This window comes from Hesperophylax consimilis, chromosome 19 (assembly GCF_061612785.1).
Source record: "Hesperophylax consimilis isolate HC1 chromosome 19, BYU_Hcon_1.0, whole genome shotgun sequence".
Taxonomy (NCBI): domain Eukaryota; kingdom Metazoa; phylum Arthropoda; class Insecta; order Trichoptera; family Limnephilidae; genus Hesperophylax; species Hesperophylax consimilis.
The window spans coordinates 275602-347690 of NC_142854.1; the positions used below are offsets into that span (position 1 = coordinate 275602).

The window sequence follows — 72089 nt, forward strand, 5'->3', positions numbered from 1 at the left end:
ATTAACTATAAACTCGGTCTACCTATAGAATCAATAAATTACAATCACTTGATGAAAGAATTAAACTTACTTAAACTCTCAGATAGAAGACTTATTTCCGATTTGACTTTTATTTTTAAAATTGTCAATGGTATTATAGACAGCCCTGATATATTAAGCCTAATTACCTTCCATATACCCACTAGAACCACTCGATCCAAAATTCTTTTTAATTTCAATAACAATATCAGGACTGAGTCATTTAGAAACTCGCTTTGCAGATTGCATGCAGTTGGCAATGCTTTCTCAGAAGTAGTAGATGTGTTCAACTGCACGGAATATAGTTATAAGAAGGCTATAATAACATACCTCTGTCGTAATTATCAATGTTATTAGGCATAATACCATTCTATTCACAAGTTATCACAGAACCTAAACTATGCACTTACATCAGATATCAGACAGAAGAGTGTTATTTAATAATTTTATATACTTAATCAAAACTATATTTTTTCCCAAAATTGTTATGAGATGTCTTACTGACAGCCCTGTTTCAATAGAGCTAACTCTTAGTTCTCAGCAAATTCAACCAAATTCAATATTGAAGGTAACAATAACCTCAATACTAAACTACTGTACAGATTGAAAATAAAAATGCTATTGTACCTATGTATACCAGATGTTATTCTTGTTTAATTTTCAACATAATTTCTCAGTAATTATTCTGTTTAACATAATACTGTTTCGCTCCTGTGAACCACTGTAAACATAAATCATGTATATTGTAAAAGCCTTTTACGGCGTCTAAATAAATAAATAAATATAAATAAATATAAGTTTTGAATTTGGATAGGAAGTCATCCCGCGATGTTGTGGTGTTGAACGTCGCTACGATAGGTCTTGGATTTTTGTCGGAGAACTTCGGTCCCAGCCTGTAGATTTTTGTAAATACAGAATGCACGCCGGTATTTTCGTAGTTGATAATTTTAGAAATTTTTTTGAGTACTTCTGCATTATTTTCAATGTCGGACTCCGGAACACCTCTTATCTCGATATTACAGATTTGGCTTAAATACTCCAATTTATCGATTTTTTCATCTTGTTTAGAGATAGTACTTAGTAGCATATTATTATGATTTTTTTGTGTAATTAATTCCTCATTGGCTATTTCTTGAGTTTTTTCGATAACATTTATACGTTTTCTTAGGTCATCTTGCTGATCTGACATAAATTGGATAGATTTTATTATTTCGTTATTTTGTGAGATGAGAGCTTCATATTTGTGTACATATGAATCAAATTTGTCTTCCACGAATTTCATAATGGATGTTTTGAAATCAGTCAGCTCTTTAATAAACAGTTGAGAAGTTAAAGGACCATTAGCGCCATCTATATTTGTGGTTGTTAAGTTGTCCGTGTCGTTTGGTTGGTTTGCAGATTTCGGCAGTTGAGTAGACTGTTTTGCTTGTTTGATGATAGATGGCGGTTCTTGCTCGTTGTTCAATAGTATGTCGTTATTAGTCTGTTTTGGTTTGGTATTTTTAGCATTTTTACTATTACATTTCTTGCATTTCCATTGTAAACTTCTTGCACTACGGCGTGTGGTTTCAGTAATATCCGCACAGCCAAGATGGTAGTTCATTTCACAGACACTACAGCATATAAAATCTGACGGAGTGTCAATGTTTTTTTCGCATACAATGCACTTTGTATTCATGATTATGTTATTTTATGCGATCTTTACGTACAAAGAGTTATTTTTAAGTGGATAAGATAGTAATCGGTAATCACTATTGCGTCACGTGAAGCGGAATAAGAGAAAAATAATGTTGATTTTTTTTTCCAGTAGGTAGAGTTTTACACTTCGTGGCAGTTTTGGAAAGTAGGTAAAAAAAACACTAAAACAAGCCACTCCACGTAATAAGAATTAGCTGGTTAAACGCGCGGTCTACGATTTAGAAGAAAAGAGCACTTTAAACTTAGTTTACTATTGTTTTGTTAGGTAATTTTTAATAATTTTATGTAGACATAGAAATACGTCAACACTAGACTTGTTGGTAATGAAACTTGTCCAGGAATATGGCGCCAGTTGATCGCTTGGTATTGAAGCCTCCGAAGATAATTTCGGAGACTCTGAGGAGTTGGTGGAGGGTGGAGTGATTTGATCTTAAGCCGTGTTGCTCTTCAGGTAATGTTGAAACCTCGTCAATGTGCTTGAGGAGCCGTGTCAAAGGGATCTGTTCGTAGATTTTACCAATGTTTGATAGAAGGCTGGTCGGACGGTGATTTTCGCAGAAGAGGGGGTCTTTTCCCGGTTTTGGGATAAAGATGACATGCGCGTGTTTCCAGTTTTTCGGGAAATAGCGTAATCTGAGAGCAGTGTTGATGAGATTTACAATCGCTAGTATTGTTTTTTGGGGGAGGGCTTTAAGAGCGAAATTTGTGACGCTATCGGGGCCGGGGGCTTTTTTTATTTTTCCGGCTTTTAATAGCGCGGATGACCTCGGCCGGGGTAGTGAAATGTATGTTTGTATTGGGGAGATTATTTAAAACATTATTGATTTTGCGGTTGACATTTGCAATGTGATCTAGATCGGCGTGTTTGAAGCTGGGGCTGAATTGATTTTCAAGACTGTCAGCGAACGCCTCCGCTTTGTCTTGATCGTCGAAGACGAGACCGTTTTCGGCGTGAATGGGGTGGTTAGGGGTGGGGGTGGCTTTGAGAGTTTTGGATAATTTCCACAGAGAGCCGTCCTCTGGAGTTATCTCTTGTTTTTTCATATTCCAGGTGAAATTTACATGCTCTTGAAGTTTTTTTCTGACGAGGGCTTGGATTCGATTTATAGAAGTTTTCAAGGTGGGATTTTGATATTTTTGCCAGTGGCGGCGGAGGATATTTTTTGTTTTTATTAAGTCTTTTTTCTGAATTTGGGAGGTTTTCCTTGAAATTTATTGGGGAGGGTGTGGGGAGGGGTTTTGAGGCCTCGTCTATTGCGGAAATTATTGTCTTCGCGAAGTCGTCAACCGCTGTATCTAAATCTGAGGGATTTTTAATGTTGGGATTTATGGATAATTTTTCCCCGACTCTGTGCGAAAAGTAGGTCCAATCAGTTTTTTTGTTAATTTTTGAACGGACGAGAGGTCGCAGATCGTTTCGATACTAGAGATACGAGTATGTCCAGGATGTTTTGTAAAAAATGGCGATGTCTAAAACGTCAGGTCTGTGTACGATGCTAGAGAAAAATGTTGGCTCTACGGGTCCTGCAATGTTTATGTCGGGATGAGAGTTGGCAAAGTCATGAAGGATTCGTCCGTTTTTGTTGGCGAGCTTACTATTCCAGTCGGGGTGTTTTGAGTTAAAATCCCCCCTAGAATAGTCGGCGTTTGTCCACCGAGAAGTAATTCAAGATCCGACTTTTGTAAAGTCTGAATAGGAGGATTGTAAATTGAATTAATTCTCAATGGGTGAGTGTTTAGTAAATATGGTAATGGAGGTACTTTCTATGGTAGACAGGGGGGGAAAGAGGAGGAGGAGGAGGAGGAGGAGGAGGAGGGGGAAGGAGTGGGGATTTGGGGTGGGGGGTTCAATGCCTGGGCATAGGATGTGGATGCTTGGACTGGGTGGGAGGTGAAAGTGACTTGGGGAGGTACCTCAGTTCGACGGGGCATGGATGTGGAGGGTGCTGGGCGTTTGGGGCATTCCTTGTAGTTGGCCGGGTGAGGGCCGGCGCAGTTCGCACAGGTAGCCGGGCCGTCGTCTCTCTGCTTGGCACAGGTGGCGGTGAAGTGGGGCCCCGCGCATTTGACGCAGCGGGGGGGGAGATGGCAGCCTTTGGCGGAGTGGCCGAACAGCTGGCATCGGTGGCATTGAGTTGGGGCGGATTTATGGTCCAGAAATTCAGTTTTGATACGTAGGTGGAAAATGTGTTAAGTTGTAGATTTTTTTCCCCTCTTCCCCGTGAGTTAGCTGCACGAGGACCATCGGGACGTTTGTGCGGTCCCTCATCCTGGAGACGGAGATGGCCGGGAGACCGAGGTCTTGTAGTTCGAGGAGAATCTCCTCCTCCGAGATCTGGGTCGGGATTCCCCTCAAAACTGCCTTTGTGGCCTTGTCCTCGTGCAGCTCGAAGGTGTGGAAATCTGTTTTGTTTTCTTGCAGAATTTTTGTAGATAGTCTGAAGCTGGAGGAGTCGGCGGTGTGGACCACCACGCCCGTCGGGATAGCTTCGGCGTGGGATATATGCACACCGGCGTTCTCCAGCTTCTTCCTGAGGGTGTTCCAGTTGCATTCTGATTTGATGATGATGGGTGGGATTTTGATGGGACGTCGGGCGGGAGTCGGGGTGGTGGTGGTGGTTGTCATGTCTTGGAGGTAGTTTTTGTTTTTGTTGGGTGTCTTATGCGATTCCCGTATGGAGAAGTATCTCACAGACGGACATGGGCGCCCGCAGAAAATTTTCTAGGGAGGGGGGAAAAATATGTTTTAGTAAAACTGTAAAAAATTACTGTAGCGTATTTGTGTGATGAACGAACGGACAGGACACTTTAGTAATGAAGGGCATACTGTAGCAACAAATTTTTATTAACAACATTAATAAAAGTAACATTATTTGACTATTTTCAATCAATCCAGGGGGGGGCAAGTGCAAGCCCCCCCCCCCCCTGCGGGCGCCCATGCACATTAGGGTGGAACACTTTTGTATGAAAATTTTTTTTTTTCGAAATTCATATTGGAATACCAGGAAAAAGTTGCTTTATGTAATTCTAAATAACAGTTCTCAATTTGGAACTTCTAGCTCGACATCTTGAGGTCCCGCCAGAGACTTGAAATTTTATTTTTTAAGGTTTTATAGACGTTTTGTATTAAACACCCTATAAACAAAATAATAAGTAAATATAATATGTTATGCATGAAATGATAAAATAAAAGTAGATTTTAATTAATAAAAACATTTATTTCAAAATTAAACACAGATTAAGAAAGTTATGTTGGTATGAATAAAATCATTTTTTATAGCAAAAAACCATTTTTAGGTTCAAACTTTGGCATGAGTTTTCGAGATGCTAATTTAGATTTTATGAATCTCTCTCGTCTTATCTTGTCGAATGCACTTAGAACTGCTTCTGTCACAACTTTTACAAATCTTTTCACAGCCTGGGTATGACAAGTCAGTCTCATAAACTTCAACAATGTATCTTCTCCATTTTCAGTAAGATCTTGTAACTGACCATCGGAAATATTCATCAGTATTGAGGGTTCGTATATATTTTGTTGCCAGTCAATCATGTCTATGTAAGAACATGCAATTAAGTTCACTTTTGGCACCTCAAAAATGCGCGAAACAGATTTTTTATTAACTTGACGAGCCTTTAAAATGCGTCTTGCAGCGAGTTCTCAAATGTGCTTACATGAATCTGTTATCATACTCAACAACAAGTTTTCTGGATGAACGAAGTAACTGTTACAAATTATAACAGGGTCCACTATCACTAACAACTCGTTGGACAAATATCTAGTGCTGTTAATGAGCTTCCATAAATGATTTGAACCATCTTTGGAGGATGAATGTGTTTTGATAGTAAACCAGACAGGAGCGTATGATTATACGACAAACGTTGCTAAAGTCACAAGATTTTGTTGTGGATTTTCTGTAGAAATATACAAATGCAGTATGCGATTAGCTCTTGTCAACCAGCGGGCATGGGGTAGTTTACCTGGGCTTCTCTTTAATAAATCCAGGAGACCAGGATCCATTTATGACAGCAGTAGTAATTTCTTGTAAAAATTTCTGATCTGTACTGAGATCTGTGGATATTTGTGGAGGTAGTTCACCTTCTATCTTCTCAAAGTTAGCCAACGGCAGCGTCTCGCATATCTCTAATGCTTTACCAATTTGACCTGCAAATGATTTAGGTCCTGCAGTAGGGCCATCCAAATAGGTAAACAAATGCCTCAATGGTAACTCATTGGAGTGTAAGAGACAAATTATCCATTGCAATGGTCGAGATAGTCTGTTTTCCCTGTATTTGTGTTTTTTCCATCACAGCCAACAGCCATTAAACCATCTAGTGATATCTTTTCAGTCGTTAAAAATCTGTGGATAGCTCTTTCAATATTTCTTGCACTGCCCGATGTTGGAACCCCATACCCAACATAAACAGTACCTGGTTCTTTTATAATCGAAATATGTTCCTGTTGTACAATCACTCTAAGCCTCTTCGATCTTTTTAAAACAGTTTTAGCCGTCTTGTCTTTCCTTCCATCGAAATATAATGAAGGAATTTCTGTTACTCTTTCTTCGGTTAAAATTTGCTCTAGTCTCATTCTGCCTTATTGTTCTTAGTTTCATTCTATCTATTATGCCTCATTTCTTGTTTGAGGGTACGTAATCTTCTATTCAGCAATTTTTTGCTATGGATAAGATCAGTTCTTCCTAAAGCCATTAGTCAGTTAGTGCGTCGGTCTTCTTAAAACATTTGTTCCTCTTTTGGAACTTTTTTGTCCTCTCAAACAAGTACAGCTTACAAATTCTTGACATTTACTTACAGCTATGTCAAAAATCTTTCTACTCTGTACTCTGAACTATTCTAACTTTTCTTCCTTAAGTTTCTTCAAAGACTTTTTCAAATTAGTAAATCACTTCGAGTGATAACTTTTTAGTAACTGTAAGATTATTTTGTGTGTGACAATTGGAATCGAAGATTTTATCCACAATTCTTTAATTTTCGTTCAAACTACTACGGCAATTTCCAAATACGTAGGTTCTTTTGTTGTGTTATTCCTTACTTATAAGTCTTGTCTAACCCATTCGTAGAATTTCATCACATTTTCATACGTAGGTAGGATATTCTCTTTCAACTCTGCACTTACACCAAATATCGGACATTTTAAATTTTGTCTTCTAGAAATCAGTTTAATTCACTTAAAAAACGTTTATCAATAAGTACTCGTGAATATAATTGACGCGCGACCTGAGACAATTATCGACAGTAGTTTAAACAAAACACTGCATTTCGTAGATTGTCAGGTGCCGCTCTCCGCTTCGTCCCGCACTTTTCACCTCTGTTACAGCGCCAAAGTATATTAAAATAAAGAAATATTTGATTGCAATAGCTAGTTAACTATATTTGAATATGTTTTTAAATAAAATAAACCTATTTTAATAAATTCTGTACTATTTTCTAGGCCGCGCAAATATTCCCTAAACTGTCGTTTTTGTAAATGTTCGATGTCTTGGCGGGGGCTCTTACCATTGTCTGATATTTTTTTATATTTTTAATTGTGGTAATTGATGGCAATTGGCAACCTAATACAACTATTCCAAATCAGAATTAGAAAAAAAAAATTTCGTTCCGCCCTAATGCACATGGACCACACGAAACTACAGACGCTTCAAAATCTGTGCATTAAAATCAAATACAATACGAGATTCAGAATAAACTTGAAGAGAATACACGACCGAGAACAAATACCGACTTTGTACGAATTTACACACAGACTGACTGAACGTTTTTACAAATCACTAGACTTAAATAAAATCATACGAGACATCGGGCAATACAATTCCCCGAGCGACTTTACATTTAGATACACACACAGACACCCAAAATAAATAAATAAATAAAAATACATCCTGATGGACCACGACCATACCTGGTTTGACTCAGACTCGCAGCGAGTAGTAGGTATTTCCTAACCTCCCGACTCCCTTCCCAAATATATAATGTTTAAATATCTTTTTTTCCGACTTTATGTCCAGGTTAAATCTTCCCCATAGGAAAAGACTGAACCCTTCCACACACTTTTCCACAAATGATCATCTAGTCAATCCACATTATGCGAGTGCATTATATAAGCAAAATAAATACAAAACAATACAATAACAACACGTCGATTCATCAGAGAACAAATGGGAAAATAATTCACCGACTCCAGATATTTTCATATCAGAGGGGTTCGGCTCGGTAGAACTCCTAACAGGGCCTATAAATCCTACTGATCCCTCAATCTAAAAATCTTTCGTACATGTATTTAAAATGACTGATTTTTGCATTTTTATATATACATTTTTTGATAGATCTAATAATATTTAATTATTTTTTTCTTGTGTATTCCAGATCTCGGGGAGGATGGTGCAATCCCACGAGCTCCATATTATACATAGAATATATAACTAAATATAAAAAAATTGTAATATAACACAGTAAACGAAAACAAAATATAATAATACAAAAAAAAACATAATGAAACAAAAAATTTAAAAAAAGAAAATTATATATATGTATTTATATTATTTTAATCTACGACATCAGAAATTTTCTCCATCGCTTGTAAATAGGCTGCCATCACAAGACCCTTTTCGCTCGTGGCTAGTCGCGTTCAAAAGCTGGTGATCCGTTGTTTCATTAGTGCTCGGAATCCGGGAGCACGCCCTTCTACAAGCATCTCAGTGGCACTGCAGTACCAGGACAGCCCAAAAAGTATTCGGTAGGAATATTGTTGTACTGTACTTCCATTCTTTTTAGAGATGATTTGTTGAAGTTGGTCCACAGCTCTGAGATATATAGGCTCGTGCAGTATGCGTTAAAAAGTTGCCTTTTTGCTTTTGGGCTACACTTCCCACATAAAAACAAACAATGCAGGACATTATATACCGATGTCACTGAAGGGCGCCTCTGGTTCAAGTTGACAGACGGCCGTTTCCTTATGGATATTGTTTTTTGCGATTTTACCTCAGGCGAATGCGGAGGAATTCCCTACAATAAGGCGCAGCTGACTCCCCCCCCCCCCTCAACATAATACATGTATGTAGTATACTAAACATGCCATTTTAGTAAGGTTTTTAGGTACATAACAAGTTTTTTCCCTATCGAGAAAACACAAGGTTTCAATAGCCAGGTAACATTTTAAACCCCCATATGAGGTAAAAATTGTGAGGCGCATATGACGTCGTTCTATTTGTATAAAGAACATTAACTTTAAATTCAGTAAATTTAAATGATTCACCACTTCATGGAAAATAAAAATCTAGAAAATCAACAAAAAAAAATAGCATAATCTGTCACCCATTTTCTAGTTAGTTGTTCATTTATGGGTACATCTATGGTCCCTAGAATGGTTTGTTTATGGTCCCTAGTTTGTTGTCTGTTTGACGTTTGTTGATTATTCTGAATATATATTCTGTTTTGAATGTTCGTAGTGGAACCGAACAATCGGATCGAGTCTTATTAATAATATGGCCTCTTCAGAAATGAATGATGAACTCGAAATTCTGCTGAAGAATTCGCTTAACTTAAACACCCTGTGCCGAATATGTCTCGCAGAAAATACGGCTCAGTCCACTCGGTTGTCCGAAATCCACGATTCGGTATCTATTTCTGAGAGAGTGCTGCTATGCACGAGCGTCGAGATGTCGGAGGAAGACGATGCCGGACTGCCCAGGGCCATCTGCTCGCCATGCGCCCGAGAACTGCACGCTGCCGACGGATTCCGTCTCAAATGCCAGCACTCTGATCGCCTCCTCAGGAAGTTCTTCCTCCGGCGCTTGCTCAAGAGCGAGGAGCTCTTCGTGAAGGAAGAAGAAACCACGCGACCAATCCAACATGCTGAAGTAGACAAATCTGAAAGTGTCGAGATTGTAGATCTTAAAACGGGTCCCGACGTTATCAAAGTGGAAACTGAAGATATGGACTGTGATTTTGAAGGTATCGTAAATAACACCAGTGACGATGTCGATAATGAAGATTTAGAAATCAAAAAAGTAACAAAACGTAAATACACTAAGAACGTTCATAAAGAGACCGAGGGAGACGATATTGTCGGTGGAAAGAAGTTTAAATGTCATCTGTGCGGCAAACCACTCAGTTCCAAATATTCAATAGAGAAACACATTGTGCGCATGCATGGCAAGCGGGGGAACTCCACAGGATGGGGCGCGGCGCGGCGCTTCCAGTGCCCCGAGTGCGCGTACAGCACCCCGCACAGCCAGAGCCTGCGCTACCATGCGCGCACGCACTCGGGCGAGCGGCCGCACCGCTGCCCCACCTGCGCACGCTGCTTCTCCCAGCCGGCCAGTCTGGCCTGCCATCTCAAAACGCACAGCGACCGCACCTACTTCACGTGCGCTCTGTGTGGCAAGCAGTTTAAGTACAAGGAGACCTACGAGACGCACAAGAACGTGCACTCGGAAGAGCGCCGCTTCATCTGCCAAATCTGCGATAAGGGACTCAAATCACGCACCGCTCTGGAAGGACATATGAACCGGCACTACAACATACGCAACTACAGCTGCGAGACTTGCGGCTCCACTTTCGTTACGCGCGTGGAACTGTTAAACCACGCCAAACGACACAGCGCTGAGAAAAAGTTCCAGTGCAACTATTGCGATTTTCGCGCATACGTGAAGAAGAGCTTGGACACGCACCTGCTGCGCCACAGCGGGGAGCGCAACTTCAAATGCGAGGAGTGCGGTGCGGCATGCTACACGCGTGGGGAGCTCAAGTGCCATGCGCGCACGCACTCCAAGGAGAAGAACTACTCGTGCCCCGTGTGCGCCGTCCAGTTCATCCACAGCTCCAGTGTCAATAAGCACATGTTTAAGACGCACGGCATCAAGTACCGCCGGAATGACACCCTGGACCGGAGAGTCATCAAATAGGTCTCAGCTGCGCGTGTTGTCACTGGTCGCCTTCCACTCGGTTGTACAGTTATCCGAGACGAGTGTTAGATTGTTCAGGATTTGAGCTGTAGGGCTCTCGTTGATATGTTGTTGGATAAAGGAGCCATATGGATGACGGCACGACGACTGGCGTAGGAAATAGAAGCCTTGATGTACGTGTGACTTCATTGAATACTTTACCATAGCATGTCTCCTGCGGGGAGAACCTGAAGGCGCTGCGTAGGAAATAGAAGCCTTTATTTGTACGTGTGATTTCATTGAATACTTTACCATAGCATGTCTCCTGCGGACCTGTTGCAGAGGGACCCTGCAATACAGTGCTTTACAGCATAGCACTGTATTGCAGGGAACTAAACCAACCTTATTTTATTTGTTTTGTATGTGAATATGCTATTATAACTATGTATATTTGCAAACTCGCTGTTTGTATTTAAATGGAGATAATACAATAATTTTCATTTTAACTTTTTTTTTACTCCCCAATCCAAAAATTATACCCAGTTACAACGCAAAGAAATTTTGTAGAAAATCATCACCCTTGTTGGCAGACATTCTGTTGTGGTCTGCATGCGGTAAGTTCAATACATTGTCAACTTGCCCTAGTCACATGCGGTAAGTTCAATACATTGCCAACTTGCCCTAGTCACATGCGGTAAATTCAATACATTGTCAACTTGCCCTAGTCACATGCGGTAAGTTCAATACATTGTCAACTTGCCCTAGTCACATGCGGTAAGTTCAATACATTGTCAACTTGCCCTAGTCACGCTAGCTGTCCTCTGAAGTGATATGATATACTCATACACCCAACTGCCGAGCTGAACCTCAACTTATGGGAAAGGAACAAAGCAAACACCATGCTAGGGATGACCCTGTGTTATGGCGGGTGAATTATATAATATATAATTATTCTTTTCAGTTTGTATCAAATATTTATACCGAATATGGATAAAATAAATAAAAATGTCAAAGTGCATGATTACGAATCGGCAGGATTTTTTCATTGACAGTTGAAATATATTTTTTTATTGTATGAACGGCATCAAAAGTGAAGTGACAGTTCTCTTACTAATTACCCACACAAGGAATGTGTTCTATAAATATTGTATGAACAGCATCAAGAGTGAAGTGACAGTTCTCTTACTAATTACCCACACAAGGAATGTGTTCTATAAATATTGTATGAACAGCATCAAGAGTGAAGTGACAGTTCTCTTACTAATTACCCACACAAGGAATGTGTTCTATAAATATTGTATGAACAGCATCAAGAGTGAAGTGACAGTTCTCTTACTAATTACCCACACAAGGAATGTGTTCTATAAATATTGTATGAACAGCATCAAGAGTGAAGTGACAGTTCTCTTACTAATTACCCACACAAGGAATGTGTTCTATAAATATTGTATGAACAGCATCAAGAGTGAAGTGACAGTTCTCTTACTAATTACCCACACAAGGAATGTGTTCTATAAATATTGTATGAACAGCATCAAGAGTGAAGTGACAGTTCTCTTACTAATTACCCACACAAGGAATGTGTTCTATAAATATTGTATGAACAGCATCAAGAGTGAAGTGACAGTTCTCTTACTAATTACCCACACAAGGAATGTGTTCTATAAATATTGTATGAACAGCATCAAGAGTGAAGTGACAGTTCTCTTACTAATTACCCACACAAGGAATGTGTTCTATAAATATTGTATTTAGCACATTTTAGATACCTCGGGAGCAGAGGCGGATTTGCCCTTAGGCCTATGTAGGCCCGGGCCTAGGGCGGCCAGATATTAGGGGCGGCCAATCGTGGCAAAAAAGTCACAGATGATAACAAGAAATTACTTCCTAAGTACCTAAATATTCTACGTACGAAATAGCGATATGCAAGAGCGTGTTCACACACAGCACACAGCGCGCCCCCACGCCCCGCAGCCGCCCTCGCCACACCTTAGAACAGAAGAAAGCCGTTATATGTGAAGCAAGAGGTATTCGTTTAAAACTGGAACGCTTTGAAACGGCCATCACGACTGTGTTTTGGGGATTTTTACTGAATCGTATTAACGCCACAAGTAAAAAACTTCAGAGTGTGGAAATTGACATCACCATTGTCATAGAACTGTATGAGGTACTTATACATTTTATTGGCGAAATGCGAGATAATTTCGATGATTTCGAAAACCAAGCCAAAAAACTGTCATTTTTACAGGAATATGAAAGAGATTTTCGACGCAATCGAAAGCCTAAGCTACTTCCTGGCAAGAATAATACAGGTGAAGAGATGCAACAAAAAAACGGCCGCGAAAATTTCAGAATCGCTACTTTTTTTAGTAATAATCGATTCCTTAGCAGAACTAAAAAAACGACTGGGTGCTTACAAATCACTTTATAATAAATTTAATTTTATTACTCAACTGACAAAACTAAGCCCGTCTAAAGTCGAAGAAAAGGCAAAATCATTGCAAATGATTTATTCTAGTGATTTAGAAGCCCATTTTTCAGAAGAATGTCTCCATTTTCGTGCTCACTGCAGTGTGAAAAATAAGGATCGAAACAATGCTGTCAGGTTGTTAAAATGGTTACGAACTGAAGATCTTAAAACCATTTATCCAAACGTGGATATTGCTCTTCGAATGTGTGTGTGTACTCCCGCCAGTAACTGTTCTGGAGAACGATCATTTTCTTGTTTACGACGTGTAAAAAAATATTTACGCACAACAATGGCGGAGCAAAGGCTGAACAATCTTGCTTTGCTTAACATAGAAGCAGATTTTTTAAGGAAATTGGATTGCGAAGATCTAATTAATGATTTTGCTGCACTTAAGTGCAGACGAGAATTGTAACTGCCAGATTTTTGTTTTGAGTTCAGTTTTTTTTTATGTTAGATAATGCTTTACGTAAATTTTTTTACCAACGTTTTAATTTGTATTTTAAGCTTAGGTATTATATTCGAATATGTACCTTAAGTTGATTTTTATTTAAAAGAGGTGCTGATTTCTTTTATTTGTTTGGAGACTTAATAATAACTTTTTATGCTGCCCGTATCTGGCAACCCTAATTGTAACTGTGAAACACTTATATATTATTGTATGAGAATAAACCTGAAACTAGTTAAATAAATTAAACCTAAAACTGTTTTAAATGTTTTATTCAAATCCTTGAAACCTTAGAAAGTATTACAAACTAGCAGCTATAATAGTTAACTAAATTTCTGAATCGATTTCGATAAAAGTTGTCAATAAAGTAAATTCATTATGTAGTCTATAGCCTATATCAGGGGTCTCCAAACAACGGCCCGCCAATGTCATCTATCCGGCCTGCGACAATCGACAATTATATAGTAATTGAACTAGCGAATTTAGCAAGCGTATTTTTTTACAATAATTCCACACAGGATGCTTTGAGGAAAATATTTTCCCTCACGACCTATGTCATCTTAGGTGATGCTGTGTGGAGGGTTTTTTAAGGAAGGGAAGGATAGGAAGTTCTGAAAAGGAAAATGTATGAGGGGTGGGTAGGAATCTGGGGATTAGTGTGTCCAGGAGTGACATACGTATGAATACATCCCTCCAACTGCGGTGCAAGGCGATGGGTCAAGATAGTCCGGTTGGAAAGGTCGAAAGGCCTCCCTCACCCAGTCTCTTTCGATCCGGCCCGCCACGCAGCAGGTGGGCAGACGTATCCGCCGCCAAGACCTGGACAAATCTCACCCCATGAACCATGAATGATAGTGGCAGGAAAATTAAAACGGTTTTGACCCTAGGAACTTACTGAAAAGTTTGGATACTCCTGGTCAATATGATGGGTACTGAGAAAGGGGCGGCTACATGGTCTGGGGCCTAGGGCGGCCAATACTGCAAATCCGCCTCTGCTCGGGAGGATTGTTGGTAAAATTATTTTAAAAGCTGAGGCTCAAGCCCTTGCATACCCAATTTATAACAAGTTTGTCGTTAACTCTTAAAAGTTTTTCATTTAAAATGTTATTTTTTAATATAATATCTATACATTTGTTGCCGAAACGTTAATTATATGAAATTTCCTCAATATAAAAAAATCGCAAAGTGCTCTGAAAATTATTTAAAACACGTTTTGTATTGTTATTTAATATGTTTTAGGTATGAAAAAATTCAGTGTATCTTTAAATGCAACTAAAGCAATATTAGGGTATATTCAAATATTAGGGTGCTCCCTCTAACATTCGTATTTTCATATCTCCCTTTCAAACCTTTTTTGAACGCTTACTACGGGACGAGCTTACACCTAGAACTTTTTGCAAATCTCCACATTTCTTACACAATCCATACATCGCTGTCATTCATTAAAGTTTTCCTTTTCTTCAGCTTAGCTTCTTTGGACAGTTAGATAGTTCGTATACACAAACAACATATCAAATGAAATAAAATCATTTGTAAACAAAATTGTAATTAAAAAAAAAATACAAAATTGAATGAAATATTTTATTAAATTCACAAATCTTAAAATAATTACAATAAAGATAATGGTCAAATATTGTTAAGTTCCTTTCATATTTACAAGATTTATAAAGAACTAAATTATTTAGTTTTCATTAAACCATATTCACCACACTGAAAATAATATACTATGTTCTTTATTGAATGGATAAAAAGCAGCATGCTGTACGTGCATGATACTGTGTGACAAATTACTTAAAATTATAAAAACGATGCAATCATGTAAGGAAGTGTGATTTTAAAGGACCTATACTGCTGCGGAGAGCCTCGAAGAAGACCATGTGTTTTAGTTACCATTGGACATTGTCGACATATGTCAACGACTGAGAATGGCTCTTTAAGTTCCTGTTTAGCAGAAATTCAAATGTAACATTGCCATCAAAAAATCATTCAGCGCTATTTTGTTTTTTTTGACATTTGAAAGATTAATGACGAAATTGTAATAAGCTGACAAATTCAACAACATGATAGTTATTATTTCAGCTTTATGTTAAGAACAAGCATATATTCTTTATGGACAGCATTTAATGGGAAAAAACAAAATGGCGCTGAATGGTCACTGTCGCACTGTGAATTTGTGCAAAACAAGCATACGTGCCCAAGCCAACCTGCGAGACTAAAACACGCAACAGTCAATATGCTTATAACATCCGTTTGTATAAAAATATCCACCAATTTCCTTTGTCAAATAGTTAAGAACTTGCGTTTGAGAGTTTCACTGCAAATTAAATTAAGGGACATATTAATTTAATATAAGTAGATTTAGAAATGATTCAGTCCTCCTCGTAGTCTTCGTCTTCGGAGACGTATTTCTTGGCGGCCTTCTTCCTGCGGCCCGGAGTGCCCTTGCCGCGCCCTTTCAGCTTTATCTTCATCTTCACGGAGCGACTCGACTCGCCGTCCGACTCTTCCTCTTCTTCCTCACTGGCCTCGTTGGAGGGCTCGGCCAAGACGCGCGCACGAGCCACCTCGAACACGCCGCGCAGCGCCACGCTGTCCTCGTATATCAGGGACGCCTCCTCATTGTACGTCTGCGCGTTCTGGCACAGCTGGTTGAAGTCCTTTTCCAGGTCATTCATGTCTGCGTACTACATACAACAGACAACACGCCTTTACATATCTCTCAGAGCTTTTTTTTTTTTATATTAACTCCACACAGGAGGCCCTGAAGAAAATAATTTCCCTCAGGCCCTATGTCATCTTTGGGGATGCTGTGTAGAAGGTCTTTTTGTGGGGAGGAAGGAGTGAACATGGGTCTTAAAAAGTCCCATGTTGTAGGAGGGAGGAAACACAGAGGCCGGCAGTTCATTCCACAGCCGAGCTGTTGAACTTAAGAACGAATCGTAGAAGCGACCCGTTCTCATGTGACAAATGTCAACCGTGTACAAATGTTGGGCGCGCGTTTGGCGTGTATCCCGACTACGCACCGGTGCCGAAGGGATCAATGACGCTAGTTCCTCAGAGCATCTTCCATTTTAATACCGATAGAACTAGGACAGCATACCTACCTGACGCCTGTGCTCTAAAGATTGCAGTCCGTTTGTTAAGATTGGGGAATCTATCAAACGGACCGCCCGTTTTTGCACAGAGTCAAGGGTTTTTTTCAGGTATTTAGGGGCTCCGGACCAGAGATGGCTGCCAAATACGACAGTAGGGCGCACTTGCGATTTGTACAGGGTCAGCAGTTGTGTACTATTAAAGTATCTGCGGGCCCTGTACAGTACGCCCAGCTTCTGAGAGGCCAGCTTTACTCTGGCTTCGATGGAGCCCCCGTACCTGAGCTGGTCACTTATAGTTACACCAAGCATATCAATGGAAGGCCTGTTCGGAAGATTGCTTCCGTTGAAGGAGACTAGATTATCATTTAGATCCCTTTTAGACGTAATCAGACAGGATTGGGTCTTTGAAACATTAAATTCGACGAGATTATTTTTACCCCAGGAGGAAATACTCTCGAGATAACGGTCCATTCTCTGCTTCAAAGCCCTCCGAGCCGTTGGAGTTTGTGTGCCCTTTGGGGGCTTGTCAAACAAAAAGCTATCATGAACTGTACTGTCATCCGCGTAACAATGTATCGGTGCACATGTCAAAAGGTCATTGATGTGCAACAAAAACAAAGTCGGAGACAGAACCGATCCCTGTGGGACGCCAGCATTTATAGAGTGTGAGGATGAGGTGAAACCGTCAGCAACTGCCTGAATCGACCTATCCCTTAAAAAGTCAGCAATCCACGTACACAGGGATGCGGGAAGTCCGTAAGAAGGCAATTTGTTGACAAGTCCTCGGTGCCAGACCCGGTCAAAGGCCTATTGGTTATTGCCTATTTACCTAAAGGTCTAGTGCGACCGTTTGGTTCTCACCGTGACGTTCCAGGCACCGCCCCCAAACATGCGTCACATACGCGAGAAGATCACCGCACGAGCGGTTCCGCCGGAATCCGTTGGTCGTTGATAATTTTGTTCTTCTCGAGGTATGTGAGCAGTTTGTCGTTGATCACACGTTCCATCACTTTGGACAGAACTGATGTGATCGCTATGGGGCGGTAGTTGGCCGGGTTGGAGCGGTCACCTTTCTTGGGAATAGGGTGAATGACCGCTTTTTTCCAACCAGAGGGCACAGTGCCACACTTCAGGGACATTTTGAAGAGCTTTGTCAAAACTGGAACTATTTCCGCAGCACACCTCTGCAATACCAGGGCAGGTATTCCATCAGGTCCACTAGCTTTGTTAACATCGAGCCCCCGTATGACGTGGAGTACATCCCGATGCCGGATCCTCAGCTTTTTCATATAGAAGCCGCAGTGAGGAACCGACGGCGGAACAGCACCTCCGTCATCGAGGGTCGAGTTTTCCGCAAACATTTTCCCTAATAAGTTAGCCTTTTCGGTGGCGGTGTTTGCTAGTGAGCCGTCAGGTCTGGTAAGAGGTGGCAAACTGGGTTTGCAAAAATTTCGACCTATTGAGCCCGCAAGCGACCAGAATGCTCTGCTGCCATGCGGGCAGGCAGCCAGCTTTTTGCTGATCTGCAGGTTGTGTTCGAATTTTGACCTATTAATGATTCTCTTGCATTCCTTTGCCGATTTGTTGTATGCTGATCTGCTTTCGGGCGTTCGAGATGTGTTGTAGGCTCGGTAAGCCGCGTTTTTTCGTCGAACTGCTTCGGAGCATTGTCGACTGAACCACGGCTTTGAGCCCACACCAGTTTCTTTAGTAGTCGATTGTATGAAGCCATCCATCGCCGATTTGATGACTTCACCAATCTCCTGGGCACATCTTGAAGGGTCCGAAGTCCGAAAACAAACAGCTGACCACGGAAAAGCGTTGAAATGGGCCCGCATACCGAACCAATCTGCTGACCTATAGTGCCACACTTTTCTCCTCAGCCTCTCATTGGTTGGTCTGAGGCTAACGGGGATTGATGTCGTCACTAGGCAGTGGTCAGATGATCCCAGAGGCGCTGTGACGTCAATCTTATAACCGTGTGGCACAGTAGTTAAGAATAGGTCTAACAGATTGTAACGGTGAGTCTGGACATCAGGAACCCTTGTAGACTCCTGAACCAGTTGCTCTAATCCGTAGCAAATGGCAAAGGATTCCGCCTGTCGGCCAGCCGAGTCCGTTGGGCCAGAGAACTTCAACCATGGTTCGTTATGAACATTGAAGTCCCCCAGAACAATAAACTCGGCCGAAGGGTAGCGGGGCAAGAGATCATCAATAGTATCTCTCAAATGTTTGAAGAACTCGGAAGTGTCTGATTCGCTATGGTTCGGTGAGTGGTATAAACATGCGTAGAATCTTGCCGTACTGGCAAGATTGACGCGCACCCACATTACGTCGAATCTGGAGTTTTCCAGACTCAATAGTCGTATACAGTTGACGTCAGCTCGACTATAGAGGCAGACTCCTCCTTTGAGTCGGAACTTGCTTGCAAGGGTAAAGCCCGGGCAGTCCAGATAGGAGGAGTCTGGCGGCTCGGCTATCTGAGTTTCGGATAGGAAAAGAAGGTTGGGACAAAAGATAGTGATGAACAGTTATGTATTATAACAGCTATGAATTAATAACATAATAACAGCCTTCTATTATTATTAACAGCTTGTGACCACATCCACAAATCCCTCTTCTGTTGTATAAACAATGTCCTATTAACTAATTAATGGTTGTTAACTGTCAGTTTCTATTTTATAGTTTACTTTACTACCTAGTAAGGTTTTTACATACCTGATTGTTTATCAATTGTATAAAACTTAAAGTATATTAATTACTAAGGATGTAAATAACCTTTCCGTCATCGATGCGCGTCATGATCTTCTTGATGTCCATGGGCCGCTTGATGACATCGTAATAGTCCGGCAGCTCCCGGCGAGAGGGCAGCTTCATGAAGGGCTCCGACAGGGGCCGCCCGTCGTTCCTGGAAGCACCCCTTCGTACATTCTAACAACATTCTGTCCTGCTGTGTCTAACTAAACATTACTGCAACAATTACAATTGGTGCTCTTTAAATTATATGTTTCATCAAATAGAAGTGGATAGATCAACCAAAAATAATTATTTCACAGTTTTTGTTGCCAATTTTACTTAAAACACATTTTAAAATGGGTGGGCTACGCCACTACTGTACTGACCGCGTTACATACAGGGTGTATCAACACGTACCCCAAGGATTCTAACGACCACTTCCTAAGTGTATTTAGAAATGTAAATGTCACTACGGATCACATAATACGCGGTCTGCTTTGTCTATATGATGTGACCCGCTAGGCTGTACTTGGTTGCGACGTATGATGGGAAAATATTTTTTACGTTAAATTATACCATCGGGACAGTTTTTACATGAAATATGCACAGGAATCATTGGTTAAAATCCTCTAGATACATATGCTGATTTATGACTAAAAATATTGGAGAATATGTCGCCGGGACCTTATCTTGAAATTTATTTAATTGGACATTATTATTTATTTATCTTTATCCAATTCTAGGCGGCTTATTGCGGCTCACGACTGCTAACATTGGAAATACAAATGAACTGATATGTATTATTATCATTTTTAATTTATTTTCAATGCCGCTACAGCTGTCACAATACTTAATTACTTAATCAAACAATTAATAACGTACTGATATTACATTCAAAGGTCATGGTAACACATAGTTATGTATAAAGTGAATGAATTGAGATATCGTGGAGCTATACTCACGGGTCCTGGTACTCCACCACCTGCTTCAGCACTCTCCGCATCTGGCGTTTGAGCTGGCGCGCGTCCGGGCCGACAGGGGGCGCGGGCGTGCCGGGACTGGAGCCGGACCCCGTGCCGCGCCGCGCCTTCTTGCTCGTCCCGCCGCTCGTGGAGCACGACGCCATCACGCTGTCATCGTCCGACTCGTCCTGCCTTCTACAACAGAGCTCAAGTCATCATAAAGGAACTAAACACTTGGAACAAACTTCCACAACATGTCATCCATTCTACCGTGTAATATAAACCTATTTAATGCTCCATTGGATTCTAATTTGGAGAAAGGAAAGGATTAACTTCGAAACAACTCAATTATTTTAGAATTCCTTACGAAATCGGATACGAGAGCATCAGCAGATTGAGATGAGTGCTGCGTGCTCATTAAATAATTATAACGCAGTAAGCAGGTATTATACAGTACCTCCTCTTGCGTCCCTTGCGCTTCTTCTTGATGGATCCCGTGCTACCGGCATCGTCGTCTTCGTCCTGTTCGTCCTCCCCAAACTCCTCATCGATGGCCTTCAGCCATTCCTTCTCCGTCAGCGAGTCTGTGTAGTCCACCTCCTTGCGCTGCCTCGAGCCCCGCCCCAGCAGGCTCTCGTCCTCCTCGTAGGTCCACTTTTGGACTTGCTGCGAGAGACACGTGGGATTATAGATCTGTAGAGCTATCTACTAAATATTCTTCAATAGTACAACAGGTACATACCGCCTCGTCCACCTTGACCAGCCAGTCGGGCAGCTCGCACTCCTGGATGAGACGCGTCTTGGTCTCCGTGGCCTTGCGCTCTGTGTCCATCTGCCGGAACTGCTCCGTCTCTTCCTCAGAGCGCGAGATCATCAGGTTGATCATCTCATCGTCGGGCACCTCGTTCTCTTCCTGCAAGGTGAGATACATCACATAATTACATAGCTTACGACAGTGGGTACTGTGTATATGTTATACTGTTACATCAGGGTTGACTACTGACCTCCTCTTCATCTCCGTCCTGATGCAGGATGCTGTGCAGGAACTGCTGGCGCTCCGTGCCCGTGGACTTCTGGTCGAACATGCCGGCCTGGATGACCTTCTCATCCATGTTGAGTTTGTAGCGCGCGGCCGCCAGGATGCGCTCCTCCACGGAGTTTACGGTCATGAGGCGCAGCACGCGAACCTCGTTGCGCTGGCCAATACGATGCGCGCGGTCCTGCGCCTGCAGGTCCTGGTGCGGGTTCCAATCCGAGTCGAAGATGACCACGGTGTCGGCGCTCTGCAGGTTGAGGCCGAGCCCTCCGGCGCGAGTTGACAGCAAGAAGATGAAGTATTCGGACTTGGGATCGTTGAACTTCTTCAGCAGGTCTCCGCGGTCCTCGGCCTTGGTCATACCGTCCAGCCGTAAATACAGGAAGTGCCGCCAGCCCAGGTAGTCCTCGATGATGGTCATACATTGCGTCATCTGGCAGAAGAGCAGCACGCGATGGCCCGAGGCCTTGAGCTTGGGCAGGATGCGATCCAGCATCTCGAACTTTCCCGAGGCGCGGTAGAGGTCCGGGCCCTGCACCACACCGCTGGTGCCGATGTGGTCGCAGTACTTCTCTTCGATGTGCTGGAACATGAAGGGGTGGTTGCAGAGCTTGCGCAGCTGCACGATGGTGTTCATGAGCGCCTTGGAGCCGCCCTTGCCCTTGGAGCCGCGCTCCGAGCCGTCCGTCAGCAGCACGCCCTTGCTCTGCATGTGCTTGTAGAGGACGCGCTGCAGGCCCGACATGTCGCACTTGACGATGTACTCCACCTTGTCGGGCAGCTGCGACTCCACCTCCTTCTTGAGGCGGCGCAGCAGGAAGGGCCGCAGCACCTTATGCAAGCGCCGGATGATGAGGATCGTCTCTTCCTCGTTGAGCTCCACCTTCTCTCCCGTGGTGGCGAAGGGCGCGTTGAACCACTGCTCGAAAGTGGACACGCTCTTGAAGATGGACGGCAGCAGGAAGTTGAGCAACGCCCACAGCTCGGGCAGCTTGTTCTGCAGCGGCGTGCCCGTCAACAGCAGGCGGTGCGGCGCGATGTAGTGCGTGTTGAGCACCTGCGTCAGCTTGCAGTGGTGGTTCTTCATGCGGTGGCCCTCGTCGATGATCATGTACTTCCACTGGATCTTGGCCAGCACACCCTTGTCCTTGATGACATACTCGTAGGTGGTGAGCAGCACGTTGAACTTGGTCACGCGCATCTGGTTCTGCAGCAGGCGGCGGCCCTGCGGCGAGCCCTTGTAGGACACCACCACCACGGAGGGAGCCCACTTCTCAAACTCCATCACCCAGTTGGACAGAGTGCTGTAACAACAGTGTACTTAGCAAGCATAGTATGAAAGTATAGCATTACAGTTGCTGAATTACTACAGTTAGGAATAGTAACCTGAGCGGGACGATGATGAGGAAGGGGCCATTATTCCTCTTCTTCTCCATGAGTGTGGTGATGAGCGCGATGGTCTGGATGGTCTTGCCCAGACCCATCTCGTCTGCCAGAATCCCGTTGAGGTTGTTGTTGTACAGCGACACCATCCACTCCAGCCCCTGCAACACGCCACTTTACTTTACCCGACGAAGGTTAACAAACAAACAACCAACACAACCAACCGTAAATTCGTAAGCTCCTACCTTGACTTGGTATTCCTTGAGCTTTCCGTTGACCATGATGGATGCTTGCTCCGATACTATCTCGTGCACCGTGTGGGCAATACTGGGGGAAGGAACAACAATCAGTTATCATACATCAGTTATCACGCTGGACATATGCACATATAATATTAGGCGGCACTTACCTGTAGTAAGTCTGCTCCTCGGTCTTGTACTCGTCGTCCTCCACTTTCACCTTCTTCATGGAGTCTTTGCTCTTCTCCTCCTCTGACTTGGTCCGCTTTTTCCCTGTGCACACACACACACCATCACAATTACTACTATTTCACATCGGGGTTTGCATAGCATATAGGCACAAAAGCACTGCCTACCTACCTTACTTTTGAAAAGTGATGTAAGAAAAACTAGGTTAAATAGGCTACACTTTTAATGACTCTATATCACTTTTTAAAGGTGTGTTTAGTTATCATTTTGATGAAATATCATTGACTCTATTTATTTATTTAAAATTCGGGAATATGCGGGGATGTGGGAGTACCTTCATGGGCCTGATCCTCGTCGGGACTGTCTTCATCTTCCTCGGAGTCGGAGAGCACCTCCCAGCCCGGCCTGCTCTCCAGCCACTGCTTGACCTGCGACAGAAGCGGCGCGTCCTCCCCCTTCAGAATCTCTCCCGTCTTGGGGTCGGTGACGGTGACTCTGGAGTCGGACGTCTGCGAGCTGTCGTCGCCCGCATCCAGCTCCCCTCCCTCCAGCACCTTGCGCTTCCTCGTTTTCTGCAAAACCATAAACCATCTGCATTGGCAATATCCAATCTATAATTACAATGAAGGGTTCTTAAAACAATCATATTATATTAACATTTGAATACATATCATCGATATTTCGCTTCTTTAGTGCACATTCAGAGTACGCATGCGAGGTAGTGCGTGTGGATGGGGGTTTTTTTTATTTTTAAATCGCTTATTTCAATTACAAAAACAGTAAATTGCGAGCCGTGATTTCACAGCAAAAATAAGTTCAACAAGAATACGTAGGATTGTAATCATTTTTTCCCTGTTTTTTAACACGCAATTTTAGTACATATTATGAAAAAAAGCCCAGCACCACAGACATAGGAATTAATAGACGAGAAGATAATGGCGAGGGGTAAAATCAACTGTTGAAGAACGAAGGGAGTAAGGCTGACTGTGATTCGTCAATAAATCAATCTGACAGTAAATAGGCATCTCGCATTATAATATCACCATTTACTTCTTAAAAGTAAAATCTGCTTTTGAATGAATAGACATTTTTACATGGGAGCGCAAATTACTCGCCACGTTATGAACAAATTTGCGAAGTCCAAATTCGGAAAAAAAATTCGGTTCTATTTTCAGAGTCGAATATTTCGTTTAAGTATTTAGTTAAGACACTTTTATAAATGTTTATAATTTACTTCCCAGCAACCAACCAGCTTTGGTTTCGCGTCCAGACGTTTCTCGATGTGATAGTATATGTTTCTAAAACTGATCTATATTATACGATGTGAATATGCTTAAAATAAAGTAAAATAATGCTTATATATGGAATGTAATACGACAATTGGGTTTATTCTCTTTTTCAAATCTATTTTTACAAGTTTTCATAGTACAAGTCAACATTTTGCCATGTTATTTCGTAAAATGAACCGATGATACCTCGACCATAGTTCGCACAAGAATGATGACGTCACGTTTTCAAATTTCACTTGAGGCCATACGCGAGCAAAGCCGGCTCCAATGGAACCGGTATGGGGAGTGGGGATAATACGCTTTTAATCACTTAGGGCAGGTCTACTAATATTCATATGTCTATGCCCAGCACGCAAACGGTCAAATCATAGAGAAAATATTTATAGTAAAACAAAAAATCTATATAAAATCAGAAAAAAGAACGTAGGAAGTCAGGAAGAAAAAATCTTTTCCTCCTAAATATTAGTTTTTTAACGACTTTGGTAATATGTTGTAAATTTAAGTACATTGTATTTGAAGGTTCTTTGTATGTATTTAGATATCTGGAAAGAACAAGTCCATCGTTAGCTGTAAGGGCCAGTTGTTTCGCAGAATTTGATCAAATTTCAAAGTTAATTTTAAAGTTCTGTGAAGCAACTGGCCCATGATAATACAATAACAGAACTTCTGTGAAACATTTTCATTGCCTTGTTTTATGAGCATGTTCCATTATTTTGTTATATGTATTCAGTTTGAGATGTGCGCTGACTCAGAATCATGTCTTTGTTTACATTCTTCATGAATGGAAAGAAAGAAAAGAAGAATTGCACTTACCCTCTTTCTCTTCTCTTCCTCCACTTGCTTCTTCTTCTGCTCGAACTTGTGCTGCTTCACCATCTCCGTCAGGTTGCTGATGTACTCGTCCGTCTGCGTGAGCAGGAAGGCGAGGCGCTTGTCTTTCTTTTGGTCGATCAGCTTCCTGTAGCCCTCCTCGTCCTCGGCCATCAGGCGCCGCATCCTCTCCTTCTCCTTGCGCTCCTGCTCCTTCTTCTCCTCACGCTCTGCGTTGGCGTGGTAGTTCATCACGGCCTTGTTGAGGCGGCCCAGCTTGGCCACGTTGTTGCGGTGGTGCTCCTTGAAATCCTTGGCTGTAACGACAGTTCAGTTATATAAACCTCCCCACTTGACATCGACACGCGTACCAGACAGGACTTTACGCACCGTGTTGGAGCACACTCTGCAGGAACTCCTGGTGCTTCTGGCGCCGCTTGCGCTCTGCCTCTAGCTTCTGTTGCTTCTCCAGCTTCTCGGTGGCGCGCGCCTCGCGCAAGCCCTGGCGCTTGGTGCGCTTGTACGCCTTTATGTTCACCGCCGTCTCCAGCGTCGTGTCACGCCGCGTGGCCGCCACTATCTACAAACAATAATCGATATTATCAATATCAGGAATGAGTCTGTTTGACCTGGCAACAACTTGACTTGCTTGCCTTCAGTAAGAGTTTGAACTGGCTCGAGTCACTTTAAATAGATATAGCAATAAGGTTGGTCAGTACCTCTCCACGCAGCTGCCTCTGGAAATTAAGTACTCGCAGCGCCCTCAGCTCTATCTGCGCTTGCAGCCGCAGGTCCTCGGGCATGGTGGTGGGCAAGCTGCTCAGGATCTCCATGCGCTGAGCGATGCGCGCCGCCACCCTGTAACCACACAATACACTGTGACAACTACTGACAGCTATCTATATCTCTAGTAGGTTGATCTGTGGCGCCTACTAATGTTTTAAAAAGAAGAGGTTTTACAAAAGTATATAAACACTGTGCAATCAAAAACAAAAACAGGGGCATGAATGTATGGCATGCAGGGGCACAAGCAATGTAAATACTTTAATAGTTTCAGCCAACCTTAGAAGGAGAAGAAGAGGTGCTGAGAAGAGTAGTACCCGAAATGTCTGCGTACCTGTTTTCTCTCTCGTTCAGCACCTGGATAGGATCGATGCCCACGGGGCGGGGCAGCGTGGTGAGCTTGTTCTGCTTGGGCTGGGGCACCTGGGGCGCGCCGGGGGGCGGGCGGGGCGCCTGGGGCACCCCGGGGCTGGGCGGCGGGGGTGCTTGCCCGCCCCCCGGCGCCCCGCCCCGCGGACTAGGGGGGTAGCCCGCCACCGGACCCGGCGGCTGCAACATACACCTACTTTAGCAACTCACAATAGTAAACATTCGGGAGGCTTGTCCTACCAAAGCATGTGTGTATTCGTAAAAATACTATATATTTCTGGGTAAATCGAGATTTCGCAGCCGATTTCCGTTGCGGCCGGCTTTTTTAACTCAGATATACAAAATAAATTCGTAAAATTGCGATATATTTTCGCATAAATAGATATTTCAACCAACCCTTTAAATTCAGATATTTGGTGTAAATTCCTAAAACTACTGACTAAAACGAATTTTCTCAGCCCTTCAAACTCGGATATTCGAAATAAATTGGAAAAAATTTAACACTTCAGTGTAAATGGATTCAGATTTACAAAATAATAATACTAATTAGGACGATGTACAACCAAGTAAAAATATATTTTTCAGCGTTTTACTGCCACGCCTGTCTTTTAGATTCAGATTTACGAAATTTTATGATTTATTTTTGCTATAATCGAATTTTTTCGAATTACACAAATAAATTTTTGTGTGAGGACAAAAATATTACGAATTAAAAAATCATTTTGTATAATTAGCGGAGTTCTACTGTACTATGTAAAGGCCCTGGATGCATTATATTTGGGAGGTGAGAGGCCTAAAGCCCGTGCGTGCTAACAAACTATTCTCTAGGAATGGAAAGACCAACATAATTATGTTTTGTATTTATTTCTAAAGCCCGTGCGTGCTAACAAACAAATACTATAGATTGTATTCTCTAGGAATGGAAAGACCAACATAATTATGTTTTGTATTTGTTTCTAAAGCCCGTGCGTGTTAACAAACAAATACTATAGATTGTATTCTCTAGGAATGGAAAGACCAACATAATTATGTTTTGTATTTATTTCTAAAGCCCGTGCGTGCTAACAAACAAATACTATAGATTGTATTCTCTAGGAATGGAAAGACCAACATAATTATGTTTTGTATTTGTTTCTAAAGCCCGTGCGTGTTAACAAACAAATACTATAGATTGTATTCTCTAGGAATGGAAAGACCAACATAATTATGTTTTGTATTTGTTTCTAAAGCCCGTGCGTGTTAACAAACAAATACTATAGATTGTATTCTCTAGGAATGGAAAGACCAACATAATTATGTTTTGTATTTGTTTCTAAAGCCCGTGCGTGCTAACAAACAAATACTATAGATTGTATTCTCTAGGAATGGAAAGACCAACATAATTATGTTTTGTATTTGTTTCTAAAGCCCGTGCGTGTTAACAAACAAATACTATAGATTGTATTCTCTAGGAATGGAAAGACCAACATAATTATGTTTTGTATTTGTTTCTAAAGCCCGTGCGTGTTAACAAACAAATACTATAGATTGTATTCTCTAGGAATGGAAAGACCAACATAATTATGTTTTGTATTTGTTTCTAAAGCCCATGCGTGCTAACAAACAAATACTATAGATTGTATTCTCTAGGAGTGGAAAGACCAACATAATCATGTTTTGTATTTGTTTAGTATTTTTGCCGAATGTAATCGGGGAATCGCCACAAAATTGGCAATGGACAAATTGAATAATTCCTTATTATTCATAAAAATGTTGCATAAAATATATGCTTTATATTAGAAGCTATGTACAAATTATTACCTACTTACAAATTTTAAGATTTCAGAACAAATTTAGGTTTTTATTTATTAGATGGTCCCCATTCTACTGTTGTTGCCAATAAGAAGCAACAGTTTTTGGCGCTACTAACAGTTGACATTACATTACATTACCTAACCTAACCTGACCTGACCTGACCTGACCTGACCTGACCTGACCTGACCTGACCTGACCTGACCTGACCTGACCTGACCTGACCTGACCTAACCTAACCTAACCTAACCTAGAATTTTTAGAGTAAGAAGAACTGAACGATAATGCTTTAAGTTACAAACCCCATTGGAGGTATTACATAGTACAGTAGAACCTCGTTAATTCGAAATCCACCGGACATCAAAAATCAAATTTCGAATTAACGAATTCCCACGTAATTCGAAATTTTATGAAGAAAAAAAAAAAAAAAAACGCCGAAAATCGATTTTCTCGGCCGCCTCTTCAAATCCAGGTGGAATTTTAGTTGTAAATTCGTATTAATACCAATTATTTCTTTATTTTCGCGGCCGATTACCATAGCGGCGGGCCCTTTAAATTCAGATATTCGCAATAAATTCGTAGAAATGCTATATATTTATGCGAAAATCGAGATTTCGCTGCCGATTTCGGTCGCGGCCTACCCTTTAAATTGAGATATTCGTAAAAATACGATATATTTCCGCGTAAATCTAGATTTCGCGGTAATTTTCCGTCGCGGCCGGCCCTTTATTTCAAATATCCGCATTTAAATTGGTAAAAATACGACATATTTCCGCGTAAATTGAAATTTCGCGTCCGATTTCCGTCGCGGCGGGTCCTTTAAAATTCAGATATTCAAAATAAATTCGTAAAAATACGATATATTTACGCGTAAATCGAGATTTCGCGGCCGATTTCCGTCGCAGCGGGCTATTTAAATTCAAATATTCGAAATAAATTCGTTAATATACGATACATTTACGCGTAAATCGAAATTTCGCGGCCGAGTTTCGTCGCAGCCGACCCTTTAAATTCAGATATTTGGTGTAAACTCGTAAAACTACGACATGTTTCCGCGTAAAACGAATTTTCTCGGCCCTTCAAACTCGGATATTCGAAATAAATTTGAAAAAGTATGACATTCCAGTGTAAATCGATTCAGATTTACAAGATAATAATACTAATTAGGACGATGTATAACCACGTAAAAATACATTTTTCGGCGTTTTACCGCCACGGCTGACTTTTAGATTCAGATTTACGAAATATTATGATTTATTTTCGCAAAAATCAAATTTTTTCGAATTACACGAACAAATTTTCGTGCGCGGACAAAAATAAATTTCGAATTACGAATTAACGAATTTCGAATTAAAAAAATTTTTGTATGAAAAAATTTTTCTGCGGAAATTTTTTTGGCGAAAATTTCGAATTACGCGTTTTTTCGAATTATCGGGGTTCGAATTAACGGGGTTCTACTGTAGCTAGGCTATGATTTGTTTTAGGAATTTCCCACCCTAGTGGCCAGAGTACTTTTGGCCATTACTCCATACCGGCCGTAGCCGGTTTACCAATGTATTGTGTTATTGTACCTATCCACCCAGTACGTCGACTTGTACGTCGGTGGTTGTGTCCCATTAAAACTTTATTTAATTGTTTCTTTATAATTATTTCAAGGAACTCACTTACCTACAATACTTTCGATTAAAGATATTTACTTAAAATTACTATAATCTACGGTGCTTACTTCATAATACATAGTATGGTGTCTCAGTAGAGGTAAAGTTACAAATCTCTAGTAATATATCTAGGACTTGATCTCCAAGACCTCGCTAGGAGCGACAACATATCGCTGGTTCAAGGTTGTGCATCCGCTTTTATAGGCAGTACAGGTACAGGTAGGTTGGAGCCCACGCAGTTTGGTCTTGTTACAATGTGTAATAAGTGGTGTGGAGTTAGTTAGTTACCGGAGTAGCCAGGGGTGGAGTGGGATGCGTGGGGGGCGCCATCTGGCCCGCCACGGGCAGCGGGACGACGGGCTGCCCGCCCCCTCCGCGGCCCGATCCCTCCTGCGGGGACATCTTGCCTGGAGCTGTAACAAACACACAACAGATGTTATATTATAGTGTACACATTCCTAATGGCATTCTTTTTAAGGTAGATACTTATTTACACTTTATTTATCAATGGCCCAGTGGCAGTCTATAGCCTAGGCACATAGGAGCTATTTTCGAGAACGCTAACCCTCCACGGTCGATTGAAGGAATCGTCACTTTACATTCCAATTATGGAAAACCACCCAATTCAATACAGTTACAAAACACGGAGATCCTGTAAACAGTAGCGAGCGAGGACTCACGGTGCTGCTGGTGCGGGGGCGGAGTAGGGGGCGTGGGTGGCTGGGGGGGCGGCGCGTCGAGGGAGCGGCCCTTGCCCTGTGCCGCCAGCGCGGTCTGAGACGACAACGGCTGGTTGCGCGCCAGCTGCCGGTACGCCATTATCTGTGCCCTGCAACCAACACACAGACACATAAGTAAATACATCACAATGACTTCCTAAAAATATACTGCAATATTATTAAATTTAAAAAAATGGATTTTAGTTTAGCTTAAAATATTTGTATGGTAAGCGGGTTCCACTGCCATCTAGCGTCAAAATGAAAAGCTATTGCATATACCAACAATCGTATCCCCCGACTATATCCTTTCTTTCTCTTTGCCATACAGATAAAGGAGGTAAACACTATCATGTCTGACGTACGCTTAGTGTCGTACAAAATGTATTTTGAAGGGGGTTTCGGTCATGACCGCAGTGAATCTGCGACCTAACATTATTAAGTTATTGGAGGGAGATGACAAAAAATGTCGATGGAAAGTTTTTTAAAACAATAGCCATCCATTGATCTCAATGTAGCCATGTGAGTGGTTTATTTATGGTAGCGATCTTGAATATTAGTTTGCGAAATTATGTTTATTATTGTTGACGTAGTTTGCATGGATTCATTTAAAATGTCAAATTCTGTGGATATTGTATCGGAAGAAATGGCAAATAATTCATTGAATGGTGACAAACATTTTCAAGCGAAGTGTCAGTTACTTTATGTTGCAGAAGATAAAAATAAAAAGGTTAAAAACAATATTTTTGTGTTTTTTGGTTATAAAATGAACTTAGGGGTAATTTTGATTTCATTGTTTACTTTTTAACTCAACTGATAAACATTGGACTGAGATAGTCAGTGATTTAAAAATATGTTAACACATTGTTTGCGGGAGACGCTTAAAAGCGTCTTTTGCGTACTGTTGGTAGAGAGCGGGAGACGCTTAAAAGCGTTTTTCGTATTTGTACACTATTGGTAAAGCGCGGGAGACGCCAAAATGCGTTGTAGGTACACTTAGAGTAACAATATATTACGAGTAACGTAATAATGTTGGTTACTCTGTGAAGTAAAAAATTATGCGTCAGCTCTCGTGACACGTGTACTAGGTACCTGGCAATTCGTGGAATTGGGTCGGGTGGCCGGCCGACTGTGGTCATAAAACATGCACTTGAAATAAAATAACTGTAAGATAAATGTTTCGTTTTTTTTTAAATCTTTATATTTCTTCAGTGTTAAAGCGATATTGTTTCGTTCAAGACGTTCTCTATTTTCTTTTCTGTCTACATTCCGCTTTAAAAATTTTGTACAAAGTATTTGTGTGCTGTGCTCTAAAATTTATTTGTTACATAATAAAGGAATATTTTTTCATAAAAAATACCCTATAAAATGGACTACGGTAATGATAATCGATTACAATAAATATATGAAAGGCATTGACCTAGCAGACCAATATCTTTCGTATTATTCTATTTTACGAAAAACCACTAAATGGACAAAAAGGCTAGCGATGTATATAATAAATTGTGCATTATTCAACTCATTTGTTGTGTACAACTCCGTAAAAGAAAGGAAAATAAAATATAAACAATTTTTTAAGGAAATCGCAGAGCACTGGGTGGCTGATCAGATTTCGTCAGATAATAGTCAAGACCCGGAACCAACACCATCAACATCTGGTATCCGAAAAAAATCTTCAAAATCTGATCCTCCAGGAAGACTATCGATGGATATGCGAAAACATATATTGGAAAAGATTGAAGGCCCTGGTAAAAATAAGAATCTGCGAAAGCGATGTCGTGTGTGCGCGGTACACAAAATACTTAGCGAAACCCGGTACATGTGTAAATTCTATGATGTACCTTTACATGAAGGGAATTGTTTCCAACGATTTCATACTTTCAAACAATATTAGTGTTTAGTGGTGTGTATTTAAAAAAATATATATACTATGTTGAATGTGCATAAAATGACTAAATAGACAATACGACAAAAGTGCAGTTTTTTCAATTTTTTTTTAATTTAAACTTGTATATCGTAATTGTTTCTTCAAAAATATAAAAATTTGTGACCAGATCATAATAAAAAATTTCGAATAAGGTAAAATACTGAAAATTTTATTTAAATTTGATCAATAGTTCAGAAGTTATAGCTATTTTACATGAAACGGAATTTTGCGCGCGAACATGATAAAAATTGCCCGCTTTACGGCGTAGATTGATTAAAAAACCCCCCGCAAACATTGTGTTAATAGAAAACAGTTTTTTAAAGAAAAAAAAAAAAATTATTCATATGTGTAAATAATTAGATGAATAATCTTAAATTAAACAATTTTATAGTACCGGCTTCAGATTAGGTGAGTACCGGCAAATTAATTACATACGTTTTTGTAATATTAACAACGCATTAGCAATATGTATTAACATTTCAATTGATCTCCTACTTCTGGACTACTAGAGCCGCCTCTGACCGGCACAATCACCACACAGGTGGGTTAACATTGGTGTTTACCTGAGCTGCTGCAGCTGTAGGTTATTGAAGTTAGCGCTGGTGGGGCCCTGCTTGGTGGGGTCCTGCGTGGCGGAGCGCGCCCGCAGCGCCATCAGCTGCGCGTAGCGGGGGTCCTCCTGCAGCCCGCGCTCCTCCATGGAGTCGATGGCCCTCTGCAGCGCATTCAAGTTATCTTGCCCGCCCTGACCCTGGCCCTGGCCCAGTGCAGCTGGGGGGCCACCGCCCTGCCCCTGCATGGGGCCACCCTGGCCCTGCATGGGGCCGCCTTGCCCCTGGCCCTGCATGGGGCCGCCCTGTCCCTGTCCCTGCATGGGGCCGCCCTGCCCTTGCCCCTGCATGGGGCCGCCCTGCCCCTGTCCCTGCATGGGGCCGCCCTGCCCCTGTCCCTGCATCGGGCCACCCTGCCCTTGCATGGGGCCACCCTGCCCTTGCATGGGGCCTCCCTGTCCTTGCATGGGGCCTCCCTGTCCTTGCATGGGGCCACCCTGTCCTTGACCTGGAGGCCCTTGCCCTTGCATAGGGCCTTGTCCCTGCATCGGTGGCCCTTGACCCTGCATAGGTGGTCCCTGTCCTTGCATCATGATGCCCTGGCTTTGCATAGGGGAGCCATGACCCTGCATAGGTCCTTGTCCTTGCATTGTTGGGCCCTGTCCTTGCATGGGCCCTTGTCCTTGCCCCTGACCTTGCATCTGAGGGCCTTGACCTTGCATCGGAGGCCCTTGACCTTGCATAGGGGGTCCTTGCCCCTGCATCGGGGGTCCCTGCCCTTGCATAGGGCCCTGGCCTTGCATCGGGGGTCCTTGTCCTTGACCTTGCATCGGAGGCCCCTGTCCTTGGCCCTGCCCTTGCATAGGAGGACCTTGACCCTGCATCTGTTGGCCTTGCATGTTGGGTCCCTGCGGACCCTGGCCCTGCATGTTGGGTCCCTGGCCTTGTAGGTTAGGCCCCTGTCCTTGCATGGGAGGCCCCTGCCCCTGCATAGGAGGGCCCTGAGCATGCATCGGAGGGCCCTGGCCATGCATGGGGGGCCCTTGGCCATGGTTGGGCATGCCGGGGTGACCGTGGAGGGGCCCGTGACCGTGGCCCATGGGCCCCTGCGGGTGCCCCGGGTGGGGGCCCTGCGGGTGTCCCGGATGGGGCCCCTGAGGGTGTCCCGGGGGGCCTTGACCCTGCATCATGGGAGGTGGCCCACCCTGAAATCATAAAACGATTATAAGACATGAAATAATACCAAAGAATGAGAAAGTGACCTGATGAAAGATTGGCTGAAAGTAATATGTAACAGATGTTAGTCAACGTTAAGATTAGTACCCACACTCGTTCATGCTCGATGGTTTTACGCTTATTCGAACATGTCTTAACATGTGTACAGTCTCGCTCAATGCTTTTTTGCTTGATGCGAAAAAGATTCAAGGATCGTAATTCTTGCTGGATGTTCGATAGAAATTTACGATTTGACTGAGCATCTTGGTGGTATATCTATGGCGTCATGTGTCGAGCTGCTTGATCATGTGGACGCAAGGACGAGGCGGTCGGTGACTTTTTGTAGAAGGGATGCTGGACATCAAATGTTTATACTCATACTTAGTACGTACTTGATATCAAATATGCACATCTAGACGCTAGCCCACGAACAAGATACCGTCTAAATATATCTCCATAAATCCATTAAGCTCCATAACTCAATATTTCCAGTCTCCAGAATAAGTTTTTTTTCCGCAAATGGCCGAAACACAAAACTTTTTCGCATTATCATTTAGAACACGTTGCCGTATCCATCTTATTTTGGGTATTCATTTTTATCTATTTAAATTATGATTAAAAAGTAAATGGCTCAATAAGAATTCGAGTTCAGTATTCAAGCTCAAAACAAACTGTCAAAGCAGCACGCGCATACAATCCAATGGATTAGTAATAGAGTATACAATTCTGTGCATTATACATATGAGCATTAAAGACGGTTTTTGTACGTTGGATGCTGTCATTAATATCTTATAAAGTTGACGAAGATATTGGCTTGCGGGTCTCAGTGCGCATGCGTGGAAAGAACGTACGTTCTAGCATTCTTGGATACGGTCTACAGATCGCTTCCACACCACAGTGTGTTTTACAGTATTTTAGAATGTATGTTACTCGCCCGCACTGTTTGTATCATATCGTTCGTTGTGCATTCACAGAACGGGACGATAATATGCACGATGTCTTATAATAATAATATTTGTATGATTTTTTTCAGCGCCGTATTTGTAAAAAAAATTACATTAAGGACACTGTAGAAATATTTAAATTGCAGTATTGCTTGTTTACGGTTAGAAGTCCAAATCTAAAATGCAAGGGATTCGGAGCATCCACAGAATGTATGGACGGACCTCGCCTGGTACTTAGCGTTGTTGTTAGTTCTCGTTGTTGTTTGTGGATGCAACTGAGCAGATACATATAATAGAAAACTCAATAACTTTGTGATGGGAGATTTAACATTTCAAAAATGCTATGAATATTTCAGATGGTAGTAATAGTGTACAGTAAGTAATCTTCAAAAAATGAAAATAATCTTTCATGGGGTTAATGTCTAGAGCAGCTTTACCGTTAGGTTAACCAGCCGGGGTTAAGCAGCTATTCGGCAGGAGTAATAATGCAAAATAAAATTATCACAACATTTAATTTAATTTGATCAATAAAGACTTCTGTATTTTTTTGTATTTACATGTATTGTTTCCTTCAAAATCATTTTAAAGGTGGGGAGGGTAAAATCAGTTTCCCCGATAGGTTATAGGGGTAGCAAGACTGAAAAAGTTAGGAACCGCTGGTCAGCATCGGATCAGCACAGCCTCGCCTCATTTCACTAGCTTGTCCCCAGGCGAGGCGATGTCGTTACGATGTTGATTAGTGTGCGTTGGTTGCAGTAAGGAGTTTCATAAAAAAGAATTCTGAACGGCTCGAGCTGAGGCGATGCTATGCTGAGGTGCCGGGGTGAATTTACTGCTCCCTCTCACCGGAAATACAATATTTAATAAAGTACAGTACACAATCAGATTATCCGACAACTACTTTAATCCGCTGTTATCTTTATTATTTGAAAGGACAAAACGTAATTTGCCAGTTTTCGTACGTCAACGCAGTAGTCCGCCGCGTGCCTAAACTGGAGCGCCAAGCTTCCTACATTGACGGGTTGACTAATCTCACTCTGTTATTGTACCGCCATTTAGCTTCTTCTCGTAACTGACATGACACCTTGAGGCAGTTCGTACTCAGAGATACTTACAAGCTCCATTACATGTGTTCGGCGCTACCTGAATTATACTGAACTTGATCATTTTGTCAAGTGCAGCCGTGGAATTAATATAATGTCGAGTGAGTCTAGCGACCAAGACAATAATATTGTTCTTCTTTATGTTTAAGCATTAAAAACAAACAAAAAGATTTAGATAAAACAAAATAAGTTTTAATTTTAAGGCATTTGTCGCCGCCACGGAACTACATGAGAATGACGTCAAAAGTACTTTTCTTTCCAAACTAAATCCACGCATTATCCGCTAAATCCTTTCTTAAGTATTCCGGTAAATTATAGTTTTATAACATGGATATTTTCCACCTCCAGAACACATTTAACATTCAAATCATGTTTGAACAAGTAGCAAAACACGCAGATGTCAATGCAACTCGCGCAACGTGCTACCAGCACTGTCAGTAGCGTGCAACTGACATCAAACCCGTAGTCGTAAGCATGGCGCGTCATGCATGAACACTAGCAAAATACGTGACGCGTATCCTACACGCACAAAACTCGAGTCGCTTGTAAGCATCTCCGCGTACGAATGCCCTAAATTTAAACCAAAAATATCAATTTTACGAAAGATCGATAGCGGTGTTTGTTTCTCTTCAAAATGCCCGTCAATTTTTAGCATATTTAGTATGTACGCAGTATAATCTGTCGTTAATTGGACAGCCAGTTTTTGGAGTGGCGGATTAATGCGATTAAAGCCTGTGACAGACCACACTATAAGCGCGCTATATTTTCGTGGCTTGGCCTATTTCAGCATATCACTCGCCATACTTTACCGGGTACTTTGGCAGGTAGTGTATGGCGAGTGATATGCTGAACTAGGCCAAGCCATGACGCGTATAGCGTCATGTGTCGCCTACCTAATTCATATACTTTAGAAGGGCCACACTGCTGGGAGCTCCACGGTAATCCGTTACAGGTACATCTTTATTCAATACAATAGACCTGACTGTATGTGATTGGTTTTACCTGTCCCGGTGACAAGTGCCCCATTTGGTGCTGAGGATATCCGTGCGGAGGACCCTGACCTTGATGCGGGGGGCCCTGTCCGTGCGGGGGCCCCTGTCCTTGATGCAGGGGCCCTTGGCCTTGATGCGCAGGACCCTGTCCTGGGTGCGGAGGCCCCTGGCCTTGATGCGGAGGGCCTTGGTGCTGAGGTCCCTGGCCGTGCGGGGGGCCCTGGGGCATGCCCGGGTGTTGTGAGGGACCCTGGTGGCCCTGATGTCCCATCATCTGGTGCGGCGGGGGCCCGTTCATGTGCTGGCTGTAGGGGCTATGCGGTGATTGAGGGGGCGCCGGGCTCTGCGCAGGGGGCACCATGGGGCTCGGAGCCTGCGGCGGAGGCATCGGGCTGCTCTGGGGAGACGGACTGGCCATCGTTCACCGCACTTCACTCACAATTTGTATCAGTCAAACGGACGTCGGCTTGTGACAGTTCAGAGAAAAATGGCGTTCACTCCGCAATGGAAAACTATTCATCCGCACTTTATCACATTTTGCTAATAACACAATAGTATTGCGCACGTATTTAAGGTAATTAATGTCTGAGTACTTTTACACCTACATGTCGGTATTTTCAACAAAATGCGCTAAATGCCGCGACGCTTCGTAAACCGACACGACATTAGCGACATAACGACGATAATCGTCTTTCTCTATGCAGTATTGAGCCGCGTCCTCTATGGCGACTCTATGCTCTATCATAATAATAATTCACATCTAAATAGTGAATAGCCATAATATTATGAAATATTGCACAGTGTTGCCATCAGCAGACATCGCAAACGATGATGATACGGAAATCTGCTTTATCGATTGGCTTATTTATGAGTTCACTTCGCGCCCGACTGGCGCTCGACGTGCGCAGTACTTCGCGGGCTTTATGTCAAACGTCAAACATGGGTCAAACTGTCCAACGAAAAACATAGTTTCAGTTTTCTGACAGGATGAAGCCGAAAAACGTAGAAGTACATTTATTCGTTGGAAGTAAAGATGTTAGAGCGGAGGTTGCCTTTAGGCATGCACTCATAAACGCCCGCCGCGGATACGTTATGTTCATGTCCAAAACGCTGATGGGACCGATACCGGACACTTTGGATTCCTCCATTCGGAAAGATAAACAGATCTTACGCAGAATAACATTCGCATATCCTCTGAACTGGCGCCAAATCTTAAGCAAGTGTTGTTTATTACATACTTGGAGAAGGACCGCCCAAACTGTCATCGTGCACGGATTAGAAGCTTACTTTTATAACATGAATGCTGAAAGTCACGTTTCTAAACCGGCCCTTCTCTGTGCAGCCCTGCTCGATGCCGCCGGGGCATGTGCCCGGGTCACCGGAAACCTGTGCGTGCTCGCGGTGGACATTGATAGAGAATACTACGACCGACACGAATCTGTAGTTTCAACTCTGATCAATACATATTTCAATGAAAACGTTGAGATGCGTCCATAAACTCGAGCCAACGGTTGGTCGGTAATCCCCATCCATCAGGTTAATCTTACGGAAGTAGAACACGAACGCATCGTGCATCAAAGCTAATGGACGCCACCTAAATCCCTTTGATAACTAGTTGCACTGCTTTTTTACTTACAATTTACAGGGTAATTATTTCCCTAACCGCCGCACGCTTAGGCACAGATTATTTAGAGATTACGCTTTGTTTCAACGGTTACTGCAAAAAGGTTCTTAATTTGGGTTAATCAAGTAATTGATGCTTATTTAGATTGAAACGAAACTTTAGCGAGTGTCACTCTACACAAAATGGAAGCAAAGGGATGGTTGAATAAAAATGCAATTATCTTTTACCATCTATCCCGATGTAAATTGTTTCTTGCAGTATTTAAGTTGAAATGAAATGTAATATCCATAATCTGTACCTACTAACTGTGCGGTGGTTTATAGATGTGAAACCTCTGTAAATGTTATGATAAACATTCAAATGTCCAAAGGTAATTTAATATCCTTTTTGTAAAATATACTTATTGTTATAAATTAATTATCTTTGGTTATTTATTCTGATCACATTGTTTTATATAAACAGGTAACGTTATCTATTCTGCTAATAATTCAGCATATTTATGAAAAGTTATGTTTTACTATGGCTTGTAGAACTTGAGTTACCAATTTACCACCATTATGGTGAAACCAAGTTTACCCATGAAAGGGTAAAATTGTTTTTTCTTTTGTAAAATTATAGGCATTATTACTGAAGCGTGTTTTTGTTTTATTAATAAATTTAATAAATTACAATTTTTGTGGTTTTCTTAACTACCATACTAGGCTGATGCCTGTGTTATGGTAGTTGTACATGATTTAAATAATAATGTAAGTACTGGGAAAATAATATTTGTAGAAATGAATAACGAAACATAAGGAAAAATACATATATAAACCATAGTAAAAATTAAATTATGTAAAAAGAGATATTTAAAAAAAATAATAATATTAAATAGTAAGATTATGCCAATTATTTTATATAATGCAAAAAATTGAATGCCGGGAGCAGAGGTGGCTCAAGAAGTTTTTTTTTTATTTTTTATAGTGAATACCTCACAAGAGTCCCAACTGCTCCCGTCTGGAGCCAGTGAGACTATGGCATCCCCAATTGGGGGATGTTGTGAGGCTGAAGGTAAGTGGGGAAGGGAAAGAGGAAGGTGGGGAAGTACCTGGCTATTCAGATCTAGTCACTAAACACGGCTAAAGCCATTTGGAGCAACGTTTCAATTCTGAATGGTGGTCTTACACCAGGGCGATACTGGTAGTATCTTCCACTCTGGAACGTGCCGCAAATATACTATATATTATTTTAATTAATTAATTGTGAAATAACACAAATCAATCAAATAAAATTTGTTTGCGCACGCCGGGTTCGAACCCGCGACCTTCGGAATGGCAGTCCAATGCGTTACCACTGGACTATGCCGGCCGTCATGACCGTATCAGTGCAGAAGCGAAAGGTCACTTAAAAAAATATGTTTGTGACTTTTCTTTAATTAATATGCCAATGAATTTGTAGGTCATAGTAGATCTCATCAATTCAACTCAAATTATACTTTCATATTGCAAAACATTATTTATAATTTTCATTAATAAACACGTCACTTAGCATTTGGCAACTTCGTATGAGTAGTAATTAATTATTTACCTACTATGAATTCGGAAAACTGAGTTACCCTGTAATACTTATTTGGAAATCAGTACACAATACATTTTCCTGCCGAAAAAATGTGCAATATATTATATTTATTAAATCGCCTAAAAAAATATATAGTGAAAAATAAAGAAAAAATGTTTTAAATCAAGCTATTTTCTATAACCACCGAGAAATGGTCAGTGATAACTTACAAAATTATATTTATCTTTAATTCTCTAATTCGAAAAATATAATGATTTGTCACAAATTACAAAAATAGCTTAAGAATATTCCAAATTATCCTATTATTATTAATGATTTATTCAAAGTTTATTCATTTTTTAATTAAAATATAATTAAGCAGCACAAAAACACGACCGATGCAGTTGAACCGCAGACAAATTCAAACTGAGTAAAATACTTGGCTAGAGTGTTACTCGTGTTAGGTAAAAATAGAATGCTTCAAATCGGCGAGCAGAAATGCTCGGGCTGGCAGAAATTGCATTTAGCGCGCGAGCGTGACTCGTTTAAAAGCATGAAGCGGTTAAAAATAAGCTTGTTTCCTTTCAAATATCCCATTTTGAACGCTGATATAATAATTGGATAATTTATAAGTAAGTTAATAGGCTCTATCTAATTTTATTATTTACAAACAGATTCAGAAAAACATCCTTATTATTTACAAACAGACACAGAAAAACACACTCTTATCAACCCTTAGAAGATGACTAATATGTTGTAAATATATATATTTGGAATAATTGACAATGTCAACGTTTTATTTAGGAATTTTCATGGACAATATTGAAATGCATTCAAAACATGTAAAACCTAGCTCTATACACTGCACGTTGCAGTGCACCTGAAGGTAGTCATGATTTCCTGAACTGCCATTGTAGTTGGTCGTGTCCTAAGGGTCAAAAAGTTGACATGCAGAGGGCACTATACACTGGACATTCATTTTACCCTCTGTAACAATTGTATTCTTTAACTTTATATCGGTCATTGTATATTTTAGGAGCGATCAACCAGAATGTCATGAGCGAATTTGGTTCTAGTTTTAGGAACCGCGCAACCCAGGTTCGTTATGGAGACACCAGCAGGTTATTCCGAATGTAGCATAAGCTTGTCTTAATAAATAACTGGCAAACATCTAAGAACCTAATTTTAGCAAATAGTAATATTACACCAATACATAAATTAATCAAATAAAATTTACTTGTACATTTGAACCCGCAACCTCCAGTTTGCTAGTCGAGAGCTTTACCCCTCGACCATGGAGGCTGTCAAGGTCGATGTATTATGGTAAGGATGGTATTGGTATGTTTGTATTGCGACATATTTATTTATTATATATATTTTAATTTTTCCCAATAATTTTACAACATAAGCATAAACATTTTTAGAAAAAAATTTACATACATATAAAATATAAAAAAAGGTAAGTAAAAGCCCATAAAGTAAGTTAGGTAAGTAAATAAAGGGAACCCAAAATGGCACTGCCTGTATGCAGAGATGTGCTTTATTTCAAATAAATCCATTTCAAATGGAAATGCAAAATGGGTATTTTCCATTTTGCATTTTAAATGCTTTTCTAAAAACCATTTTGCATTTTAAATGCTTTTCTCAATGCATTTTCCATTTTAAATGCTTTTTTGCAACATTCTTCCTACTATCTCCACTCATCTTTTTTTCATAAGCCCCAAATATCAGTCGGTCCTCAACCTCGCTATGAGAGATAATTTACATTTGTCAAGTTGCTCCCTGGTAGGAGCCCTGGCAATTGAGTGATACCATTACAAAAAATACTGATCATGGGGCCATGACGCTGTAATATTAAATGTTAGATAGCAGTTCTATGTTTTTACGTTGGCAACATTAGTCCCGCGCAAATTTTTAGTGGTTTCATAATCCGTAGTCGTGGTGTTTTTGGATTTACCATCATGTAATATGTTTGTTCCACATTGACGTCCATTATTAAATGACAAAATTGTTTAAAAATTCTATAATTATTTTGATTGTTTGACCTGAGAAACCATTTTGCATTTTCAATGCATTTTGAAAATAGGTATTTTGCATTTTGCATTTGAAATGCTTTTCTAAAAACCATTTTGCATTTTGCATTTTCAAATGGAAAAGTTATGACCCATTTCCATTTTGCATTTCAAATGGTTTTGGGTACCCATTTTGCACATCTCTGCCTGTATGTGAGTAATATAACAAAACTCTACCCATAAAATAAGAACAATATACTTTTTAAATAAAATAAGATACAACATCGAGCAAGTTATAATGTAATATTGTTGTGAAGAAGTGAAACATAATGTTTTATGATTTAAAGTTTGTAATGAAAGAACAGATTAATTTCCAAAGTTCGTTACATTTTTTTTTAACTACGGTTACATAGAATAGATAAACTTATAAATACAGCAAATGATAAATGTACAGGTTATAGAAGAGTGTCTTAACATAAACAGTACAGAGATCTCTAATTGGATGGATACACAAAAAATAAGAACAAATCCATAAAAGTGAGGTATGAAGAAAAGTAAGTAATGTGATTGGTTGTTAATTGAAATGATGCTAACGAATGGTGAATTTCATGAGTGTTGAGACTAAAGCAGAGTATACTGGTAGGGAATTCAATGTCAAGTTTTACCAATTCATGCGTGAAGTTTGGAATGGATAATGAATTGATGGGACACTCCAGGGAGATATTATCATGTAGAGTTTATCTACATCATCTTCATCATACTGTTTTATTTGGGATTGTGGAGAGATTTGAGCAATCCCATAAAACATATACAATAATCCCCTCCTTCAAATAAGGAAACAAGCCTTTTTCAAAGTTAACATGTGTAATGTGTGTTGGGGGATGTGGTAAGGAGACGAATGAAAGGGGTTGTGAAAGGAGATGATTCCGGACTGATATGCTCACGCGGTTGGTGAATTCCCCGGGCCTGACACCGTGTCAGTGGATGTAGTCCGCCGTGAATCGGCTCGACATCGCGTCGGTGGACTTGTAAATGGTGTTCAGCACTGGAGATGACGTTGAGTCTTCTTGGTACACCAGTGTGAAGTAAGAGAGACCTGGTCGGCAGATGTTCAATATTTCACTAGTAGGTTCTAAGGCGATGCGGGTTGCACGTATGCACGTATGTTCTGGTAACTACCGCTACATGTGTAATAGGACCAGTTCAGAAGCATTTAGTTTGTAGAACATTGCGATTGCACTTACACTGCCACTTGAAAAACTCATTTGAATAAGACAAGAAGTGTGTGCTAAGACCGAGTTGTTTCGCGGTCCGTCCTCTCTGCTTACCCCTGCAGTAACGGCGTGATGGTTGGTTAGTTACAATTCGTAGAGTTGAAATCAAAACGGGCATTTTGCATGGAGCGTCTTAGATTACAAATTTAAAATAAACATTCTTAACTAGTGCTTTTTGAAATGCACAAAAGATTATAAAAATGTAGACCCAAAAAAAAAATTCACACGGTATTCCGGGGGTCGCGGGTTCAAATCTTGGTATCCAAAGTCAATTTTATTTGATTAATTTGTGTTATTTTACAATTTAGTCATTTAAAATAATAAGTAGTGTTTTGAGCTCGTTCCATACTGGAAGATACTATCAGTATCGCCCTGGTGTCAGACTACCGTTCAGTATTGAAACTTGAAATGCTAAAAGCCACTGCATCACTCTAAAAACTTTAAATATGTTTACATTGAAGTCAAGGAAAATCTTCAATGGGACTCCCACACAAACAGCATAACAAAGAAATTCACAAAGTTCATGTACTTTTTTAGAAACATTATTTGCAATATAGTAAAAAAGAAAAATCAATGTATAAAGTTCACAATGCTCTTTTGTCAATCACGTATATACGTGTGGTGCTTAGCAGGAGTGCCCGGGTCATGGGGGACATAAATATGAAATTTAAAAACAATGAATCGATATCGAATTGTTTTTTAAAGTTAGATCAGAAAACGGTCATCAAATGATTTCATGGAAGGAAAAAAATTGATGGCTGCGAATATCCTGCAGTTTCGAATTTGACATTCCTTCTTAAACTCATCTATTCATATATTCCGTGTACAAACATGTACCCATAAGAACTCCATCACAAGAAATTTGTAAAAACTTTAACGTTTTCATATGTAGGCATACTCTACTCAAATTTAAAGGGAAAAATCAACCCAAAAAACAAAAACAAATTTTAACATGAAAACTGTAAAAATGTGGCTTATAAATGAAAAATCTGTATATCTATAAAAAAATAGAGCAAACAAAGAAGAAAAGGAAAGACATTATTTGAATGTTTTAATTCTAATATAAATGAATGTATTTATTTATAATTTTTTTTTTCACTAACAAGCTTTTTATTTCCAGCAAAAAAAAGAATTAAAATAACACTTTTCACTTAGTTAACTAGAATTTTAATTCTATTGCATTGTGCATTGACCGGTCAGTGGTTGAGTGGGCATAGCGCTTGGGTCTCACCCGAGCGTCGCGTGTTCGATTCCTCGGCTGGCTAAGTCCTCCATCACAACACAAGCAACATTTTCGGCTTTCTGCGGTGGTAGTAGGAGATTTTCAAACATTGTTGGGTTATTCGTAACCTGGGAATGTTTGTCTTTCTTTTTAAAAAAAAAAAAAAAAAATTATTGAGTACGATGTTATTCATTTTCAATGTGTGTTATCGTATTGTCTTACTTTTGAATGTGTGTTATCTGTGTGCTATATTGTCTTGTACGTTATCGTATTGTCATTCAAAGTGTTAGTGAGTTCTATGATTGTATGTAAGAGTCTGTTATTTATTTTATAAAACGGGATACTTATATTGTATATTGAGATAGACCTGCAGACAAGCAGCCGAGTGGCAGCTTCGTGGAACTATCTATACATTGTCTAAAAAAAAAAAAATGTAAAATTTTTCAGTCAATAAAGGTCAGCATAAAAAAAAAAAAGTACTGTAATACATCTATTTTACATGTTTGAATTAGTTGCGCCCGGCTGGTAGCATCAGCTTCCAAATCCCAATTGGGTGGAACTGAAATTCATTTCGTATTAAATACTGTAATGTCATCCAATTCCAGAGAAATCCGTATATGTCTGCGTGTGTATGTGTAATTGCAAACAAAAGTTGATAGAATGCTTTGTCAACGACAGTGACAACGAGTCTATCTGTAAAACAAAATCGAAATTCAAAGAGATGTATTTAAAAAATCATTTATGATAAAATATGTATTTAACTTATTTTAGTGAGGATTGAATCTTCCTCCCCAGGGACAGGCTCTTAACTGATGTGAACTTTTAATTTTGTTTTGTTTGACTGAGGATTGAACCTTCCTCCCCAGGGACAGGCTCTAACTGATGTGAACTTTTAATTTTGTTTTGTTTGACTGAGGATTGAACCTTTCTACCCAGGGACAGGCTCATAACTGATGTGAACTTTTAATTTTGTTTTGTTTGACTGAGGATTGAACCTTTCTACCCAGGGACAGGCTCTTAACTGATGTGAACTTTTAATTTTGTTTTGTTTGACTGAGTATTGAACCTTTCTACCCAGGGACAGGCTCTTAACTGATGTGAACTTTTAATTTTGTTTTGTTTGACTGAGGATTGAACCTTCCTCCCCAGGGACAGGCTCTAACTGATGTGAACTTTTAATTTTGTTTTGTTTGACTGAGGATTGAACCTTTCTACCCAGGGACAGGCTCATAACTGATGTGAACTTTTAATTTTGTTTTGTTTGACTGAGGATTGAACCTTTCTACCCAGGGACAGGCTCTTAACTGATGTGAACTTTTAATTTTGTTTTGTTTGACTGAGGATTGAACCTTCCTCCCCAGGGACAGGCTCTAACTGATGTGAACTTTTAATTTTGTTTTGTTTGACTGAGGATTGAACCTTTCTACCCAGGGACAGGCTCATAACTGATGTGAACTTTTAATTTTGTTTTGTTTGACTGAGGATTGAACCTTTCTACCCAGGGACAGGCTCTTAACTGATGTGAACTTTTAATTTTGTTTTGTTTGACTGAGTATTGAACCTTTCTACCCAGGGACAGGCTCTTAACTGATGTGAACTTTTAATTTTGTTTTGTTTGACTGAGTATTGAACCTTTCTACCCAGGGACAGGCTCTTAACTGATGTGAACTTTTAATTTTGTTTTGTTTGACTGAGGATTGAACCTTCCTCCCCAGGGACAGGCTCTAACTGATGTGAACTTTTAATTTTGTTTTGTTTGACTGAGGATTGAACCTTTCTACCCAGGGACAGGCTCATAACTGATGTGAACTTTTAATTTTGTTTTGTTTGACTGAGGATTGAACCTTTCTACCCAGGGACAGGCTCTTAACTGATGTGAACTTTTAATTTTGTTTTGTTTGACTGAGGATTGAACCTTCCTCCCCAGGGACAGGCTCTAACTGATGTGAACTTTTAATTTTGTTTTGTTTGACTGAGGATTGAACCTTTCTACCCAGGGACAGGCTCATAACTGATGTGAACTTTTAATTTTGTTTTGTTTGACTGAGGATTGAACCTTTCTACCCAGGGACAGGCTCTTAACTGATGTGAACTTTTAATTTTGTTTTGTTTGACTGAGTATTGAACCTTTCTACCCAGGGACAGGCTCTTAACTGATGTGAACTTTTAATTTTGTTTTGTTTGACTGAGGATTGAACCTTCCTCCCCAGGGACAGGCTCTAACTGATGTGAACTTTTAATTTTGTTTTGTTTGACTGAGGATTGAACCTTTCTACCCAGGGACAGGCTCATAACTGATGTGAACTTTTAATTTTGTTTTGTTTGACTGAGGATTGAACCTTTCTACCCAGGGACAGGCTCTTAACTGATGTGAACTTTTAATTTTGTTTTGTTTGACTGAGGATTGAACCTTCCTCCCCAGGGACAGGCTCTAACTGATGTGAACTTTTAATTTTGTTTTGTTTGACTGAGGATTGAACCTTTCTACCCAGGGACAGGCTCATAACTGATGTGAACTTTTAATTTTGTTTTGTTTGACTGAGGATTGAACCTTTCTACCCAGGGACAGGCTCTTAACTGATGTGAACTTTTAATTTTGTTTATTGTTTTTGTGTTTAATTCGTAGAACTCCATTTAATTTTTTTATAAATTTAATTTAGATTAAATTTGATAATATTATTATTAAGTTCTGCAAGTGTTTTAGTTTTTTATTATTGTGACAGCTGTTTCGGCTTACAAGGCCATTTTCAAACTGTGGTTAGTCCACATTGAGACGACGTATTTATATTATTTCAAATGTAAATTTTGAAGGTGCATACATTGATTTATTACTGGTTACACCGATGACATGATCTATTGTTGGTTAAACCAATCTATGTTTTCCCCTCAGTAAATGGTAATGAGTTCTTAATTATTTACTAATGACTTTATTGCTATGAATTATTTGGGTGCATTATACTGCTTGTTTTGTGAAAATACTGAGAAGTGGTGAGTAAATTATTTTCCGTACTTTATTAATTAGTGTTAAATTTGGGTCATTCGTTCGTTTATTGATTTCTAATTGTTCAAGTAAATTTAATCTAATGCCCTTTTTTTCTATATGCAATGGTTTAGGACCCTTGTTGTTAAGTGGGGTATGATTATTCACCAAGAGATGTTCTGCGAATTTTGAGGATGTGTTTTTATTATTATAACATCTTATATGTTCTTTGAATCTAGTTGAGAATGCCCTCCCCGTTTGTCCGATGTAAGTGGCGTTACAATCGGCGTGGTCACATTTTAATTCATATATGCCACTGTTATTGAGTATAGGGATTTTACTTTTAGAGTTTTTAAGGCTTGTTCCTAAATTATTGTTTGTTCGAAAAGCTATATTTAAACCACATTTTTTAATTTCTTTTGCAATTTTTTCAGATATTGGGCCGAGGAATTCGAGACATGCAAATTTTTCTATATTTTTGTTATTTACCGGATATATTAAATTGATTTTATTTTTATATTTCTTATTTTTTATTATTTTTTCAATGTTATTTGCCTCATAGCCGTTATTAATCGCGATCGTTTTTATCGTTTCCTTTTCTTTTACATAAGCTTTATTGTCTAAGGGAATGTTGATGAGTCTATGTACCATTGAATGGTACGCTGATAATTTATGGGACCAAGGATGATTTGAATTTGAATTTATTGTTGTATCTGTAAAAGTTGGTTTTCTAAATATTTCAAAGGTATGTTTATTATTACTTTTACCAATTGTCAGATCTAAAAAGTTTATTTTACCTTCAATCTCATGTTCAACTGTGAAGCAGATTTTATTATTAACGGTGTTGGCCCAATTAGTAAAGATATCTAACTGTCGGTTGGTACCATTCCAACATATAAGGATGTCGTCTACGTATCGGACATAATATACTATATGTTTAGCTAAGGGAGATTTAAGAATTATATTTTCAATATAATCCATAAATATCTCCGCTAGAAGTGGACTTAATGGTAACCCCATGGGGAGACCATCATGTTGTTGGTAATATATATCATTGAAAAGGAAATAATTTGTATCTACGCAGATTTTTATGAGCTGGAATAACTCTTTTCTTATTACCGGATTGATATTACATTTTTCCAAGATATTTTCAATTATTATTAGGCATTCTTTAATGGGGATGTTGGTAAATAGGGATTTTACGTCTAGAGAAATGAATTTACAGTTATGCGGGAGATTAAAATTTTTTATTTTATTAACTAGTTCTATCGAGTTTTTGACACTGTAACGCGGTGAAAAATTTGTTAATTTTTTAAAGATGAAGTTAAGTCTTTTAGCCAGGTTTGATGTAGGGGCGTTAATAAAAGATACTACGGGCCTTATTGGATTATTCGCTTTATGGAGCTTAGGTTGGCCATACAGAGCTGGGGCTCTTGGGTTCATGACCCTTACGTTTTTCTTTGACCATTCGGTGGGAAATATGGCATTGCAATTATTTATAAGGATGTTGACGTTATTGACAATTTTATTGTCAATAAAGTCATTAGTAAATAATTAAGAACTCATTACCATTTACTGAGGGGAAAACATAGATTGGTTTAACCAACAATAGATCATGTCATCGGTGTAACCAGTAATAAATCAATGTATGCACCTTCAAAATTTACATTTGAAATAATATAAATACGTCGTCTCAATGTGGACTAACCACAGTTTGAAAATGGCCTTGTAAGCCGAAACAGCTGTCACAATAATAAAAAACTAAAACACTTGCAGAACTTAATAATAATATTATCAAATTTAATCTAAATTAAATTTATAAAAAAATTTTAATTTTGTTTTGTTTGACTGAGGATTGAACCTTTCTACCCAGGGACAGGCTCTTAACTGATGTGAACTTTTAATTTTGTTTTGTTTGACTGAGGATTGAACCTTTCTACCCAGGGACAGGCTCTTAACTGATGGGAACTTTTAATTTTGTTTTTTTTTGACTGAGGATTGAACCTTTCTACCCAGGGACAGGCTCTTAACTGATGTGAACTTTTAATTTTGTTTTGTTTGACTGAGTATTGAACCTTTCTACCCAGGGACAGGCTCTTAACTGATGTGAACTTTTAATTTTGTTTTGTTTGACTGAGGATTGAACCTTTCTACCCAGGGACAGGCTCTTAACTGATGTGAACTTTTAATTTTGTTTTGTTTGACTGAGGATTGAACCTTTCTACCCAGGGACAGGCTCTTAACTGATGTGAACTTTTAATTTTGTTTTGTTTGACTGAGGATTGAACCTTTCTACCCAGGGACAGGCTCTTAACTGATGTGAACTTTTAATTTTGTTTTGTTTGACTGAGGATAGAACCTTTCTACCCAGGGACAGGCTCTTAACTGATGTGAACTTTTAATTTTGTTTTGTTTGACTGAGGATTGAACCTTTCTACCCAGGGACAGGCTCTTAACTGATGTGAACTTTTAATTTTGTTTTTTTTGACTGAGGATTGAACCTTCTTCCCCAGGGACAGGCTCTTAACTGATGTGAACATTTAATTTTGTTTTGTTTGACTGAGGATTGAACCTTTCTACCCAGGGACAGGCTCTTAACTGATGTGAACTTTTAATTTTGTTTTGTTTGACTGAGGATTGAACCTTTCTACCCAGGAACTGGAGTCGACAACTCTACAAACCTCGTCAAATGTCGATTGGGTAGGGCCGATATTTATTTTGCATATTAACTGCTATAATGTCATCCAATTTCAGAGAAATGCGTATACGCATTTCTCGTATATATATATATATATATCTTATGTATATGTATATATCTTCATATATGTCGGCGTGTGTGTTCGTGATTGCCACGAAAATAGATTGTTGATAGAATGCATTGACATCGGCAACGAGGTTATCTGGCGAGTTTCAGCTTGATCGGATGTCCGTTTCCAAGATTTGGATTAAAAACAAGTTACCTACTGGCCTCTAAACTACTGAACATCTCAACATTAAATACATCTTTTTGGCAGAACAAACCATCATTTCCGCGCTACTAAACTATATAATGCCTATTCAAATGAAATTAACCCCACACAGGAGGCTCTCCGAACCTATGTCATCTTTGGGTATGCTGTGTGGATGGTATATTTAAGGAAAGGAAGGAGAGAACGTTCTGAGAAGGAAAAGGTATGAGGGGTTGGTAGGAATTTAAGGATCAGTTTGTCCAGGAGTGAATATATCCCTCCCACTGCAGCGCAAGGCGGAAGGAAGTGAAGAGGCCAGTCTCAAATAGTCTTCCCAAAGCAGCCTCTCCCGATCTGGCACGCCACGCAGCTGGTGGCATCCTGAACACACCTTATCCGATGAACCCGGGCACCCTTGCTAAATCACCAATATATGGCAGAGGTGTTGCTTATCCAATCCACGGTTCCCGAGGCGGGGGTAAAACCAAACCCGCCCCCCAAATGGAATATCTGCCATGGAGATAAACAAATTTAAAAACAACTTCAAAATATGGCTAAGTAAACATGAATATGAGGAAATCACAAAAATTATGAGGTAACCAACACAACCTACAGTAAACAAATGTGAAGATCTGGAAATCAACAAACATAGAGATGAGGAAATCACGGTGTAACACTGAAACAACACCCTGCAGTCTGCCTCAGAACAGGAATACCTAGTAAGGAGGACTGTGGATGAACTACTTTACTTATATTTTTTTTAAATATCAGTTAACTAATAAAAAGGTAAAAATGGCTTTAGCCTTTAGTAACCAGATCTGAATATCTAGGTACTTCCCCACTTTCCTCTTCCCATCTCCTTCACCTCCCCACTACCTTCCGCCTTCACCTCCCCACTACCTTCCGCCTTCACCTCCCCACTACCTTCGCCTCACAACTCACAATTTAGGACTCTTGTGCGATATTCACGCATTATTAGAACTACTAGTTGGTTCAATTGCCATGGAACCAACTAGTAGTTCTGTGAACAGTTGGGCAGTAGCAGCAGTTGAGTATTAGAACTACTAGTTGGTTCAATTGCCACGGAACCAACTAGTAGTTCTGTGAACAGTTGAGCAGTAGCAGCAGTTGAGTATTAGAACTACTAGTTGGTTCAATTGCCACGGAACCAACTAGTAGTTCTGTGAACAGTTGAGCAGTAGCAGCAGTTGAGTATTAGAACTACTAGTTGGTTCAATTGCCACGGAACCAACTAGTAGTTCTGTGAACAGTTGAGCAGTAGCAGCAGTTGAGTATTAGAACTACTAGTTGGTTCAATTGCCACGGAACCAACTAGTAGTTCTGTGAACAGTTGAGCAGTAGCAGCAGTTGAGTATTAGAACTACTAGTTGGTTCAATTGCCACGGAACCAACTAGTAGTTCTGTGAACAGTTGAGCAGTAGCAGCAGTTGAGTATTAGAACTACTAGTTGGTTCAATTGCCACGGAACCAACTAGTAGTTCTGTGAACAGTTGAGCAGTAGCAGCAGTTGAGTATTAGAACTACTAGTTGGTTCAATTGCCACGGAACCAACTAGTAGTTCTGTGAACAGTTGAGCAGTAGCAGCAGTTGAGTATTAGAACTACTAGTTGGTTCAATTGCCACGGAACCAACTAGTAGTTCTGTGAACAGTTGAGCAGTAGCAGCAGTTGAGTATTAGAACTACTAGTTGGTTCAATTGCCATGGAACCAACTAGTAGTTCTGTAAACAGTTGGGCAGTAGCAGCAGTTGAGTATTAGAACTACTAGTTGGTTCAATTGCCATGGAACCAACTAGTAGTTCTGTGAACAGTTGGGCAGTAGCAGCAGTTGAGTATTAGAACTACTAGTTGGTTCAATTGCCATGGAACCAACTAGTAGTTCTATGAACAGTTGAGTGGTAGAACTACGAGTTGGTTTAATTGCCGTGTGTATAAATACAATTATTCTCAACATTTTCCCTGTAATATCCTTGTCACAATAGTTTGCTAAATGATACTTTTGAGAAAATTAGAATGTCTTCAAAGTCAATATGTACAAGGGACTAATAAATAACCTCGATTCTGCATCATCAATGCATAAGTTGAACTGCAAATATTCTTATAATTTTTCCTCTTCCGAATATTGGTTTTAATATAATAATTAGTATAACATTATAAATAAATCATTGCAAATGCAGTCGCATGTAGTCGCATGATGCCACTTGTATTGTAGTATATTCAAATCTCCCAGTGGAAAATGGGCAAAACCTAACCTAACCTAACCTAACCTTGTTAAATACGTTTTCTACCAACCTTGGGCTGAGACAATTCTTGTGTATCTGCGATTTATCCCCATTTTTCAAATGATTGGGAATTTGCCTTTACCTGAATTAAAGCTGAAGTGAAATGACACTAAGCTGCGCTATATAAATACTGCTAACCGGATAAATCATCAAAATGATAATTCATCACATCTTTAAAAAGTTATATAAAGTCATGGAAAGTGATGAAAACAAAAACTTTATTAACTGGGTTATGTAGTTAAGGTTAAGTTAGGTTAGGTAAGGTTAAAAAAAATTTCATCGTTTCTAATTACTTTATATCACTTTTTAAAAGTGTGTTGAATTGTCACTGTGTTGAGTTATCATGGAACCATAAATACTATGTTATAGTGATGCTATGGAGGATATTACCAAACACATTCAATTATTTTTTATGATTTCGTTTGAAGTTGAATATTGTTTATTTTATGTTTCAAACGGAATACAGCCTTTCAGCAGTTTTGCCTCTCCCAGGTTTACGGAGGTGGAGGTTGTTTAGGGATGGTGCTAATGTTGTTAGTAGAACCAGTAGGTCGACGTTTTCGAATAGTGTATTTATAATTAACATTATCAGTATCTTCATAGGCCTACTTAACGAGGCAGCCTGTTCCAGTTTATTGTCAGCATTGCAATCAGACGAACTTTATTTTTTCATCAGCTGTTTTCATCAATCGTTTTTGGGGAGCTTGAACCTTCATTATTTCATCGAAAAGAACACCATTACAAGTATACCCATCGAAAAGAACACCATTACAAGTATATCCATCGAAAACAACGAATATTTGAGAACCGTAGTAATTTTTCAGGTATTGAACATACTTTTCGCGAATTCCATCCGTTCGATCCCATAAAAGTTTGTGTAAAATATATCCACCATCCACGACATTAATATTGTTATCCCCGAGATATGAGATTTCGTGCATTTGCGCATTCCTTCTTCTGAGTAAAGCGATAGAGGATATGGGACAAGCTCGAATTTAAGGCAATCCAACAGCATTAGTGGATTGATAGAAATCTTACAATCTAACTGATATATTGGCATCAATTTGTATTTTTTCTACTCTTTTACACAATATTGTACGTAATATTGTTGAAATTAATAAATAAATGTGTACATATATTACGGGACACGGCGTAACACCCCCCGCGCGGCTCAAGCGCCGTTTCGATCTGTGTTTGTCGCTGCAACTCGTTATATATTATACGTACTTAGAAAAAAATATGAACTTTAAAAAATGTTAAATTTTATCTTCTTTTATTTATTGTTTAGGAACATTTACAGACTATTAACGTGAAAAAAAATCATTAGATTTTTAGCGCTCCAAAAAAACGTGTATGTCAACAGTCCACTTAAAAATGTTCACATCATGCACAGTTTAAGTGTCATTAAACACTATGTTTTAACAAAAAAAATGTAAACAGCAAAACGTGAGCAAAGGCAAAAAAGAGACATCAAAAACAAAACATACAGATGATCCAAAAAACAAAAATAAAACAGAAAACTCAAATAATAATTTAAGAGTAGGTAAATAAAAAAAACAAACATTCACAATCTATTGCTAATTTGATTTTTAAAATAAGCGAGACTTTTTGCATATATATCTATGTAGTTACACTCAATAGAATTGTACAGACGACACATTCTAGACAATGGATTCAAGTATGCAATATTGTTCTTAAATAATTCTAGATAGAATATATTCTGATTCCTTAGATTACGTCTATTAGGAACTTTAATAAGAATATTGCTCACACAATGAGTTGCTTCAAGCTTGTCATGAATAATTTTGTGTAGACATATGAAGTCAGCAAATTGTCTTCTTTTATCCGGGGTCGTAATGTTAAAGTATTGGAGTCGTTCCTCATAAGACTGCAGTACGGTACTTAGTCCAAGTTTAAATGATAACAATCTTAAAAAAAAATTTGCACAGATTTAATAGTTTCTGAATATTTCAAGTAGTGTGGGGTTCCAGATAACACTACCATATTCCAATTTGCTTTTTACCAACGAGTGGTACAAGGTTATAATAGATTGGGTATTTTTGAATGGTATCGATATTCTATGTATAAAACCAATCATTTTCAAGGATTTACTCTTGATATCACTGATATGTACATCAAACTTAAATTTTGAATCAAGTGTGATTCCTAGATCTCTAATAGTGGTGACTGCATTTAATTGAACATTATTAATGAAATAGGGGAAGGGAGGGTAAGATGGAAGGAGCGGGCAAGATGGAATCTATCTACCTATCGCAAACCGCGCGACAAAGTGCCCGTGTCTCTACGCACACAGATATAGGCGGCCATGTTGTATTTATGTCTGGTGACTCGGTTCGGCTCGCGCCACCAAGCGACTTACACGCGTGTTTTGTATTTTTTGCGACGAATTATTACAAAATCAGTGGATTTAAAAGTGTGATTACTCATACAAAGTAAGTAATACTACCATTTTGTTTTTATAAACACTAACTATGAGGGATAGATTGTATGAATTGATATTTAAAGAGGAAAAAAATTAAAAGATTTTCTAAGATATTGATATTATTATTGGCAGTTAGCTTATGGGCAAGATGGAAAATTGCATTTTAGGGCAAGATGGAATAGTTTCCATTTTGCCCGCGTGCAATTATTTTGATTTCTGTTTTAATTTTTTTCAACTAATTGGGAATGATTCTCTTTATAGATGGTGTTCAAGTATATTAGAAAGAGCAACATAGGATCTTGGATCTTGACTTGGCAGATAGCGATGGACGAAGCTATAACTACTACAATACGCGCAGCTTCATAGAAATATGGAATTGCGATCGGAACTTACACCGCTACATCAAAAAAGGTATCGCGTCCAAAAACCTAGGTAGATTTCAAACTGCTTTTTCGAAAGAACTTGGGAGAAAAATTTGTGACCTTGCCATTGAACGGGACACCCTTTTTTACGGCTTAACAAAAGAAAGTCTACAGCAATTTGCTTATGAGGTGGCGGTACAAAACAAATACCGCATCCATTTACATGTGAGAAGGCTAGGGGATCTTGGCTTAACGGATTTATGAAAAGGCATCACCAACTAACTTACAGGACACCGGGACCCACAGCTTTAGCTCGTTGTTCTGCTTTTAATCGCACGCAGGTGGATCGGTTCTATGATAACCTATGAATGATTATTACTCAAAATACCTTTATATCACGACCCGACGACATCTATAATATGGATGAGACTGGTGTTAAGACTATTGCCTCTAAACCTCCTCGAGTAATTTCTACAAAAGGCAAAACACAAGTAGGCGTTGTAGCAACAGCAGAAAAAGGGCTACTTACCACAATGATTTGTGCTTGCAGTGCAACTGGTCGCTTCATTCCACCTTTCTTTATATTTGGACACAAGAAGAGAATGAATGAACGTCTTTCGGATGGAGCTCTCAACGGCTCTCAAGCTTGGTGTTCTGATTCGGGCTGGATACCTAATGACACCTTTAACAACTGGCTTCAAATATTTATTGAGAAAACAAGACCAACAGCAGATAGACCTGTTTAATTAATTTCAGATAATCATGTTACTCATCAAAACCTAGAAACTTTAAATTTTGCTCGAGAAAAACATATAATCATGGTCAGTATTCCCCCCCACACAAACCACAAGCTGCAACCATTGGACGTCTCGGGTTACCGTTCATTCAAAGTGGCTTTTGAGCAAGCCCTGACACTTTTCAAAATAATCATCCTGGAAGAAGAGCAAATCAGTTTGATATAGCTAGGCTAGTATGCATCGCCTATGAAAAAGTGCTACTGTGCAAAATGCCACTAGTGGGTTCAGAAAGGCTGGCATCTTCCCATATAATGGACATTTGTTTACAGCAAAAATCGGCCAAATATCTTGGAGTTACACTTGACAGACGACTCACATGGACAAAACACATAAAAAACACTCTACAAAAAGCAAAAAACACATCCAACGCCCTTTACCCGTTGCTACACTCAAACTCAAAAACTTCCATACAAAACAAACTACTCATCTACAAAACACAAATACGCCCCATCATGTCATACGCCTCACCCATTTGGGGCACAGGTAACACAAAAAGTCTCGCCACATTCCAGAATGTCACACTTAGAAGATATACCAAAAGCCCTTGGTTTGTCCGAAATAGCATTATTAATTCAGGCACGAAAATCCCCCCATTTAAAACACATGTGGTAGAATTAGCCAAAAGATTCTATACGAAACTTCCTATGCACTCAAATCCAAGCATAGCATGTCTCGGGCGCTCAAGTCCCGACGACAAACCCACCTATCCATTCCCAGTCTCTATAACCTTCCCCCCTTGATGAGTGGACTTAAATAAAAAATTAAATTGCAACCAGATATACAAAAAATATAGTATAAATTTTACAAACACATTTATTTAAAACAATATATAAAAATCAAAATAAAAAATCTTTTACAAAAAAAAAATATATATAAATAAAATTTAAAAAATACCTACAGACAAAAAAAAAAAATAAAATAAAAAATACAAAAAAATATAGTATTTCAGTCCTATAAGTTGCTATAGGCAGCCCACTCATCGGGTAGAAAAAAACCATCCCCCAGGTACTTTACACCCTCAGTTCACGAGACATGGAGAAAATATTCCCCGAAACTCGTAATTGCACAATAGATACCATAGATTTAGACTTTTCACCGGCCACTGTTTATGAAAACGCTCCAGTAATTGAAGGCGAACAAAATTCCATTGTGACTGATGAGGGAAACAAAAATACTGACACAAATGATTCAGCAATTGAAAGCCAATCTCACGTCAACGTCAATATTGCAGACAATATTACTGACACAAATGATTCAGCAATTGAAAGCCAATCTCACGTCAACGTCAATATTGCAGACAATATTACCAATGAAACATCTACATTCCATGATGGTTATGAAAAAATACAGGATGAAGAAGTGCAACTTTATTTTGATAATTCACAGAATACGATGTTAGAAGAAACAAGTTCAGGTGTTATTGATAAGAGTTTGGAACAACCATCCACCTCGTACTTAGTTTCTCCAATTAAAATACTTCAATCACCAAAAGTTACTCCTACAATAAAGAAACGAAAATTGAGATGTCAAAAATCAGAAATCCTAACTAGTTCTCCATTCAAAGAAACTATTGAAAAAAATACGGAGCTGAAAGCGAAACCAAAATTAGTCCTTAATCCGGTCATCAATGGCAAGAAAAACAAAGGAAAGGACAAAGGAAAGGGTAAAGGAAAGGGGAAAAGGACAGGAAAAGATGAGAACATACTACAACATCCGGAGCAGTCAACACAAGACGATGTGTTGTGTCTATTATGTGGAGAAGCATATGTGGAACCGCCCACAGAGGACTGGGTACAGTGTCCAGAGTGTTGTGGTTGGGCACATGAACTATGTTCAGACATAGAAAACGGTTGTCTTTTATGTGTCAATTGTAAAATGCAAGTATATCCTATTCATTCCATCTTGCCCTTATAAGCTTTCCATTTTGCCCTCAGGGTTAGGGCAAGATGGAATTATTCCTGTTTTTCTTTTATGAGTCTTAACAGATTTTATACTGAATTTTAATTATTTTTAATAACACAATTTTATAAGCATGTAAGATCTCTCTGAAGACTTATTAAAATAAAGGATTAATATTATGTTGTTCTAATTTTTTTTACATCTTAAAGTTAAGCCTTCCATCCTGCCCTCCCTTCCCTATGCACGGTTATTTCGTCTTCTGTTACGAGTGAAGGTTATAATTAGTGATGCAACAGAGCTCTGCTTCCGCTTCCGCTTCTGCAGAAGTTCCGCAAGTTTTTCACTTCCGTTTCCGTTTCTGGTTCCGCAAACTTTATAACAGAACTCTAAACGGAGAATACAGCGAGGAGCCGGGAGGCGGGGGGCGCGGGGACGACTGGACAGGGGGCGGGACACAAACGTGTCGCAACGAGTTCGTTTGTTTATAGTTTATGTATTTTGGCAACACTGGGTTTATTTATTTAGCGATCCGTCTGATTGACAATCCGTTGTTAACAGACCGATTGCCTTCTCTAATGCATAGACGCAATGTAGGCATGCTGTGTCTTTTCTACAGGTATTTCAATGGAGCTTGCTCCAAGGAGCTAGATCCATTGATTCCTGATGCACCGGTGCACGTGCGCGAAACTCGACGGACACGAACTGAACACCCGTTCACGGTTGACGTTGGCTTCATGAGAACGGGCCGTTTTTACGACTCGTTTTTGTGTAAGTCGGCTCGTATGTGGAATGAGCTACCGGCATCTGTTATTCCTCCCTCCTATAATCCGAGCCTCTTCAAGGCCCGCATTAACAAATCCCTTCCTACCGCCCCTACTTTATTCCGCCTCACAACGCCGCCCAACCGGGTGGTGACATAGTTCCCCTGTCTGTACACTGCACAGGCAGGGACACTCTTGTGAGGTGTCACATAAAAAAAAAAATCATGATTCTGCATTCTGCGCATCACCACACCTCGTGACAGTCGTGACGTTTAGTAAATCTTCTGTTATTCTACTCTACTTATTAATGTTGTGTTTAGTGCAATCATGAAACCAAAAACAAGTCCCGTTTGGAACTATTTCGTTGAGATTGATGACTCAAGTGCCAAATGCGAACTCTGTCAAAAAGTGTATTCGCGAAAAGGTCGCACGACTACAGCTTTAAAGAGTCACCTAAAATCTAATTTACCACTGTTTAATTTAGTACACTGTTTAAAAAATATAATTTACCACTGTTTAATTTCGAGTACTAAAAGTACAAAATACAAATTTAACTAAACAAATCTTAAAAAATAAAATTGTGCTTTTTCTTCATAGTATTAACACTTCCGCTTCCGCTTCTGCTTCTGCTTCCGCTTCCGCTAAGATTTACTTTTGACATCTGTTTCCGTTTCTGCTTCCGTTAAGACACTTCCGTTGCATCACTAGTTATAATGTAACATTTATCAATATTTATAAACATATCATTTCGAGTACACCAGCTATGTAGTGTGTAAAGATCTTCTTGAAGCATAACTTGATCAGAATCAGTGGAAATTTTACGGTAAATCTTGAGATCATCAGCAAATAAAACAAGATTGGACCCCTGAGGTACACTTTAGATTACAATTGTGGGAGGTGACTCATACCCATTTATAAGTACTAGCTGTGTTCTGTTTTCCAAGTTAGATTTAAGCCATCTTAATAGATGGTTTACTTTATCAAATGCCTTTTTTTAGTACGTTTTCAACAACTTTGTCGTAAGATCAGCCGTTGAGGAATTATTTTGAAAAAAAATACAATTTTTGGCACCTTTAAAACAAAATAGCGATCTTAGCGGAGGTCATCCAAGGACAAAAAATTTTTTTTTCAACCTTTACAATATAAAATCAAAATATCTTTTAGACCACCTTTTGCAGGGCAATTTCCTTTATATCTCTACTGACTGGAGGATTACTATTAGGGGACTCACAGAAAATAATGTTTCGGGTATCACATCACTATTATAACTATGGAGAGTGGTTTATTTATGAACTATGGTATCACTACTGACCACTAGATAGTTGATTTATGCTGACCACTACTGCTACTGACTGTCAAATTTATTTTAAGATTAACGACATTTTTTACGTCTTCGTCGGTGGTTTATTTATGTCTTCGTTCGTGTTATGTGCAAGAGTGGTTTATTTATGTGTGCAAGTTTGTTATCCGTTGTTTACACGTAGTTCCTAGTTTTCATTTAACAAATTCAATGAGTTCCGATGAATCTATTGTACCGGACCATCCCGGTGGTCTGGAAATGTGGAGAAATGAAAAGCTTCCAAAGCTGTATCCGGCATTATTTGAAAAGGACCCTGCGCCGAATAATGTCATAGAATTGTTGTACGAAGATAATACTAAACACGTCGCTCTGCTATGTGAACTTATGGTAAATATTGTATTACCCGAAGATTTCGGCGGTAAAAACTCATCCGTCGTTGTATTAGCGACCAGGGGAGATTATATTCTCGAGCAGTTCGTGGGGACGTTGCGACATGTAGCAAGTAAAAGGAAAAGAATTTCCGAGTTCTCTTCGCAACTAGAATACGAATGTGTCGTAGAAATGGTCATTATACAGTGCTTGGATCGCATGTGCGTCGCAAAACCGATAGACCACCCGTCATTAATATTTAGGATTTGCCTGTTAAATTGTGTGATTCCTCAACAAGGCGCATCTCTGGTTATCGTCGATTCGCTTTCCGATTTTTACCCGACGCATTTGCTCGGTACTTCCACCCAGTTGAAGATGGTCACATATGTAAAGAGAGTATTGAGGATTCTTCAGAAGGCGACGTGGGAATTTAGTACAGTTCTGCTATATACATTACCATTTGAGTCCAGCGATGTCTCCACGATGGTGCCATGCGTCGAGGAATCTACCAGGGAGAGAATCAACTTCAGGATTAGCATGACCATTCCCCAGGGGCTGAAGGTTTGCGGGGAAACGTTGGATGTGGTGAATGTAAGCCTTACCGACTGCACCACCACCACGCAGAACATCCTTACGCTTGAAGGATATGATATGCAATGGATATGAATAAATAAACTAACCCTGCATCGAGAAATAAGGAGAAAGAGTAATGACTTATAAATAGGTACCTGCACAATAATATTTAACTAATTTAAAGCTGGTTCCGTCAATAGCGGAATCATGATTGTTTTTTTTTAAATTATTATCTTTTAAAATTAGGTAATCTAATACCAAATTCGTGAACTGTTGAAAACATTATAAATGTTTATTTATATATAGTCTAATTTCACAGTTACTAATGTGACAATGATAACATATTACTTTATTTTTTTTTGTTAAATTTTATAAATCTAATTCCAGCACTAAAGTAAAATTTTGACAAAGCTATACTTTTTATTAATCAATCTAATTGTACTGCTAATGTGAAACATTGATAAAATTATTAATGTTTTTTATATTTTATTTGTCTAATTCACTTATAATGTGAAATGTGATGATAAAGTTATAAATATCTTTATTAATCGAATTCTAATGTGAACTGTTAATGGTAACATCATAAATGTTTTTTATATTTTATTTATCTAATTCACTTCTAATGTGAACTGTTGATAACATCATAAATGTTTTTACATTTTATATATCTAATTCACTTATAATGTGAAATGTGATGATAAAGTTATAAATATCTTTATTAATCGAATTCTAATGTGAACTGTTAATGGTAACATCATAATTGTTTTTTATATTTTATTTATCTAATTCACTTCTAATGTGAACTGTTGATAACATCATAAATGTTTTTACATTTTATATATCTAATTCACTTATAATGTGAAATGTGATGATAAAGTTATAAATATCTTTATTAATCGAATTCTAATGTGAACTGTTAATGGTAACATCATAATTGTTTTTTATATTTTATTTATCTAATTCACTTCTAATGTGAACTGTTGATAACATCATAAATGTTTTTACATTTTATTTATCTAATTCACTGCCTATGTGAACTGTTGATGATTCATCATAAATGTTTTTATATTTTATTTATCTAATTCACTGCCAATGTGAACTGTTGATGATGACATCATAATTGTTTTTATTTATCTAATTCACTTCTAATGTGAACTGTTGATGATAACATCATAAATGTTATTTATATTTTATTTATCTAATTCACTTCTAATGTGAACTGTTGATAACATCATAAATGTTTTTACATTTTATTTATCTAATTCACTGCCTATGTGAACTGTTGATGATTCATCATAAATGTTTTTATATTTTATTTATCTAATTCACTGCCAATGTGAACTGTTGATGATGACATCATAATTGTTTTTATTTATCTAATTCACTTCTAATGTGAACTGTTGATGATAACATCATAAATGTTATTTATATTTTATTTATCTAATTCACTTCTAATGTGAACTGTTGATAACATCATAAATGTTTTTACATTTTATATATCTAATTCACTTATAATGTGAAATGTGATGATAAAGTTATAAATATCTTTATTAATCGAATTCTAATGTGAACTGTTAATGGTAACATCATAATTGTTTTTTATATTTTATTTATCTAATTCACTTCTAATGTGAACTGTTGATAACATCATAAATGTTTTTACATTTTATTTATCTAATTCACTGCCTATGTGAACTGTTGATGATTCATCATAAATGTTTTTATATTTTATTTATCTAATTCACTGCCAATGTGAACTGTTGATGATGACATCATAATTGTTTTTATTTATCTAATTCACTTCTAATGTGAACTGTTGATGATAACATCATAAATGTTATTTATATTTTATTTATCTAATTCACTTCTAATGTGAACTGTTGATAACATCATAAATGTTTTTACATTTTATTTATCTAATTCACTGCCTATGTGAATTGTTGATGATTCATCATAAATGTTTTTATATTTTATTTATCTAATTCACTGCCAATGTGAACTGTTGATGATAACATCAAAATTGTTTTTATTTATCTAATTCACTTCTAATGTGAACTGTTGATAACATCATAAATGTTTTTATCTTTTATTTATCTAATTCACTGCCAATGTGAACTGTTGATGATAACATCATAATTGTTTTTATATTTTATTTATCTAATTCACTGCCAATGTGAACTGTTGATGATAACATCATAATTGTTTTTATTTATCTAATTCACTTCTAAGGTGAACTGTCAATCATTACATCATAAATGTTTTTTATATCTTATTTATCCGATAATTTAATAATTATCTGATAATTTGAAATGTTATAAATGTTTTTATATTTGATTATTAACTTTGAAATACTTTTTTTTTCAAAGCTTTTTTTTCACAAATAGAAAATTTAGTTCTTACTGGAGGGGGTGCCGTGCCAAGGTATGGTGATTTTTTTTTTATATACCTAATGCAGGTCAATAAATCCCAAATATATCAATTAAAAAAAAAAACAGTTTTATTATTTATAAGCAAGTATAGAATATCTATTGATTTGGTACATCAATAGTCACCTTCGTACGGGCTGCACAACGCACTGAGCCACTCCCAACCAGCAACCCTTGAACATTGGTGGAAAGGCCTAAATACACTATTATAGTTGCAGTTAATTTAATACATTTTATTTTTCCCTTTTGATTGAGTTATGGAGTTGCAAAATCCACTCTGGAGATATATCAAAACGAGCAGAAATTTAAACAGCGGGTTTTGCATCTCCACAACTCAATTATTTATTTGCTAGTTGCGAGCAGATCACATGCGCTGTGGGCCTGTCTGGAAACAACTAAATAATATTACAAATGTATTTATATCAAATAATATACAGTCGGGGGATGATAGATGAACTGGTTAATAAAATGTAATACAACTTTATTGGGCCATCAATGTACATACAAAAATTGACAAATTTGCAATTTAAATTTAAAATCAACCTATTAGATAAATTGTAAAATATCACAAAATCAATACATAGACATGTTGTTCATTTTAAGTCACAGTTTAAAAAATACAGCTATTATACAGAATGCAAATAAAAAAATATATAAAAATTAAATTAAACGTCAATTTGTTTCTTTTACAATATTTTTAGGCAAAAGAGAATAAAAAGTTTGTGCATTTTACCAAACTACTAAATCATTTTGGTTTTCAAAAAACTAATAAGTTTTCATTAATAATTCTTGAACTTACTACACAACATTACACAACCGTGCGCAGTTCCATTGAGACATTTTATTTATTTAAAACACTTATCTTGTTCTGAAACCTCCAGATTTATATTACAATAACATAAACAGAACCATCCCATACTGAAATAATTTATTATTATGGTCAAAATTTCTGATCACAGACAAAATATAACATTATAAATACAATTTACAAAAATACCAAAAGCTTTGAAGACTGGCAATATGCAGATAAACTCAGGGAAATAACATTACCAATGTTAAAAGCAAGAAGAGAAAGGGAGAGAATATTTTATGTGGCATCCGAGAAATTAACCTTTTGCATCCAATCCTAGGAAACACTTCCTAGCAAATAGAATAGTGGACTGTTCTATTTGCTAGGAAGTGTTATTGTGACTAATATAAACCTATTCAAACTCCATGGATTCTTATTTGGAGAAAAGAAAGGATTAACTTATTTTAAATAACTTAATTACTGTTAAACTTATTGTGAAATCAGATGTGAGCGCACCAACAGAATGCTGCCTGCTCATTAAATAATGATAATAAACTGAAGAGAGATATACACAGATGGCCACCGGGCCGCCTTTTATTCATGTATCTGGATGAAGTAAAGAATCTTTAAATGATTATCTTGATTAAACAAATATTCACGGTATACATTTGAATCTGTCAGCCGCGCCGTGGGCTCGACTTTCCAAATCACATACGTGTCCGTCAACTGTGACTAAAAATATAACATTCACTTTTTTAAAATAAACAAATCATTATTGAATAAATAGTTAATACATAATATCAAAAAACAAGTCCTGCTAAGCCGATTGAATTGGCTTGTCAACAAATTTCATTTTTAAAGGAGATAATAATAATAAATCTAAAGTAAATATGAAACAGAACAAGACGGAGAAATAAAAGGTAACGGTCCCAACAGGGCTTCTTACCAGAACAACGCCTCTAACTTATTTTACGTCATTATAGTCGATCTTATATTTCAAATTCAATAATAAATGTTTATCCAAGACACTATCTAGGTTACAAATAAATTCTTTACAACTCTCTAATCATTCAAAGATAGATTATCATGGACTATAATGACATAAAACAATTAGGTCCCAATGGTCGAGTGGTTAGAGGTGTTGTCCTGGTAAGACAGAGACCGTTACCTTTTTATTGTTCTGTATCATATTTTGTTAGAATTATTTACCAGAAGTAATTCCAATAAAATAGAATTCAAACGGACTATAGATCCCGGGGAGAGACCAGAAATAGCTTCAGCCACGCATAGTATTCAGATCTGATATAATAATAAACAATCTGACGAGTGCCAGGTTCATGTGATTAACGATCCAGTGTTAACAGAAGGATTGCAAGACAAGCGGAATGGTCCCAGTCGACGAGAAGTTCTCTCGGAGATTCTAATTAGCCAATCCCTTCCTACACCAGAACTCGGCACGCACCTAGTCTGAACTAACCTAACCTACAATCTATATTGCGCTATTAATCCTCGTGTACTTATCCACAACCAGTGGCGGTCATTTACCCTTTAGGCTAATTTGTTCAGTTTTTATCTGTAGAGACAATTTGTTCACTTTAGCAAACACCTCATATGGTCTCCCTTACTATCATGGTGAGGAATATGATCTAAACGGTGTAAGAAACAAAAAACACCATGTTTTATATTCAAATCTACAAGTTAACCACAGAAGAATTAAAATGTACACCTCTATAAAAACAGTTTCCGACTCTGTACAACTGTACTGTGCCGGTTGTCGTCTGACATTTATTATTATAAAGACAAAAAAGTGAGGTGATTATGTATATAGGCCAGTGCAATTAGTGATCCGCGATCGTAATTATTCCAGCAGTCACAATTTTATATGTTTTATAGACTGATCCCATGATGTAAAATCCAAGTTGTCGACCTTGGCGCACCTGTGCTAGCGCTGCCATTTTGAAAAAACCAGCCGAAATCAAGCAAAAGAAAACGTAAGGTGAGCCGATTTTAAAACGTTTTTATGCTTGCAGTCAAAATTTTAATATTTCAAAAAATATGTGTATTTCTAATAATAACAATTGAAAGCGAATTTCATCACGCTTTTTAGTTTTCGTATACGTTCAGAAATATTCCATTTATTTGGATTGTATTGCAAAGTGGAAATACACACAATTCTCCGACCTTCTGACAGCGTTTTTCAGAAATATTATGGTCAACATGCCAGAGGCCTAAGAGGTTAAGGCGATTTTAACGAAATTGTAATAATTGTTTTGTGAATGTTTACATGTGAAATAAATTTAGAATCTACCAAGACATGATCATCTACAATGTGAGGTAAAATATAATATTAGAAAACACTACAATATAATAGTGAATGCTTAGAAATCCTTGGTATACAAAGAGAAGAATGAATATTTGACCAATGCTAATATAATATCGCCATATTATATAAAGTAACAACGTACTGCTTTGTATTAGAGGAGGAATCACTTCCACTGTGCAATATTTGTATAAATATACAGTGCACGGTCCACGGTTTAAACGGGAACGATTTGCTCCCTCTTACATCATGATTTGTTCCATCATTGGACACATTACAAATACTGAAATAGAATTATTGTAAACCCCTTATAATGCTTTTAGTTTTGAGATAATTTACACGACTATATTGCTTGTCTTGTAATAATCAATAATAAATACTTAACATTATTTTGATTTAAATTAATACTGACTAATATGTACATATAAAATCATTGGCTTATAAAATATAATACAAATTCGCAGCTATATTGGAGAATGATCAACCCATTTGTACAAAAACAATATCAAAAGTAGATCTCACTGTAATAAGTAATAATGAACTTATCTGATTTCGTTTGAGATGCCGTAGAAAGAATAGAATATTATATTCACCGATATGTAGATTCAAATAACAATATACATTAAATAGGTGAGGGCGGCCACGAGGTGGCTGGCGAAACCCAACTCGGCCCACTTGTTCATGGTGTGCACGTACGAATAGCCCGTCTCCTGCGTGGCCAGGGACGCCTCAAACATCACGCCCAGATATGCCAGGTGCACCATCGCCAGCAGCGAGAATGCGCAATTGATACACATCACAAAGAGGCGGCCGCTCTTGTGGACATGGGCGCACGATCTGTTGCACGGGTTGACCAGGCAGCACGCACTCAGGATGCTGCTGATCTTAGCGCGCATCTTGTACTCCACGTAGGAAAACATCCCGATGCTCAATAGCGCCGCCGACAGCTGGAAGTTTAACCCGTGCAGCAGAGAAGACACCGTATACGTGGCGAAGATGGCCAGGAACTTGCCGTAAGGCTGACACACCTTGAAGACGTATGTCTTCAGCCACTGGTGCATGGGCATGTTCCAGTAGATGACCACCTGCACGAGGGAGCGTGGCGCCTCTATGTGCAGCGGGCGCGTGACCGGGTAGCCCCAGGAGCCTCCTTCCTTCTCTCCCGAGCCCCCGGCCACCATGGTCGCAGACGATAAGGTGGACACGAAGTAATGCGACATCCGGAAGCTCTGCGCGTCGCGATAAGCCACCAGCCACTTGAGGCTGTCGTCGGGGATGTACCAATGGGTGAAACAGTTGGACAGGAACAATGCAAACACAGACAGAAGCGTGTTCACCAACACGCTGTTCAGCCACTGCCTGTTGAGGTATTTGCGCTCCAGCGATTCGTTGTATTTGTGGAAAGACACCCAGGGGCCCAGCACGCAGCTGGCGGGGCTCATGATGTAGCCGGCGTAGGCCGCGGGGCTCGGTGCCTCCAGAGCGAAGCCCTTATCGAGGTCTATCGCCACCGAGATCACCTTCATGGCCGCGATCATTTGGATGCCGCGGATCTGGTGCCACATCTTGGAGTCGACGACCAGAAACTCCGATTCGAGCAGGAAGCACATGACCAGCGCCGAGGTGATGATTCCGCGGTGTTTCTTGATGACCAGAGTGAGTATCATGAGGAGGAAGTAGGAGCCGACGGTGAGACCGGCAGTCCACAGGAAGGCGAACCCCACGGTGTTGTAGAGCAGAAAGGAGCCCAGCAATAGTGCCAGGATATGCTTCACAAAGTTCGGCATCGATATGAACTGTATTAAAAAGCGTAAAAACACATTTACTAGGATCAAATCCTTCGCGAATCGGAGGCCTTCGATTATGGTCGGCTCGGCGCACAGCGTCAAGTAGGACGACTCGCTTTCCGTGTAATACTCGTGGTCCTCCATGGCACCGGCGGACTATCCGATTGTATTCAAAACAAACTGACATCTGACCATCATCTGACGTTTCGCCGGGGCGCCATATTTCAAAAGCAGATGTAAATGTAATAATGCTGAATGCACCGGTACCTAATGTCAGGGACTTAAAAGCCCTGAACGGAACAATTCGTCGACAATTTGAAGCCGCGGGGTGAGGGAAAAGATGTATGGAAATGCCAAAAACTACTTAATTTTTTAATTAAGTATCCGATTCCTTTTGCCATCAAATACTCAAAAAATCATATGTCGATATAACAGCATTAACTACACGAAAAAAAATATAATAATAGTCATTATGCACCACTATGCAAACAAATCAGTTCAAAAGTAGTCATACAAGATGTCTGCCAGGCAATATCTCCTCATCCTAGATTTGGCTTCAATAACATTCAGTCAAAATGGCTTTTTAGGTCAATGCCCAGTGATGCCATACCGCGAAAATGGAAATCGGTAGATTTGGGTGAAAGATACAAAAATTGGTAGATCGTCAAAATATTTATTGGTGCTACATTAGCAGCGATTTCACTGCTAACGTAGTAATAAATTTCGCTCCAAAATTTCCCTAGAATTTCAAAATGGATCTGTGTGGGATATTGCTCACTTAGTACTGGATTCCCATCAATATTTTTTCAAATTCATGGGGGATGGGGTTGCTAGAGAATTTTCGCAAAGAGTAATACCCCAAAATATATTAAAATACATGGGGGGGGGGGAAGCTAGGGAATTTTCAAAATTTCGATAATTTTGATTGATTTTCACAAATTTCGGTAGATTTTTGCCGAAATCGGTAGATCTACCGAAATTTCGGTAGGTATTGTTATAACTATACTTAAGGGAGTTTAATATTTTTATTTAACATAACACTATGCATGTAAGAAAAGGAGGAACGAGTAAAAAAGGAAGTTACTTAGTTACAAACAATAATAACCATTTATTAAAAATAAAGTGTATAAGGTTGAGAATTAGTCTTAATTTAGGCTAAATACTAGTCTTAAATTGTAATTCTTAAAATTATTTGTCCTTTTCCTTAATTCTAAATTATTGTTCATTCAATGTCTTAACATAAAAAAATTGTTCAGGCACTTCCCTTTTCGATGATTCTGTTCTGATCCTTCACGTTCGAACTTATCACTGATTCAGTGATTACACAAGCGGCAACTTGGGCTGGTTCCGAAGGGCGGAATCAGTTCAGCCTGGGCCAAGGCTCCGAAGGGCGGAGTCGGCAGGCAGCGAGTCCTGAGAAGGCATCTTTCTGGGCGGAAGTTCGCGGGGTTACGGGAAGAGCCTCGTCTGGAGCTAAATCTGCGGACTAATGGGTGTATCTCTAGATTGGCTTTCTAATTTTTTATTACGATTGCCGGCCATTCTATACAACTTAAAATTTAAGTCTAATAATGCGAACTGCCGACTACATCTGCGTGTAAAATTACGGAGACATATGCGGCCGCACGTGTTCAATTCGGTCGTTCTGTGAATTCAAGTCACGTAGATACCTAGGGACATATCAATATGGCATCGCCATAAATAAATCATTCACGATATTGCTGGCAATGCCTAATGTTGTAGCCATAAAGAAAATAAGAACTACGAGTGCATAAATAAAGTTAATAAGTGGTCAAGAGTATCAGATCGAAGAAAAAGTAAGAAGTTCGCGGTACATTGTACACGTGCTCGTCATTACGGAAACGTGGCTTAAGATTGGAGAGGAAAAGTTTTACTCCCTGAATGGTTACAATGGTGTTTTTGCTTCTCGCACCAACGAAGGAGGAGGCGGCCTAGCAATATATGTGATTGATACTATGAAGTGTGCAATTATTGAAAATTTCTCAAATGAAAATTCCTTTTTAGGTATAACGCTTAGTAGCAGTGATAGGAAACCAGTTAACATCTATGCTATCTATCGAAAACCCAACACAAATATGCAGGATTTTCTAATACATCTAGAAAAAATACTGAACGAAAGTAGACAAGATACATTAATATTCGGAGACTTTAACATTGACATATCCATATCCACACACTCTTCATTAAATTTTTGCAACATCTTACAATCTTACAATTTTTCAATACATAACAAAACATTTCCCACGAGAGTCACTGATACAAGCTGCACCTTAATAGATCATATCTTATCAAATAGGCAAAACATTCAGACTACTATATCGAATATTGATGATCCACTTAGTGACCATAATATACTTATTGTTGATTATAAGAACAACTTAAAAAAATGTTTTAATAATAGAACCAAATCCCGGATTACGAGATCTATCATCAACAGTATGTCAGTAAAATCCTATCTTCTTGATAACAATTTCACGATCAACTTAAGCAACTCAGAAGACCCTTTTAAAAGTTTCAATTATCACATTAAAAAGGCAATAGAATCAGGTACAACTACACCAAAAACAGGATTAAGAAGTCGGATACAACTGAATACTCCGTGGTTTGATTCCAAATTAAATACATTAATCAAAGAACGAAACCAGATTCACAAGCAGTGGAAACAAGACCCTGGTAATCTTACTCTTGTAACACTTAAAAAGAGATTGAGAAATACCATTACTAATTATAGGCGAAATCTAAAACACAAATATTATGCGAACAGCTTTCAACAAAACCAAAATAACCCCACTAAAACCTGGAAAATCATAAACTCTATTCTATCAAACCGAACACATAAACCAACTAACGAAATAGAATCCCTCGTGGTAAATGACTGCGTAATTAAGGATCCGAGCCAAATAGCATCCGCATTTAATGAGTTTTTTCTCTCAATAGGAAAAAAGCTAGCAGCTACCATTCCGTCATTCCCGGATGACTGTAATACCGTATTTGTGGAACCGAAGGCTTGCCAATCCTTGTACA

The 72089-nt window shown here is 39.0% G+C and overlaps 4 protein-coding genes across 7 annotated transcripts; 2 read left to right on the forward strand and 2 right to left on the reverse strand.

Moving 5' to 3' along the window:
- Positions 1 to 9117: 9117 nt before the first annotated feature.
- Positions 9118 to 12034, forward strand: LOC149414591 (uncharacterized). Its single transcript, XM_089643107.1, has one exon. The coding sequence runs from the start codon at positions 9216 to 9218 to the stop codon at positions 10635 to 10637; it is 1422 nt and encodes a 473-aa protein (XP_089499233.1). The 5' UTR covers positions 9118 to 9215; the 3' UTR covers positions 10638 to 12034.
- A 3104-nt stretch (positions 12035 to 15138) lies between these two features.
- Positions 15139 to 38004, reverse strand: brm (ATP-dependent helicase brm). Of its 4 annotated transcripts, none has more exons than XM_089643529.1 (18): positions 37330 to 38004; positions 33078 to 34270; positions 30552 to 30700; positions 30160 to 30284; positions 26388 to 26602; positions 25990 to 26128; positions 25661 to 25850; positions 25274 to 25587; positions 23506 to 23743; positions 23153 to 23255; positions 22989 to 23070; positions 22747 to 22904; positions 21329 to 22664; positions 21067 to 21237; positions 20782 to 20990; positions 20325 to 20516; positions 19405 to 19534; positions 15139 to 16215 (listed from the first exon to the last, which is right to left on the reverse strand). In XM_089643529.1, exons 1-18 carry the CDS (start codon positions 37735 to 37737, stop codon positions 15901 to 15903), a joined length of 5667 nt encoding a protein of 1888 aa, XP_089499655.1. In that variant the 5' UTR covers positions 37738 to 38004; the 3' UTR covers positions 15139 to 15900. The 4 variants fall into 4 exon arrangements, with proteins under 4 accessions (XP_089499655.1, XP_089499653.1, XP_089499654.1 ...); XM_089643527.1 differs by having other exon boundaries at positions 19405 to 19546; XM_089643528.1 differs by having other exon boundaries at positions 20325 to 20519.
- Positions 38005 to 60915: 22911 nt separating this feature from the next.
- LOC149414593 (uncharacterized) lies at positions 60916 to 61817 on the forward strand. Its single transcript, XM_089643501.1, has one exon. It carries the CDS (start codon positions 60990 to 60992, stop codon positions 61812 to 61814), a length of 825 nt encoding a protein of 274 aa, XP_089499627.1. The 5' UTR covers positions 60916 to 60989; the 3' UTR covers positions 61815 to 61817.
- A 2249-nt stretch (positions 61818 to 64066) lies between these two features.
- Positions 64067 to 69381, reverse strand: por (Protein-serine O-palmitoleoyltransferase por). The gene is made up of 2 exons (XM_089643606.1): positions 66611 to 69381; positions 64067 to 66543 (listed from the first exon to the last, which is right to left on the reverse strand). The coding sequence occupies exon 1, from the start codon at positions 69186 to 69188 to the stop codon at positions 67863 to 67865; it is 1326 nt and encodes a 441-aa protein (XP_089499732.1). The 5' UTR covers positions 69189 to 69381; the 3' UTR covers positions 64067 to 66543; positions 66611 to 67862.
- Between the last annotated feature and the right edge of the window lie 2708 nt (positions 69382 to 72089).

What these genes read in the sequence shown, in the direction of transcription:
- LOC149414591 (XM_089643107.1), top strand. Translation starts at nt 9,216, where the DNA reads ATGGCCTCTTCAGAAATGAATGATGAACTCGAAATTCTGCTGAAGAAT.
- brm (XM_089643526.1), bottom strand. Translation starts at nt 37,737, where the DNA reads ATGGCCAGTCCGTCTCCCCAGAGCAGCCCGATGCCTCCGCCGCAGGCT. An exon ending in CTACAGCTGCAGCAGCTCAG is followed by an intron (nt 30,701 to 33,077) that starts GTAAACACCAAT and finishes TGTTGGTTGCAG; the next exon opens with GGCACAGATAATGGCGTACC. An exon ending in TGGTCAAGGTGGACGAGGCG is followed by an intron (nt 20,991 to 21,066) that starts GTATGTACCTGT and finishes TGTCTCTCGCAG; the next exon opens with CAAGTCCAAAAGTGGACCTA.
- LOC149414593 (XM_089643501.1), top strand. Translation starts at nt 60,990, where the DNA reads ATGAGTTCCGATGAATCTATTGTACCGGACCATCCCGGTGGTCTGGAA.
- por (XM_089643606.1), bottom strand. Translation starts at nt 69,188, where the DNA reads ATGGAGGACCACGAGTATTACACGGAAAGCGAGTCGTCCTACTTGACG.